The 65270-nt window shown below is 38.6% G+C and overlaps 4 protein-coding genes and 2 pseudogenes across 5 annotated transcripts in view; 4 read left to right on the top strand and 2 right to left on the bottom strand.

Moving 5' to 3' along the window:
• The window catches only part of LOC149045234 (fibroblast growth factor receptor-like 1), a 4974-nt gene extending 2624 nt beyond the window's left edge, over nt 1-2350 (top strand). The window contains exon 5 of the mRNA XM_089205872.1: nt 2193-2350. Within this exon, the coding sequence (XP_089061998.1) occupies nt 2193-2350 (158 nt within the window). The remainder of the gene's footprint in view (nt 1-2192) is intronic.
• A 2193-nt stretch (nt 2351-4543) lies between these two features.
• Nucleotides 4544-19107, top strand: LOC149045233 (vascular endothelial growth factor receptor 1-like). The gene is made up of 15 exons (XM_089205871.1): nt 4544-4625; nt 5232-5405; nt 6108-6383; nt 7187-7510; nt 8117-8380; nt 8514-8801; nt 10090-10338; nt 10659-10904; nt 14556-14666; nt 15027-15036; nt 15607-15797; nt 16561-16677; nt 17054-17238; nt 18105-18224; nt 18658-19107. Exons 1-15 carry the CDS (start codon nt 4544-4546, stop codon nt 18742-18744), a joined length of 2724 nt encoding a protein of 907 aa, XP_089061997.1. The 3' UTR covers nt 18745-19107.
• A 7868-nt stretch (nt 19108-26975) lies between these two features.
• LOC149045232 (ATP-dependent RNA helicase DDX24-like) lies at nt 26976-40007 on the bottom strand. Its single transcript, XM_089208174.1, has 16 exons — nt 39234-40007; nt 37191-37374; nt 35059-35219; nt 34294-34542; nt 33242-33352; nt 32770-32894; nt 32468-32601; nt 32080-32201; nt 31677-31846; nt 31071-31182; nt 30346-30463; nt 29125-29221; nt 28760-28837; nt 28434-28498; nt 28018-28116; nt 26976-27708 (listed from the first exon to the last, which is right to left on the bottom strand). The coding sequence occupies exons 1-16, from the start codon at nt 39429-39431 to the stop codon at nt 27626-27628; spliced, it is 2106 nt and encodes a 701-aa protein (XP_089064300.1). The 5' UTR covers nt 39432-40007; the 3' UTR covers nt 26976-27625.
• A 5738-nt stretch (nt 40008-45745) lies between these two features.
• LOC149045231 (RNA-splicing ligase RTCB-like) lies at nt 45746-58525 on the top strand (annotated as a pseudogene). The gene is made up of 15 exons (XR_016186472.1): nt 45746-45760; nt 46257-46307; nt 46963-47024; nt 47380-47429; nt 47832-47938; nt 49084-49188; nt 49699-49753; nt 49905-49966; nt 50823-51029; nt 51182-51277; nt 51740-51786; nt 52025-52088; nt 52458-52548; nt 52693-52735; nt 57610-58525. The product of XR_016186472.1 is annotated as an RNA-splicing ligase RTCB-like (transcript).
• LOC113664593 (NACHT, LRR and PYD domains-containing protein 4) lies at nt 53466-58309 on the bottom strand. The gene is given in 5 exon segments (XM_089205870.1): nt 53466-54639; nt 54641-54711; nt 54713-55935; nt 56045-56049; nt 57579-58309. Coding segments are annotated over 5 exon segments (2763 nt in total). The 3' UTR covers nt 53466-53906.
• A 3607-nt stretch (nt 58526-62132) lies between the features above and the next one.
• LOC149045230 (uncharacterized) lies at nt 62133-63292 on the top strand (annotated as a pseudogene).
• Nucleotides 63293-65270: the final 1978 nt, after the last annotated feature.

The following is a 65270-nucleotide window of genomic DNA, read 5'->3' as shown; positions in this document are numbered from 1 at the left end:
AGGTTTTCTAAGGCCGAGAATAAAGGTGAGAACAGACTAGCACGGACTCCCCATATGGCTTTTGTTGTCGCGTCGCACTATAGCCTTAAAATTAAATTTTTGCTCTCACGACCGTGATTTTCCCTTTCTGTACAAGATGATCAGAGGTTTTTTAAAGATCGCTTCCAGCAAGGGCTGAATCCAATGTTCCATCGATATTCGTTTTAAATTTTTAAATGCCGAGTGGTAGTTGTAACCTTTTGGCTTTTGTGTATACGTAAGAGCCGATGGCCTAGAAGCAAAGTTGACCTTGACAGAGACATTTCTATGATGTTTTCTAGGTACCTTCTTGCTTTGAAGCTTTGTTTGAATTTTAAAAGGCACTCCTCTGATACTTCTTTCGGAGAGCTTGTTCTAAGCAATCTGATTGCTTGGCCTTCAATGAAACTATGTTTTACGCCTGGTGGGTGGCATGTGGCGAAGTACGTAAATTGAAAGGTCTCGGTCGGCTTGTAATGGGTTTTGATGTCCAAGTTGGATTTTTTGCGAATCTCTCTCCTTTAAACACTGTGGTATCGAGGAAGGTGATTTTGTTCTCTGATATTTCGGCCGTGAATTTGATTGTAGGGTGGAAATAATTAGCTCGTTTAATAAACTATCTACTTCTTCCCTGTTTTAATCTCAAAGGGAAAAAACGTCATCAATGTAATGTTTCCATTCTCTTGGCCTGGTTTCGCATTGTTGGATTGATTTCGTTTCAATTTTCGCCATGGAAATATTGGCAAATGACATTGCCCATTTTCGTTTGGGCCAGGGAAGTTCTCCTCATTGAATTAAAACAAATTTTCTTTGAAAGATTAAGCCAAGCATTTCCCTGAGGTAATGCGTTGGGATCGGTGCGTTATGGTCGTTGAGCTTTTCGTATGCTTCACATGGAATATTCGTTCCTTCTTCTTGGGGCATATTTGTGTACAAGCTAGAAACGTTCATTGACACTAGAATAGTATCTTTGCCTACCTTTGTTTTTTTCTATGAAATTGAGAAAAGCAGTGGCATCCTTTATATAGGATTGTTGCAATTTCGCCATAGTCTGAGGCAGTGTCTACACAAAAGATTATTTTTTTTCGGTGGGGCCGTCGCATCCTGAGATTAAAGGTCTACCGACCAGTATAGGCATGTGTATTATCGTGAGCTTATAGAATATTGGTATTCTAAGCGGATTAGGAGTTTGTGAAAGCCATTTGTTCGTCATGTCATCGATGTGTTTGCCCTGACGCATTCAGTCAATGATCTCACTAACCCTTTTCTGCGTGTTTTTCACCATCTGCGCTCTGAAAGGTTGTAGTTGTAGTTGTATTCATGATAACTGTTGTACCTTTGTTTGCTTTTTTGAGGTTTAAAACAGAATTGTTTCTTAACTATTTTAAAACCATAGCCTCATTAAATGACAATTTATTTTTTGGCTTAGTTACAGTAATCTCTGCAAGTTGTGTTTTGACATTTTCTTAGTCGCTCTCATGGGCAATAGGAGGCTGAACCGGTGGTATCCAGTTGGATTTAATATGAAACGGATGTGCTTCTTTGTTTTGTCCGTGAAAGATGTTTTGGAGGTGCACTCGTCTTGCAAATTGCAAATTATTCAAAATCTTGCAAGAGTTGTTGTCTAATTTTACATTCGTTTGTCACGGGTGTTGGGATGAATTTGAGAGATATGTTAGGAATGTTTCATTTGTCTCCTTTTCTTTGGCTCAAAGCCTATATTTTAAAGTGTGTCTACGCCCTTTGTGTCTTATGCTTTTTGTTCTGCTTCCGCTGTTAAAGCCAGATTTTTTAGAGTCAGAGAATATTTCATGTTACCGTTTCATTACTCGCACATAATTACACCACATTCAAAAGTTCTCGTATCAACGCGTGCTTGGGGTGTGAATAAATTAGTTCATCATGGCTGCGCATGTGCTTATTCTTCCTCAATCTAGAAAAGTATACTGCTTAACATGGTGTCAGGACCGTTTTTTACAGCGAGCCAGCTTCTCGTAGACACAACTGCACCATTGAACAGCTTCTTCGGCAACATCTCAAACCTTCACCAACATTTCACAATTGCACTATGCCGAAGCACGGAAAGTCTATCCTCGATGTACAAGCCGTGCGACCAGACCGTGACAATAACCGTTACTGGGAGACCAGATTTCATGATTAATGTTTACTCGAAGGTTACAGAAACCCCGCTAAAAGCATAATCACCGAGATTGAGGACCATTACATCGTCGCTAAGAGACCCTTCGAGTTAGCAATTCCTTCAACTGAATGGGACACCTTGCACATCGAAATCACTTCTAAGATATCGAACGATGATGCTGGAAAACACTGAGTTTGGCTTCAAAAAATCAAAGAACATTACGTTGGTGCATGTAGTTTGATGCAAGACCGCTACCAAACCTCCATTTCAACGTAAGAAACCGTTATACGTACTGCCGTCGGGTGATGATCGTTTGGCGTAAACGCGCAAGAATTTATGAGGGGTAAGTTTCTCTTCGGTCTCAATGAATCCTTCAGTCGCCTCCGAAAAGATGTATTTTACAGAGATGGCCAACGGAAACCGGAGGATCCCCCTTTGACCCCGGCGTTCGTGGTGAGTCAAGTTATATTGAGGCGGCACAACATACAAACATGCTTTTGGCTAATTCCACCACAGAAGAACAAGTTCACTCTCCCACTTCCACGACAGCGCACGAATTGGTCAAAAAACTTCCGGGCAGATCAAGACCTGGAACGTTCCTTAACAGATATTGCTTTTTATGTGGCAGCATGCAGCAACGCTACCGCGACATATGCCCAGCTTCAGGCCACACTTGCAGATGTTGTCACAAAACTGATCACTTTGCAGGCTTCTGTCAACAGGTTGCCAAAGAGAACGGAGCCTCTAGACCTGCCTCCCATACACCTACCCCACCGCGTCCCAGACGGGAATACATGAGATTGGTGGAACAAGAAGAGCACTCCTACACCCTTCCCGTGGAAGGCATACAGTATTAGAACTGCTTCACCCTCTTAAGTGGGTAATCCCCTAACACTGGTGTCCCTACAACGGCCCCACCCTCTGACAAAGGCCATTTCGCCTGGCTTCTTTTGGAGGAACCGGTCTCAAACTGCAGAGTGAAAATTCTTTTCCAAATAAATTCCGCAGCCTCTTGCAACACTCTTCTATCCTGCTACTTTTCCAGCATATCCTGGGCCAAGATTCTACCATCCAAAACTGTGATTCCACCCTACGACAGTCCACCAACCAGATCCATTGGCCAACTTACCCCCCAAGCCAGTAAAGGTAAATTCACGAGTAACCTCACCTTCCTAGTCATTTTCACTGACCAACCAGCCTTACTCAGTACAGAGGCAAGCATAGCACTTGATGTGCTGACTATGCATGCGGACTTCATAAGGAAATGCTCCATAAGTAACCCTCCCCAACCACTGCTGACTGAACCTGACAGCCATCAGGAATCAGCAGCTGGGCCCCCTTTACCACCCACAGATACGTCAATGCGAGTCTGGCCTACACTAAGGATTTGAACTCTGAAACTCATTTCCAAGAACTGAACCTCACTCTTTCAAGGTCTGGGCTTCCTCAGCTTACCCGTCGATCTCGACTTGGATCCAGATGTCAAACCCATTCATGCCCCCATTCAATGTGAACCCATTTCAAAGCTGGATGCAATCAAAGCGGCCCTGGATGCGTATGAAACCACTAACCAGCTAGTAAGGGTATCTCAACCGAGAGCCAAAACCAACCCCAACCAAACCGGGAAAAATACGGAGCTGCTTAGACCCTTCTTAGACCCTCGATAAAGCCATTCGATGTCCAAAGTAAAGCATCTCCACCTTGGAAGAAAACATCCACTAGCTGCATGGAAGGAATAGATGTAAAGAGGCAAACCATCCCCTTGTCCTTAAGATCATCTCTGATTACCACAATGTTCACACCATGGGGTTGCTACAGATGGACTAGGCTACCATTAGTCATATCCTCTGCATCAAAAGAACGGCAGCGCCAAATTCGTATGGTGCTTGATGGCCTCCTAAGCTTCGGTATTACTCTCGGCATCTTAATCCCTGGCTGCAGCGTCAATAACATGGAAGCCAGAATCGACCACGATTGCAGCCTTATCGCCGTGCTTGAGGGATTTGAACAACGTCATGTCAAGGTAAATGTCAACAAGATGAAATTCCTTATTTGCAAAGCCACTTTCATGAGCCATGTTACCACTACAGATGGCCTCCAGCCCAACCCTGTCACAGTTAAAGCTATGATCACCATGCCCACTCCAACCGAAAAGCAAGCAGTGCGCCGATTCCTACGGGATATTAATTACCTGGCCAAATTCTGTTCCGAACTTAGCAGCGTCACCCAACTTCATTACAACCTCACCAAAGAGGACATGCCATTACTGGTCAACAAGGCACCAGGAAGCCTTTGATTCAGCAAAAGCCCTAGCCACCTGTGCAGCATGCCTGGCATACTTTGACGTAACTGCGCCACTGATCCTTCAAGTGGACGCCTCAGACTATGGCCAGGGAGCTGCCCTCTTACAAACCATCAAACCACACAGTAGCAGCGCCCTTGACGAGTCTTCTCTACGACCCATTGCGTACTGCAAAAGGCCTAATCACTACCGAAGAGTGCTATACCTGGCTATTGTTGAAGCCCTCAACACATTCGAGGAATTGCTTTTAGGAAAATCCAACAGAGTCTATACAGACCACCAACTCTTTCAGTCAATCTTCAAGAAGGACCTCGCCTTAGCACCTAAGTGTCTGCAAAAGATGTTGCTTTTCCTACAGCGTTACAATTTTACTATTGTGTATAGAAAAGGTTCTCTCTTGAATTTAGCAGACGATCTATCCAGAACCCATGTCAAGACGAAGCCGTCCATGTCGGACACCTTCCCAATGTTTCACGTTCATCTTGCTCGCTTGGACCCCAACCCACTGGCCCTCACCAATACCACTCTCAAGTTATGTTTTTGCTCTCAGAAGCGTGTCTCGATAAGTTCATAGCAGACCCTTCGGCATCGCGCCAAATACCAAATTAATGAGTTTACCGTAACCAAATGTTAACTTGAGCATTCGAAGTAATTATAGAGAAAGGTAGAAATAGAGACTGCACCGCTGTCTTACATACTTTATTTGGGTAAATGATCCAAACATGTCGTCTATGGTTGTTTATCAAATGTTTTTATTTAAAACTTTGTAAGTGGATGGTGGCTGGAGTGAGTGGAACTCCTGGAGTATCTGTACCAAGCCAGTTGGTGGTATACAAACCAGACAGAGAGAATGCGCCAATCCAGAACCAGCATATGGCGGGAAACACTGCGATGGGACCGGAGCACTGCTGAGAGAATGTAGCAACATGTCCAGTTGCCAAGAAGGTAACATACCAATTGCAGCTTTTCTGATTTCAGTGGATGAAAACTTCTATGTTGAAACAAAAAAGAACAAATACAGGAATGAAATTTAGAGTAAGAAAAAATGAATAGAACCTCTGAGTTTTAACTTTAATCACATAATCATCCAGGCAAAGTATATGAAATGCTCAAATTATCAAAAGTCAGGAGTTCATTATAAGTCGGAAATCCTTCATGAATGCACAAACTCTGTACCTCTACGGAATTCACCATGCTTTTCCTTAAAGAAACAAAACAAATCTCCATTATCATTTGTACTACAATAGGTAATAAATTCTTGGCACAAGTTTTCGCTGATATTTGTGGTCACTCTGTAAGAAGTCTGCACTATATGCATAATGGCGATTACGAATTTCTTTTCGTTGCCCGTGAGCAATACCTTTCTAGTCAAGCCGGTAAAGCTAACTATTATCTACTGACAAGAAATATGTTTGACAATGCGAGGGCCTCAGTTTTGGCATTGACCAGCTAACAAAGAAAATCATTTTAGCTAAACAGGAAATTCTTCCAACATAAACTGAAAAGAAATCTTTCAGCAATGCAAGGACTACTGTTACTAGGTAATTATATGGCGACATCATCGACACAAGAATTTACCTAAGCTTAATTAGTCCACGTTGTTTACTGTTATCCTTATTTATCTATTGTTTTTTTTAATATTTGAAGAATTTCCCTTGCGATTTGAAACAGAGAGGAACCCATCTGTCGGTACAATGAAGATATTCTCAAACAGCAGTTGGCAAAAGCTTTGTACCAGTCAATGGGATGAAGCAGATGAAAATTCAACCTGCATGGCCATGGGCTATTATGACAACGGCGTCTTTGCTAATTACACATGGTACGCAGAACGTGGCAATGCTTCAGAGATGTCCACCGACTACAACTGTACCATTCCGACCAGATGTCAAAACAACTTGGAAAATAAACAACAAATTTGCAAAGGTAATAATGAATTGCACTCATTTAATATCCGCATGATCTCCAAAGATGGTAACTTGATAGATTTACTCACACTCCGGTGATTAAAACTTTCCCGAGATCAATGATTGCTCATCTTCGGGTATCTTTAGGTTCTAAAAAGGTATGTATCGCTAAAAATCTGGCGGGTTTGTTTACGCCCTGAGGCGATTACAGTTGAATTGCTGCCGAAAGAAGAACCTAACTGCGCAGTTATGCATTTCGGTTTCATGAACTTCACAACCTCCAAACCCTTCACTAAGTTTCCTTAAAACTTTAACATCCCTCTAGTTTCCTTTTTTCTCTCTCTTTCGTGAAACTAAGGAATTTTACAATTTTCACCCTACTTATACTTAACTAAATGCCTTTTTCTTGATAATTGCATGAGAAATGCTTTAAAAATGACGTTCTAATTTAAAATGTAAATCACCCCATTGTGTTCGCCTAAAGTAAACGCTTTTAGGGTAAGAATACACGTCTTGAATGTTCCAACATTTATTTAAAAAAATCTTGTTTCACAATTTAAAGCACAGTCACGAAGCAATGTAAAAGAGGTTCGTCGTAAAACATCGCTGCAAGGAAACTATGTAAAGGTCGTGAACTACATCGGACAAAGAACGATACATCCAACGTACGAATACTGATTAATTTACACCTAGAATTTCCCTTAAAACTAAACACTTAGATTGGCATGAACTATTTATCCTTTCATGATTTAAAGGCATTCTTGATTCTTGATAACCAGTATTTTCCATCTTAATGGATTAAAATTTTTGTTATTCCTTAAGTTCCTGTTCGCTTGAATGGCGCAAATGTGGAGTATGGAGGAAGAGTGGAAGTGTTTTACAAGGGGAAATGGGCAAAGATATGTAGGAATGAATGGGACTTTAATGATGTCAAAGTTATTTGTCGTCAACTTGGCTTTGAAGAGGCTTTAGCGGAATTTATTGGGTCAGATATAAAGGCTGAGGGAATACCTTTTGCAATGTCCGATGTCTCTTGCACTGGAGAGGAGTTTGAACTTGCATCATGCGATCGCATCGATGGAAAGTTAAACATTCCACCTCAATGTCAAGCGGATGACAAGGGTTCTCAAGCGTTGTGTCAACCAAGTAAGCAACTAAATTTTTAGGTCTGATTAGTTATTCTGATTTTCGTGATTGTCTTTCTTCTTCCCACTGACCTTCTAAAGTGGAGGGTTAGGGTTAAGGTTGACATGACTTGGTTTAAGGGTAACATGAGTCGACTTAAAATGACTTAGATGATTTTGATTTTATCAACCGAGTTGATAATATAAATTTGCCCCCGTAAAGAGTTCCAAAGCTAAATTTCGAGCGTTAGCCCTTCGTCATGGCGGGTGTTATACTCCCCCACCGACGCAACGCCACAGTTTCTTTAAGAACTTACCCTCCTTATAGCTGATTCAACTTGGTCTTGAGGTGAAATGATGTTAGCTAGGGTGTACATGACTTTCATGAAGGTGATATGACTGCTCATAAGATCACCTGACTTCAGTTAAGGGTTACCTAATGGCTAACAGGATTTTGTTTGGAGTATTGTAACTAAGTTTAAAATACGACATTGTTAAAAGCATTTCTCAATTTAAGCTTTAGCACAGGCAAATATATTCAACTTTTCTATCTCTTCTTGTAGTATTAAGTACAAAAAATTTGATTTATTTTTATAAAATCTTCTAAACTGAACTATTTTTTTTGCAGAAAACCGGAAAGTGTTGAAAAGAGATGAACTCTATTTTGATATTGGTGGCAGAGAAAAGATTCACTGTTCTATATACAGTAAAACCACTCATGCTAGGTGGGTCATTAATGGGCAAAAGCTTGAAATAACAAACTCTACTTCTGAAAGGATCAGGGCTGAAGACAATGGTGATCTGTTCTTTGATGACGTGCAGCTATCTGATGGAGGAATATATGAATGCCAGAGTTTGGAAGATGTTCAATATTACATTGTCTACATTACTGGTATGAAAACACATCTTTTTATATTGTAGAAATAGGCTTAACATGCAGGACATTGCCATGTAAGACAAGTACACTTCTGACTTTTCAACAGTATAGCTATGATATTGGTGCTTTTCATTACTGCTTTCAACAGCAAGATTTACTCAAAAGACGTTGGACCAACAAAGTATAACCCTTATTGCGTACACGTCTGGCATTATAAGCTGTAGTGCTGATGGAACACCGAGTCCACAGATTTCTTGGAGTAAGAAAGGAGGAAAGTCCTTAGACCCGAAACGATTCACTCAAGTATCCAGCGGCAGCCTGCGTATTGGTATTGTAAAGCCTGAAGACAATGGAACATTCACCTGTACCATGAAACAAACTAAAGGACAAAGGAGGGCCACAAGCAGAGATAAAAATATATTAGTGACAGTTATAAGTGAGTGACCAATGAGATAATGTATAGAAAGTCATAAAGTCAGTTCTTCAAATGTAATGAATTTAATTTACTCAGTTTCAAAACCTTTTCGCTGTTCATATCCGCAGCCATGCGAGGCGACATTTTATCGTGGATATGTTTGTTCATTACGGTTGTTCTAAAGTAGGGTGTCCTGTTAAAAGAAATTATACTTAAGTTATTTATCAACAATGTAGTATCCTCGCCATAACTCAGAGTAAGTGCCCTTTGATGAAGCTTATAGTTTCTTTTCAAACTGGTAATGTGCTTAAAACGACTTCGGTTGGTCATGGTGACGAATTCAATTTCTGATTGCATTATAATCGTTTATCTCGCAATTAAGTTACTTTGGATGTGGATTGTGACTTTTGACTGCATATTGTGTCTTCTTCGTGTTATAAGGTCGGTAGATATGCATGACCTTATGAACACTCTGTTTGACTGTGATTGGCTAGAATCCCACACAGGCCTCGATTGCCACACTTTGATTAAATGTTCTTTCGGAGTCCACTGTCGCAAAGTTATTATGTTCTGTGTTTCTTGTGGTCCGCATCCATGTTTCCGGGATGTCTACCCCAATGTCCAATTTATGTTGTAACATGCAAAGTCTTACGTGGATGGCCTCTTTTACCCTGCGTGTATAATAATGGGATCACAATCAATGTACTCTACTTCAGTCTAGAGCAGGTGGTTTCCAGGTGTCTTCTGAAACTGCAGAGGCCTTTGCCTAAGCATGTCGTCTCTCGATCTGTCATATTACTCGTTTAACCACTACTTGCATAGGACTGCATGTCCCGCTGATGTAAACTTCGCATTACTCACAGGGAATCTTTTAACCTCGGGCTCTTGTTTTAAAGATGCAGTCCCATGGATGGCGAGTGACTTGTTACTATTTATAACATCAGTGAAGTGAATGGAATGCTTTCGGTTATTCAAATGCTGTAGCAAACTATCAGCGTTTTCGCGAACCAAGATTATAGGGTGATAAGGTTATCGATTGCTCCTAAAACTCTATAGCGATAACAGGGTAGACCATATTCTCCATGGCTGCGCCTTCTGTCTTTCGTAAACTGGTCCGAGATAATAGGAGTATGTAGACCTCAATACGAAGTTATGTCCGCGATCTGACAAATGATTATATTTCATATAAAGCGCTAGTGTCATTATTAAATGTTCATTATGTTAAGTTATGGCGTTTAATGTGTTCTGTGTAAATGATATTGGAATACCTCCGATTTTCCGAGGACATGTTATTTTATTTACCTCCTAGTTCGACCAAAAGTGGATATTTCTGGAGCAAGCAATCTCATCATAGAAGGAAACAGTGTGAACTTGACGTGTAAAGTTGGGGAGGGTCGGCCTGAACCACAGATCACCTGGCTCAAGAATAATACATTGCACAGACAGAGTTTGTCTCTCTTCTTTTCTGAGATAACAAAGGGGGATGAAGGGCGGTACACTTGTAAGGCAGAGAATGCAGCAGGCTTTGACACCAAAGACATTGACATTTCTGTAAAAGGTGTGTTCGTCAAGTGTACAGTATTTCTTTACACAACTTGATTAGTTATTTATTGCGAAGAACTGGAAAGTCTTTACACTTGTTCTTTTGTTCCTGCTCTAAAAATATGATGGTTTCATGGCTAAGCTAGTAATATAGCCTGACTAACATGGTTTTTGGAAGCATTTGTTTGAAATGATCACAAAATGGTGCATCGATTTCTTCTTTTTTAAATTGTTATTTATTAGTTTTTTTATAGTTATTATTTCTTATTTTTGCGGGTGGAGGGAGGGGGGGAGGCTTATAATTTTGTAATTTGTATTTATATGCTTACTTTGCAGTTCCACCCCGTGTTAGTGATGAGTTAAGAAATTTCATCATTGCATTTAATTCCACATTTACAAAAGAGTGTTATTTGAGAGGTGACCCACAAGTATATGTCAACTGGACCAAGGATGGAGTGCTACTTAATAAAACCAACACCCTAGTTATTAGACAAGCGAAGTTTAAAGATAAAGGCTTTTATGAATGTACTGCTAAGAATGATTATGGAAAAGCAAACTCTTCCTTCTGGATTGATGTCACAGGTAAACTCTATGTTGTAGTTTATGTCATTTATCAAACTTGTAACTTACCAAAGCGTATGTTTTTTAAGCTTAAGCAAAATTTAAATAGACCTATTTTTTTCTCTCTTTTCATCCATTTCCTTTAAAAATATCGACGACCAAGGAACTAAGGAGTCATGATCTTATGATACATTTTCATAGGTGTTAAAGGTAGTTCATCAACTTGGCTTTGAATGTATCATTACCTAAATATTAAGGATTGAAGTTGGAGAGAGATTTTAAATGAACATTCATATCACTTGTTTTAAATTATCAACATTAGTACTCTTTTTTTCCTAGAAAAGGGTACCTGATCACGTAGAGTTGATTCTGACTTACACACACCCAGATTGTAAATGAAGCTAAATCCGTGACCAATTGAAAATCCTGTGATCCACTCCAATGTTTTTATCCCTAAACTAATGTTAAAACGCACAATCTGGATACGTCAAATGACGGATTTCCTATCTTTTTACATTACAGAATGCATATGTTATTTAACAAATAGAGAAGCCTTGACTGTGCTCTGTTCGGTTATAAAGCACGCAGGAAGCAGCTAGAGCACGAAAGAAGTGTAAGGAGAAACACGAGACGTAGTCGAGTGTTTCTTCCCACTTCTTGAGTGCTCTAGCCGCTTCCTAAGTGCTTTATAACAGAACAGAGCACAGTCAAGGCTTCTCTATTTGTTTTATAATAAAGAATCGGTTAAATTACCCAAGCATTACTTTCAATTTTCAAAACAAACTTTATTTCCAAAGCGAACAACAATGTCGTCAGCATGCTCTATACTCTCATAAAGCACGCTACAATAAGCCAATAAGAATCCTTGTTAGAATGGTTCAAATAATCTGATTGGCTGTACAAGACTACAGCTGTCAAAAGTGTCAAACCATCAAAGTTCAAAAACCATCAAAGTTCACATTCTACGATAGTTTACAAACTAAAATAGTTCGGCAAGTCGAATTTAACACTTTTGCCTGAAGTTTTTAAGTCTCTAATACAGAATCTTGAAGTGAAATGTTCAGTGAACTTCAGCCGAATTATGGCTCATAAAAACACGCGAGTTTTTTTCACATGACAAGGTCGAAAACAAACTGTTCAAGGCGAGTATTTTTTGAATGAACGACAGCCGAATTCACCGGAACATGAAGATCGCTCGTGATGGCAGCGCCGCAAAACTCGGCTGCGGTGACTGATGTGACTTTCCACTCAACGTATCGGAAAGGATATCAGAGCAAGCTCTTATTTTTTCACTCGGAGAGTGGCTGATGTAGTTTCTGAGGCTTGCTTTACTGTGATGACCGGAGATCGCCATTATGAGCGAGCCGCGATGAACTTAGTATGATCATATTCGCTCAGACACCGTCATGATTAGTATGAATTTTAACAATTATGCCAGTTTGGTTATATTTTTCATCATTTCTGTTTTGTTCTGTTTTGTTTTTGAACACTGAACTTTACATGCTTTTCGAATGTTAGCTGTTTTATTTTTATTACCGTACATAAGCTTGCAAATTTAACTCAGCGTGAAAATCTTTAAAACTCGGAATGTTATTTTGTTTTTCCTTTTGAGGATTTTCATATCTGCTCACGTTTTAATAACGTAAATTACGGCGCCTAGTATGTTTACAAACCTTTGTTTGATTCTTCTGTTGCTACTTGCCGGCTCGCTTCAGTTCCGAAATTTCACTTTCAATTATCGGAAAAAAGCTAAAAAGAAGTCCCGGAAAAGCTCGAACACAGTACAATTGGCAGATGGTGTGACAGCTGTAGCTACGCTCTATGCTCTATACTCTCATAGAGCACGCTCTTTCAACCAATGACAGCGCGTTATATCCGAACTTTATTATGAATATGTATATGTATATTGTTAAAAGATGAAACTGATATTCATTGAACATATATGTTTTAACATCACACTCAACAACCAAAAAGAAACGGATGAATGTTACTGAGACACATGGGACAACTTAAGGCTAAATAATATATTTTTATGCTGAACGAGAAGAAAACCTTTCGAAAAAATTGACCTTAGTCAAAAATAGGCTTGAACATCACTTTTTTTGTTTTGATGTTTTGTTGTTGTTGTTTCGTCGTTTTATCAAAGGTTGGTTAAATGGGGTTAAAATGGACTATGCAAACCTTATTAATTTTGGGCTTTTTTTAATTCAAGTATCTCCCCAGATTATAGAACCTCCGATCAACCAGTCTGTTACGGAAGGAAACTCTGTGAACTTCAGTTGTCGAGCCTCAGGTGTGCCAACACCAACATTAGTCTGGGTTTTTAATGATGCTGAGCTGCCATTTGGTATAAATCGCGATGGAGTATCATTCCTGGAATTTTTAAGCGTCACAAAAGGGATGGAAGGGTCTTACAAGTGTATAGCGGAAAATACAGCAAATACAACTAGTTCCTCTGCAACACTGCGTGTTTACGGTAAGTTTAATGATCATCATCACGGTCAACGGCAGCGTCAGCGTCATTGCAATCGTCATGGCCATCGTCATCGTTATCGTCATTATCATTAAACTTACCGTAAACACGCAGTGTTGCAGAGGAACTAGTTGTATTTGCTTTATTTTCTGTTGTTGTTTGGAATAGCTTTGCCCATTACTTAACTCGTGATTGACACCTTCTCTTTGAAACGAAATACCTGAAGTTCATAGAGCGATGCAAGGTTATTTCATGTAAATGGTTACATGAAATAACCTTACATCGCTCTATGAACTTCAGGTATTTCGTTTCAAAGAGAAGGTGTCAATCACGAGTTAAGTAATGGGCAAAGCTATTCCAAACAACAACAGAAAATAAAGCAAATACAACTAGTTCCTCTGCAACACTGCGTGTTTACGGTAAGTTTAATGATAATGACGATAACGATGACGATGGCCATGACGATTGCGATGACGCTGACGCTGCCGTTGACCGTGATGATGATGCCGACGATAACCATGGCGATGACGACGATGTGACGCTGACACTGAACTGCTGCTGACGGTGAGGGTGACAAATGTGGACCACGATTTTAATCTATTGCCTTTTCTTTAAGTAGAAAAAGCCTCTGCTCAAGTTGTTCCAGGCAAGTATCCAGCACTCACAGCAGGTGACAATCTCACATTAGCCTGCATCGTCAACGAAGAAACAATAAATGTAACTTGGAAAAAAGATGGAAACTCACCACCCGAAAGAGCAAAGATTCATACACGATTCGATGAAAAAATGAGTGAACTTGCTATAACTGAAGTTGTGAAGGAGGACAGTGGTGTGTATTCTTGTGAGGCACGTAACAAGCCCGGTATGGTTGCCCGTTCCTTTGTAAAAATAAACGTCATAGGTAAGTTGGTGTTACCGTTGTGTCTTAAGAAAATACAACTTTACTGATTAAGAAATATATTTTCAAATAGATGAAAACTGTTTATCAGTTAAAGACGAAACAAATATAGGTCACCTGACCCATTTACATGAAATAACCTTACATCGCTCTATGAACTTCAGGTATTTCCTTTCAAAGAGCAGGTGTCAATCACGAGTTAAATAATGGGCAAAGCTATTTCAAACAACTTGAATTTTATTAGTACTTTTACTACCGTCGAGATTTGTCTAATGGTCATTTATCTACCTTACACAATTAGCTAAGCAAGTGCAAAGTTTCAACACTTTATGGTATTACATTGGCGGATCAGTGGCGGCAGCGGTTGTCATTTCGCTAATTTCCTGGTATTTCCGCAAGCGTCGAAGGACAGGTGACGTCCATTTTTCTGCGTTATTTCAGATTGCTTTGTCTGAAAGTAAAAGAAGGAAATGTTTAAACTTATTAAACATGTCTATTGGGGGGATGGGGAACACTGAGCTACGAGTCTAAGAGAAGAGATATTTTTAGAAGAATTACTCGCGTGCGGCCAAAAATTGCTAATTGCAGAGTTTTTCACATTTGTATATGTATTAATAATAATTGAAATTCAGCAAATATCACGTCACTCCTAATTTGTGCAGATTCAAATTTCCTGCCACTACACAGAATTTTTATTAGAATATTTGATTTAATAAATTAATGCAAAGTTTTTCCTTCTTTATCTCCTTTAATTCATTATTTGGAATTGCAGCTATGGCTCTGTAAGTCAACTACTTTACCTTTCATTCATCAAATTCATCGGGAAAAAAATCCCCCATTGCATGATGACGATAACAAAAATCATATCGCAGTAATTACTTTTATCGTGCTCATCGTGTTTGTGATGCATTATTAACATTCATTATGTGTTTTTAGAATCAGCTTCATTAGTTCCTTTGTTTAATTTCTTTATCTCTTTAGTACCTTCCATAAATTTTCAGTTAGATTAATCCATAGATTTAATACTTTGAAATAAAAATCGAAATGCAAAAAAAAATTTAATTAAATAAGTAAAATTTCTGATTTTAAAACCAACCGTTTCTTTTCTGGTTTTAACAAACATCCGATTGACATAGTGTACTTAAATAACAACAATTACTAATATGTTTTGTAATAATTTATGTTTTTGGTATAGTGAAAACATTGTTCTCTCACTATCGGCAAGAGAGATTATCTCGCCAATCAAGTTATCCTGGCAAACGAATTTTTTTACTCTCTGATTTCTCTTTTCTTTTTATCACTTTTCTTTGTTTTGAACCTGAAAGTAAGCAAGGTTGATTTTCTACATTTAGTCCTGACCAAGAGCAGGCAATTCAGATGGAGCCATTGAATGCAGAGGTAGATGAGTGGGAGGTTGCGGTGAACCGTGTCCTGCTACAAGACGTTATTGGACGAGGGGCGTTTGGAGCCGTGTGGAGAGCTCTCCTGAGTTCACCAAATGGACAACCTGGAAATCGGACGGTGGCCGCTAAATGTTTCACGCGTAAGCACCTTCAATTTGTTCTATTGATACATATGTTGATCTCTGGGGTGGTTATAAAAATGTTTCATTTGGGGAGGGGGGGGAAGGCGTGGTCCAAAATTACTTATCGACCCACGCACACCCCCATCTTCTTCACTCAAGGTTACGCGCGGGAAAAAATAGAAGAAGGCGGGGGGAGCAAACAAACAGAGAAGATAATCAACCAGTTTGATCGTAAAAGTGGTCCTGCAATAATTCTTGTTTCCAACAAGTAGTGTAAAAGGTCACAAGCATAGGTTAGAAGGGGGTTAATATGGATTAATATCCGCAACACCCCACTCCTCCGGGGGGGGAGGAGATCCGCTGCTGAATCCAGTAGAATTTTTTTCTCCCTTTGGACCTATTCCCCACTTACTAGTGACTGATTATCCCGAGTGGGAGTGGGCAGTCTAACAGACTGATTACATGGTGCTTTTCGGTGGCAAAAGACATTTACCGAATGGAAGATGTAAAGCATCTGAAGTGACGGCAAAACTAAAGAAGGTAAGAAAAATTGGTAGGATTTAACCTCAACTGGTTCCAATTCGGCCTTTATACTCATAGTCAACTCAGCCATGGCTGAGGTCAGTGAGTTGGGCAATCTCCTAGCTGCAAAAATTATCATCCAAACGGTAATAAGAAGATGCAAGGTTTGTAACTCTACCGGATTCTTTCTGGCTTGAACCTGCATGCAACAAATGTATTAATCAGAATGTGTCTCTATCAAAGTATACTTTTGTTGTAGCCACTGCTGGAGAGGAAGGAAGGAAATGTTTGATGAGAGAAATTGAGCTGGGGAAACTTATCGGTGAAAACGTTTCGCCAAACATTGTAAAGTTCATGGGCTGCGTTACGACAGAAAGTAAGTACTAAGCGTACAGCATCTTTTCTGAGTATATGTTATTAACGATACTATAAATGCTGAATGAACCCTCTTGAGAGCTCTTAACATGAGATCCGTAACTAGGATGTTAATGGAGCCAAGTTCGTCTTTTTTTTGTGGCAAACAGACTGTTTCTCTTCGAGAGTATGTATCCATCGACAGTTCAGTAAGATTTCGGTTGGATAGCTTGAAATCTCGTTAACGGGGCTAACCGGCTTTCTCCCTTTAACCTGTAGCAAATTTTCTAAAGTAAATTCTGATGAAGGTAGATCCTAAATAAACGAGTTCTTCGTGTAAGCTAAACTGCTTTATGAAGAAAGCCATCAGTAATTTTATCTTTGATACGTCACTTAAGTTCACCCCATACTCATCATGGAGTACTTGCCATGTGGTGACCTACTTGGTTACCTCAGAAAATGCCGAGGAGTGAGGGATCGGTTTTATCTTGGTGAGGGAAGAGCTCAGGATTTGAACAACTACGATCTCGTGTTGTTTGCCAAACAAATCGCCGCCGGCATGGTGTTCCTTGGAACGCGAGGTGTAAGTAGAATACTTGTCACATGTCAATTCTAACTCAGAAAAATCTTTCAGAGATTTAAACTTTTTATTTTTCAATAGCTCGGATTTTGGCCAACATTTATGAGTGCTTTTGGGTTAGATAAACCTCTTTGTTGACATTAGTAGGTCAGCGCAGATGTCAAAAAAAAAAAGAGCCAAAAGAAACGAAAATAAGGTTCATATTAATTCGGTTCCTGCGCCTCAAAAAATCCCAGCTATGATTATCTGGGACGGTGTAAAATTAAGCGTAAAAAAACAAACCCATGCAATTGTCAAAGGTCGTGTATGCACTGATAGCGCAGGTATATAGGTATATATGTGTGTCTGTGTGTGTGTAAAATTTTGACTTTCGTAAAACAGTGCTAAATGCATAGGAGTAAAGCGATGTATATATATATATATATAATATATATATATAAAACCTTATTGCGACACCTAAAAAAATAAAACAAAGGTAAAAATGGAACTCCTTAGCAATCTGTAAAACAAACAAAGGTAAAGATGAAACCATTTTGTCTTTTTCTTTTTCGGAACACAAAGGGTCCTCTGTTGGTTTACTACTTCTAAATTTCATTTTATTATCTTAATTATTATGATTATTAGCATGGTTATGCCTATAATCTTTATCATTATTATCATTATCGTTATTTTCGCTGTTTTAAAAAAATCCAATTTCTTTGATAAAGAAAGTAGAAATCTTGGTTTTGTCAGCATTACAACATTATATAGGGATACCTTAGTTTGAGCCTTTTTTTCGTTCAAACATACTCAGATGTTTGATTCGCCGCTGTACTATAAAAACCTATCGTTTCTTAACCTTTATATTCTGGCTTCTTATCTTCTGGTAGATTATCCATCGTGACCTGGCGGCTCGAAACATTCTCCTTGATAACAACTATGTTTGCAAAGTGACGGACTTTGGTATGGCATATCAAAGCTTTAAGTATGGCAATGGAAATGCCAAAAAGGTAGAAAACACTTTTTTTGTTGCTTCAGTGCAGTTATATTTGGAAACGAGTGGTAAGCGTTAGCATATTCTCTATATAAAGTTAATGTACATGGACTATCAACAGGGTTTCATAGCTCACTTTGACTTACAAGAAAAAAGCAAAACAAAACAGAGTTAGTTATTTAACAGGATAGGTACTCCGGGCATCGGGATTTGTCAATTTCACTAACTTTTTTTCGTAGAAAGTCTCGCGAAAGAAAGTACATTTTCTGTTTTCCGTGACCGCTTTACGAAGGCTAACCTTGGATTGACCGATAAGGGAACGACAAATGTAGCTTTCTTTTCACATTTTAACATATTTACGTTATGTAGCTTCATATTTTTTAAAGATGGCTTTGAAAAAAAAGGGACATAAGTTTTGTACGGAAATCATTTATCGGTTGATTTTCCAGGGACGTTTGCCAATCAAATGGACTGCACCAGAGATTCTGCTAGGAGAGCTTGCTGGACTGTCCACCTTGAGTGACGTGTATGTATAGTTATGTATATCAACCCGCCAACCTAACGAACCTATCACCTTTGGATTTTTCTTTATCATTTCACGTCCGAAGTTCTCTCAGCGATTAATTGTAGAAAATTTGTGATATGCTCCCGTCAGGTGGTCCTATGGAATCGTCCTGTATGAGATAGTTACCCTTGGTAAGCTAAGTTATGTTCAATCAATACCTTTAACGCTTAGAACAGCAATGTGCATGCGCTATAGAAGTGATGCTATTTTAATTACTGTTATTTTAATAAAGATTTGTTTTCACATACTACTTGGCCATACATACATATACATATATATATATATATAAATTTCGGAGTAGAGTCTACCTTGGCATAAAGTGCTCAAAGCTGTGGTAGCGGAGCTGAGTATATATAAGTGAAAGAATCAAAGAGGACGCATCGATTCTCTGTTACTCAGAGTTTCGCGCCTAAGCGCTCGTCAGACAGAACTTAGACAGACAGAACTGACGAGCGCCTAGGCGCGAAACTCTGAGTAACAGAGAACCGATGCGTCCTCTTTGATTCTTTCACTTATATATATATATATATATATATATATATATATATATATATATATATTAATATATAGATTAATATGTAACAAGCTATTTTGATTGTTAATCTCAGTAAATGCAAAGCAAACGGTAAGTCTATGGCTTAAGCATTATTCAGTTATCAGAGACTAACATCAACTCGGACCGAAAAAAGGAAACATTAAACTGCAGTACTGCATTCAGCAAAATTTGATTTGGGCATCATCAAGCTATGTAAATGTACATGCAGATGGCTTCCCTCATACAAAGAGGCCGAGAAGGAAGAATGTTTCTCAGCCAGGGTCATTGTAGAGTTGATACATTCAGAAATGTGATATACACTCGTCCCTATGCATTGACAGGAGGAATTCCGTACGACAGATGGTCAGAAGCCATGGTGATTGCAGAGGTCACAAAGGGATATCAGATGCCAAAGCCCGATCATGTTGATAACAAACTGTGAGTCGCACTTCTCTGGTATAATACCATCGTGTTCCTAAAAATAACCTTAGATCAAAGACAACACATTTAGCGTTCTCGTTGCTGAAATCTTTGCAATAAAATAATTAGGTTACAATCAGCAGCTTTCTGTTACGTGAATGTCAACCAGGAGCATACCGCATTCTGCTGAGATACGGCGTGGACAATTATGACATCAAAATGTACTTAAATAACATTAGAGCGAGTGAAGTAGTGCAGATATGTTCGACTTCCCAAAAAAAATCTGAACTATTGCCTATAATATTTTTAATAACAGTTTCCTGTAGGAGGATCTTATTGGTATTCTTCGCATAGTCCATCAGTAAGTAGTTAAGAGTAGATAATCATTTTAAATTTCAGGTATGATATAATGAAAAGGTGCTGGAATCGAAACCCTGACTTCCGTCCTCCTTTTGAAAGCCTGCGACAAAGAATGGACAAATACATTCGTGAAGAGGTTTGTCTCTAGAATTGACAACTTCCCAATATTTTATGCATTTTAAAGACTATATAACTTTTCAATCTTCTTACCTTGCCCCAATATGTTGGAAGCAATATTTGCTAGCACTGGTTTTATTTTCATTCGCTCTGTGAAGGCTTCAGCTGAGACCTTTCATACTTCTGGCAAGAGACATTTTGCATTGACATTTTCAACTTGTTGGCTCCTTCTGATATTTATGTCGGTTGTGATCGTCCTCAGGGCATAAATCGGCTCAGTTCTATCCACCTACTTGCAACTTCACTATTTTCAGAGAGGAAATAAGAAACTCGCTTAGTGTATCCGCGACTTTAAACCACAGAGATTCTCAGTACGCCGGGGAAGTTATCGCACTTTTCAGCTTGACTTTATTGTGTTTTAACGCTGTGCGACTAATGTGTTACTCTCATTTGTTACTTTCTTTTCAGACATATTTGGAACTTCTTGACATGGGCGCTTATGACAAGGCAAAATACTCCAGGGTTGAAGATCTCGGAGATGAAGATGCAGGACCAAGTGAGGAAGTTGCAAAGGAGGCCTCAGCTAAGGGATTGGGAAGAAGTGCCAGTAACCGTCGTTAGGGTAAATAATCGTCACCTCTCGGTGCTAAACTAAGTGTAGGTTTGTGTTAGTTAAATTTCTCTCAATATCAATATTAGAAGAATATGTGAAAGCTTTGTCCTTGATTAACCAAATGATGATAATAATAAAAGCACAAAACCCAATTAATTAATTCTTAAAGGGTGCCAATAATAAATAATTTAATCGGTTTCAGAATAACAAAATTTGGATAGATATGAATTAAACTTCCGTAATCGATTAAATCAGAAGAGAAAGAAAGAAAGAAACAAAAAACAACCTACTTGAAAAACGGCTCGTTTATGCCGATAGCTGTACTTGGCAAGCTTTTCATTGTTGCATTGTGAAACTATTTAGTAAATTTGTTCGAGGCAGACCTATTAAGAGATCTCCTAACGGCGATTTGAAATTTGGTAAAATTTTGTAGTTTGGTAATGAATTAGTCGTGAGGTATTAACTAGCACTTATCACTTAACGAAGTATCTTCTTTAAATTACATATTGCATCACTTCTAGTGATTTGTTTAACATTCAAGTTACCTTTATTTGAAAACAAGCGAGAGCATTGTTATTGACATTTACCGTTTTGCTGCTAGTATCAAATGCTTTTGTCATAAACGGAGAGAACAGTCTTAATAGAGTGTGAGCTAATTCAAATTAATATTTTCTTAAGTGTTTTCGATTCGTGTGAGAAAAAAAAAAACGCCTTGTAAAGGGTTCATACTTTGGTAGACGGAAACAATTTTACTTTGGTAAATGGAATGCTTTTTTAAAAACTGGACGAAATAAGAGCACGTACGAGCGTTTAATTTATACGCTATCCAAACACAATAAGTTGTATTTAAGATAATGTAAAACACTCTATTTAACATCTGCAATAAAAATATTAGAGGCTTATCTTATGACTATTTATTGATTATCTAGTCAGTTTAGATTGAAACCATTCCGTATCCTCATTAAGCTTTTGGATGACGTCATCAGACTTAGGCGATGGCTGCATCTATGAAATAGCATCTTCATGTATATCACTAAATGAGATATCCACATTCTCAACTTTTCACAATTACGGACGAAGCTATAGCTGGTCGCGTCTTTGACGCATGCTTTATGGGTCTGTTTAGAACTGCGTGTTTGTCTAGGGGAACCTTCGAGTTTGTCATCACGATAACAAAGGAGTCAGTTAGGATTTGTCGATGTTTTGCAGTTATAAAATACACCAGCACTCGAGGAAACAACATTTTTTTAACTGAATCGATAATTTCAAGATGCAACAGAAGGATAAGTTGTAAATGCCTCTGTTATCAATGTTCTGATCCATTGTATTGCTGAAGTGTTTCAATCCAGATTGACTGACCATGGCATATATCTCCCCGATTTATCTTTCCACTGATATAATACTATGCCAGCTAAAAAGAAGCGGTGTTCTTGTTAGTCTATTTTCTAGCCCCTCATTATGATAAAAAAAAGTGTTAAAACTCTTCAGCACTGGCTGTAGAAGAGTTTCTTCAAGGGGATTAAGGGAACAGTCCAGTTGTGGGGAGGGAAGGGAAGAATTGGCGAGGTCTGGAACCTGGGGACGACGTTCTCACAACTGGCGATAAAACGCATGCTAGTCAGCGGTATCTTCAAGCGGTTACCGGTTACCTCGCCACCAGGGAGACTCGCCACCAGCGAACTCGCCACCAAGGAACGATCTCGCCACCAACTTACTCGCCACCAAGCGAAGTCTTCTCGCCACCAACCACCAATAAAGAGATAAACTAGAATAAAGTAGTCGAGGAGAGTGGGATGTTCGAACGAGCACAATTCAAATCGGCCGAATGTTTGTGCGCTTGTCTGTATTTAAATTATGACCTTCAGCGACGTGTTAGATGTGTTCCGTTCCTAACTCATTGACATCAAACCGTATCGCGTTTGTCTTTTGCACGTAAGCGAGGATAAATTGCAAAACTCGATGCGAGGGATAAAAACTTACTTCGGTTTCGAGCGTGCTATCGACAACATACTTTATAAAGTTTGAGTACAGACAAGCGAACAAACTTATCAGTTTCGTACGTGCTTTCGACAACATACTTTATAAAGTTTGAGTACAGACAAGCGAACAAACTTATCAGCCGAACATCCTACTCTCCTCGACTAATCTCTTTATTGGTGGTTGGTGGCGAGAAGACTTCGCTTGGTGGCGAGTACGTTGGTGGCGAGATCGTTCCTTGGTGGCGAGTTCGCTGGTGGCGAGGTAACTGGATACCCTTCAAGCAGCTGAGAACCTTCGTTGTTATTCCTGATGTTTTGAGCAAATTTTCGAAGACGGAGAATCTTTTCTTATTTGGAGGAAGGGACGAGATGTAAACATGGAATGCGAACTCTTGCATCTACGGGATTATAATTGAATCAATATATCTTTGAAGGTGGAAAACCACTTTTCCATTTTTGGTTACCGGTCACCTCGCCACCAAGCAGACTCGCCACCAGCGAACTCGCCACCAAGGAACGATCTCGCCACCAACGTACTCGCTACCAAGCAAAGTCTTCTCGCCACCAACCACCAATAAAGAGATAAACTAGAATAAAGTAGTCGAGGAGAGTAGGATGTTCGAACGAGCATAATTCAAATCGGCCGATTTCGTCGGTTTCGAACGTGCTTTCGACAACATACGTTTATAAAGTTTGAGTACAGACAAGCGAACAAACTTATCGGTTTCGAACGTGCTTTCGACAACATACGTTTATAAAGTTTGAGTACAGACTTTTCAGCCGAACATCCTACTGTCCTCGACTAATCTCTTTATTGGTGGTTGGTGGCGAGAAGACTTCGCTTAGTGGCGAGTACGTTGGTGGCGAGATCGTTCCTTGGTGGCGAGTTCGCTGGTGGCGAGTCTGCTTGGTGGCGAGGTGACTGGATACCGTTATTGCTTACCAACGTTCGCGGGTCTTGATTACTTTATCGAGGATTACAGTCTAACTTGTCTTCTATTCAAAAACGATCTTGATCACACGGGGTCTTATCTTGAACTGAAACGCTAACTATAATTTTCTGTCTAAAAAGAACTAATCATGGATCGTCAACCTAACCAGAAAATATTTCGCAGCTTTTCTCGGAAGCGGTAACACTTAGCTTCAACGGAAGCAGTTACAAATCTTAGTTTTCCCTTTTAGGAACGAATTTCACCACGTCAAACTGGGTTTTCAATAACACAAGGGAAGCTAAAGCATTGTGTTTTATTTGTCAATTTGATTATTTTCTAATTATTTTTATTGCCCAGGTGATTTTCATCATCTATTTCTCTCGTTATGCGATAAATCAGCTGAAACCATCCTTCAAAATGGCTTAAATGACGAAAAAAAGGGTGGCACAAAATTTGCGCTTCCATCATTCGATAATTTGGGTGGCAAATGCCTTCCCTAGGAGTAAGGTTTCTTAGCTAAGTTTTTATTTTCCATTTTCATTTCTTTAACTGAGCTTGAATCTCAGATTTTTCCCCTCATGGTCGAAATAACCGATTGACATAATTTTAGTTCTGAAAAGAAGTGCAGCACATTTTTCACCAATAAAAAACAACAAAAACAAAACAAGACAAAAACAAACAACAACAAAAAAGAAAATGAAAGAGGCTGTTAAGCAAGCTGGCTGAAATGCGCCGTTTTGTGCTAAACATATAGATTTTTGTAATTTTGACAAATTCACTTTTTTCCTGGCAGACCCAATATTCAAAGAACACAACGTTGCGTGAAATAAAGACTCAGCTTTTTTAGAGCTGAGCTTATCCCGTCAACCAAGTATTCAGATATTTTATGCTGACTTCTTCAAACAGTAGAGACTAAGAAGCTGCAGATCCAAAAATGTTGACGTCCTCGCAGGCTGATAACGGAAGGAAAGCCACCTTCACAAATGGCCCTTGAAAGTGTCCTAAAAATAGCTAACGCTACCATTGTTGCTGCTGCAATACTTGTGAAAAACGCACAGCACAAACAGCTTTGACATTTTCCATCAATTAAGTCCATATCCCCTTGTGACAGAAGTGATGCACTCTTCAATGATGGAGAAAGCCTGGGTTTAAAGGGTGTTTTTCCGATAATTATTATTGCATGCTGTCACTATCTATGTCGCTTTTCGGTGTACGCGCGCGTTGCAGACCTATTTCCTCTATTTTTGCTTTAACCATGGCACTTCATTCTCTTCAGGCTCCACGGCGCAGCCTCCATTCTCGTATCCATCAAGAATTAAACTCACCTTGGCCATCTTATACACTGCAATCATTTCAATGGCCTTAGTTGGAAACATTTTGGTGATCTATATTCTGTACAAGAGGCCAGAAACAAGAAGATTAGCAAGCTTCATGTAAGTCAACCTCGCTGTGGCCGACCTGCTCGTAACAGCTGTTGTCATGCCTCAGTCGATGGAACTCATCATTTCAGACAATCTGTGGATCGATGGAACAATTGGTGAACTCCTTGCCAAGCTCATCATGTTTGTTTTCTTCGTGGCGGTCACAGCGTCCCTCTTCTCTCTAACAGGCGTGGCTTTAGACTTCTTCGGAATTGTCTTCCCATGAAAAGGTTCCCTCGCTTTGGGAACAGAAAGATCTTGGTTCCCACAATTTGGATCACCTCAATGTGTCTGATGACTCCATGGCTGATCACAATCAAAGTTAAGAACTCCAGGATAGAATTAAAGTTTACTCAGTTTGGCGAGACTCAAGCAGCTTTGAGAGGTATCTTTCTTTACATCGTAGTCACCATCTACTTGTTGCTCCGAGTTACCATGTGCAGTCTCTATGGACACGTCTGTCACACACTGCACAGGGACAAACTGCTATTGCCATCAACAATCGCGCAACAACTCGGGCCCATGCTACCAAGCGTCAAGTTACGGTCGATCGCTGTCGTTGTTGCCTTTGCACTTTGCTGGCTCCCAGCGCATGCGTATCATATGATTTTGGCCATTGACTTCAGTGTGCGTGAATCGTTGCCATATAATTTTGTGCTGTTATGCTATTGATGTGGACATGTAAACATAGTTGTTAACCCGTGGCTCCTGATATACCTTAAGAAGAAATTCCGTGCCGCATTTAAGAGAATGATAACTTAACCTTTATCGAGAATCTTATTTGCTAGCAAGAATAATGAAGAAGTGTAACTAAACTGCCTATAAGAGACCCGATTGTTCAAGTAAGAGAACATGAAACAATTGGTTCATACATCAGCGTGCGTTCATCGAGATACGAAGCGCGCGGAAAGTTTGGAGAGCACGAAAGATGCGTAAGAGTTACTCGAGGCGTAGCCGAGAACAACTCTAGCTTCTTGGGTGCTCTCCAAACTTCCCAAGTGTTTCATATCTCGATGAACGCACAGCTGATGTATGAACCAATTTCTTTAACATTTTCAACCCGATGGAAAATTTTTTTCGCGAGGGATTTGTTTGCTGACGTCATAAGCGTGCACAATAGGAATATGAAGCACGCTCGCGCAATTGAATTTGATTAGACAAATTTACAAGCTATGTTATAATACCAGTTTACAAGTTCTGTGTGAGGATTATTGTTAACTTTTGATAGGTTCTACTATATTCAAGTTGTGACATTTGCAAGCTCATTACAAGTCTAGCTACCTGCAGACCAAATTAATTGAAATCATATCGATGGATTACGACTCTGCAGAACGTGATCCACTAAATCAAGGGTTGACTTAACCTTTTTTGTCTTCATGCAGCATTTGGCTCGCATGATGGTATAATACAAAAATATAATTATTATGATAGAAAGTGTAGATTTTTACCGCCCTGATGTGCAAGTGTTAAAATGAAGAATTGTGTAGAGATCTAGTTGCCTCTCATTTTCGCACTTTTCTCTTCTTTTCGGATGCCGTTTGTTAAACATGTCCTAAAAAACCTTCGCGCTACCCGGTAACTGTTTGGGAAATGAGACCTGGCCCGCACTCGACAGAATGGAGGAAGTAGAGCCTCCAAAAGAAACAAAACAAAACAGAACGAAAAGATGCACTTTACCATGACAATGCAAATTGCGTTCGAAGAGAAATAGCTCACACTTACATAGTAACATATTCTCATTGCATTGATAGCAAAAAAACATTCACGCATAAACTAAACGGCAAAGATTCAAGGGAAGTTTAGTGTGAACGAGACTTGGAGTGAGTTCTCAGTAAATGACTTATTTATTAGAAAAGGGTTATTCTTCACGTCTCCTCAGGTAACGCCACTGAATCTCCTGCTTACAACACATCTACATTTTTTTTAAAAATGTTTTTATATATATGAACAAGCGAAAGGCTTGTGGACAACATTTGTCAAGCATGTGAAAAATAATTTCCCTTTAAAACAGCGTTTTCAGCTCCTTTCCGACCCATTCTTGAAACCTTCATATGACCAACGGCAATATGTGACTGAAACAACCCTAACTAACTAAATTCGGGCCACTGAGTAAAGAACAAAAAAATCTGTAAATCAATTCAAGTCATAAATCAAGAAAATGCGCAAAGTGGACATGCGTTGTCAGACTGTGACTAGTTGCTTTATCCAGTCGTATTTTACCGCGAGTCTGAAGGGTGGTGTCCCGAAGATTAAAGAACGCCATTGCTTTAAGTTACATTGTATCCATATAGCATCGGGGTCAAAGACTTTGAGACGAGATTTTAGTTTATTCTGCCACTGACTGGTCAACCTTGCTCAAATCAACTCTTTCTCTTCCAGTCTAGTTGTTACAAGTAAGAATCTTTCTCCATTTCGTGTTTTTAATCTCCCTTCTTCTTTCACGATCAGTTGTCGACCTCGTTTGAAGAATGCAAGTTACGTTTTGCTTTTCTTGTTTCTTTTCTTTCTTCTTACATCTTCAACAGCCACTTTTTCATTATCTTCTAAATTCGTGTCGGCTGTGAATACCGAAATAAGACGAACATTTAAACAATTGGCACATGACTAGGAATGGAAAAAAGCAGTTATCTCATTTAAAAAAAAAAATGTGGACCAGAAAACCAGAGGATGGCAGCAGGAAAAGAGAAGATAAAAGACAAACAAACAAACAAACAAACAAACAAACAAAACAAAATAAAAGGAGCCTCAGTTGACACTAGCTCTGTTAAATCACCAATAATACTCTCACTAAAGATTAAAAAACGATGTGTTTAGCAACACATCATTTTGTCCCTCAAAATACTCTTGTTTCTCTATTCACTTAATACCTTTGATCCCTGGCATTATAAGGGATCCAGTTTTAGTCGGGTACTTTCCACTAAAACCAGCAGGAATCAGAGGTGTCTTCAGCAAACCAGTAAGTTCTGCTGTAAAATAAAACGGCACTGATATAGATCTATTAAAATATTTACCAATAAATGAAAGGAGCACTCGACTCAGGCTAAGCTAACGCTAACCCACACAAGGCTGGAAATCAAGACTGTTCACTATCTTTTCATACTTCCCTTTCACATAGAACTCAAACGTAAGAACCATGGGAACAATAATCCTCACCCCACCCTACTACTACAAGCTAAATGTAACGTATTTTGATTGCACTAAGATATTATCAGCCTGCAAGATCTATTATTTTTGGTGGGACTGTCAGTACAACCATTGTCTGCCTTAACTAAAGGTTGATTACCTTTCAATTGCTTCAGCTTTACGTGTCGCTCTTTCCTTTCTCCCTGATCTCCGAGATCTTCCAGTCTGTAAAAAACTTTTTTAAGGAAAATAAACTGAACAGGACAGTGTATAAAATGTGACATCAAACCTTCGAGACAGTAAAGTTCCAGAACACCAGTTCCGCCCGTTCCGTTGAAATGTTTTCTGACAATAAATGCATTCAAGCCCAAACCACCTAAGACTGATGTTGAGGCTGGTAGTCTAAATAGTCCCAGACCATGTGATAGCACACAGGAGCGAAGAATGCGCATGTAAATGTATGAATTATCTCATCGAAAAAGATACAAATCTTCGTCAACTTCAATGTCCATGGCTTTGGCAGAGGCAAGTATCCAGTCATTACTTGACTTTTTGCGCCTAAACCTGTGAATATGGTTCGATGGCTTTCATAAGAGGGGGAGTTTAGACAAAGGGAAAGGGAGGGGAGGGGGGGGGGAGGGTTGGAAAGAATTGAGAATGAAGGAGACAAGATCCGTTACTGCGTGAACAATTCTTTGTGCAAAAAATGCTGAGCTGTCAAGTTCGACTGTCAAATTGGGCCTTTTTCTCAAGCGAAAGGACAAACAAACAAAAACACAAAGGGCTACCCAAAAGATAATTGCCATATTTCTCTTTTCCTTTCTTTCCTTTTTTTTTTCATCTTCACCTACTTGTGTTCTTCTTTGTCAATTTGCTTGGCGAAAGAAATTCTTTTCCTAATGGAGGACATAAAAGACACATCAACTGGAAAGGAGTCTAGCTCGTTTCCTGCAACACAAAATTTTAAAAAGAATAAAATCAAGAAAACAAATATGAACAAAAAAATGAAACAAACAAACGAACGACACGAGAGACTGTAAGTTAACCCTTAAACGCCTATTCATGACTGGCATCTAGTTTCTTCTGACAGCATCACTCCTGAATCAAACATAAAGGTCACGAGAGTACAGGGAACGACCACCTAAAGAAACTCTTGATTGTTAAAAAAATTATCTTTGTTAGTTCCATAGAAAATTCATGGAAAATGGTGTGGAGAAAATGCAAACTGATTTTTAAGGGTGTAGAGGGTTAAATTGTAGTCGGGCCCAGTGACCTCCTAAAGACGATTACGATGTACCTTTTCCTCCTAAAATATTGGTTGCGGCTAAAAGAAATATTTATCAACTAGAGGGGTATCATCTTCGTGCGATGACCAATTTCCTTAACCCTGTGATCGATAAGAGTGACCAACCTCCAACTTCTCCCAACGACTGTCACACCCAAGTAAATATTTTTAAAAAGGTTATAAATGTATCAAACACAAGATATTGGGTACTTAAAATTAACCTCTAACCTTGTTATCAAATGGGTATCCAATCATTCTCCTGTTAACAAAGCTATCCGTACACGCATTAGGTAGGATAACCCAACTACGAATGAACGGAGCAACCATTACACGTCATCAACCCAAAATGCTTTGCGTACCTAACAAGATGGCGAACGCGGGTAGTTCGAACTTGCCGTGAAGGCCAGTTTTGAAAGCGGAAAAAAAAATCAACAAGGTCACAGGTATGGTTTTAAGGACCAGATATCTTGAGTTAATACATTTTGAGCCTTTTTACCAGTATTTGTTTTAAAAATTCAGGTTCTCTTTAAAGCCACGAGAATACGGGAAATGATCACCAACTAAAGAAGCTCTTGATTGTTACACGAAATCTCCATGTCAACACCTTAAGAAATATATAGAGAACAGTATGCATGGAGAATATGCATACTAACGTTAAGGCGTAAAGATTTATCTAACTAAAAAGGAAATTTAGACGAATGGCACCTCAAACTGAGGGGGATTTCCAAATAACCTTTTAGAGTTTAACTGTTAAAGAGATACGTTAGAGATAATGAAGACACGTCACCTCCATTAAGCGTCTTCATAATTTTCTTGTATGATCCCATTTCTTCTGGGCCAACAAGAACGACACTCAGACCTTCCCTGCTCGCTCTAGCTGTCCGTCCACTGCGGTGAATGTAAAGCTGTTAACGAACACAGAGAAAGAATTTAGGAACGGAGGATCACATGAGATGGTTGCGCTAAAGTTAATACTTACATTTTGGTTACATCATTACACAACAGTTCATTATTAAACGAGATACAACTGAGGACGATAAACGATAAAAAACTGATCCTTCCATATAAACTGCATTTGGAGAACAGAGTCAATTTTTTTTCTAAATCAAAAATCATTAACTGAAATGAATTATGTTTTGATTTCGGTAGGTAAACCTCACACATATACACAAATTGGAAACAAAACAAAGATTTAGAAAATGAAGTTTTAAAAAGAAGTAAAGAGATACAATAACATAAATTTAGAGAAAGAATTCGGGTGTCAACAGCGTTCGAACTTTGCTATCCACATTCTGGTTGAGCTTCTCTTACAGTTGAGACTTGTAGCCCACACCTTGGTCAACGCATAGTCGGTTGAAGCAGCGTGCCTCCCAAAGCCTTTTGTCAAGGTAGAGTTTCGCAGAGAATGAAAGCACTGCCGCCAAAAAGCAATCGCTTCCGTTCCCGCCTACGGCACAGGCTAACCACCAACACAAGCTAACCAACCGTACACACATACTTGCACGTACTTACATCAGGGTCCTTCAGGACTTGATAGTGAATTACATGCTCAACAGCTGGTATGTCCAAACCTCTTGCGGCCACATCTGTAGCCAGAAGTAAGCCACTCGCACTTTGCTTAAATCTAACAGGCAAGAAAAAAAATAAGCCAAAATTTCATGCTGGTGTAAAATAAGTCCTATCCAGCTTTAAATATTCTCTGAGGGGGGAGAGGGGCGGGTTTTAATCAGTCAAGGCGATCCAGTTATAGTCTATATATAAAGGAAATTCCATTGTCAATCAGGATTGGTTTAATAGGTCAGTCAGGTCGTAAACTAAACTCACTGTTTTGATGAAAAAAAAATAGTAATAAGATCATGATGATTCTGATCCAAGGCCACAAAACACGCGTGTCGCCTAGTGTTTTGCGCAAAGCAAGTTGCAGAATAAAGAACGTGAAAGACGCAACAGGAAAAAGCACATTATCTACAAAATTAGGTTCCTAATTGTTGCTTTGATCTGTTTTGCTGTTTTTTTTTTCCTTTGTTTCGTGGTTTTTTTTTGTTCTTGGTTTTTATTCTTCTTTTTGTTTGTTTCATTGTTTTTTGTATTTTCCATTTCAATCAATTTTCACCCGACCTGTCTAAATTCTTTAATCTTTGCCTTTGTTGCATGCTGGCGTGAAGAACCCACGGGTCAAAGTCCAGTAGCCTAAACAAAGAGCCCAGTCTCCTCACACAGTCCACGGTGTTGGAGAAAACCAAAGTACGGCCTGGGTACCGGGAGAGGAAATAGTAGAGATATAGGTCCTAGAAAGAAAATTCAAAATAAATCTTAATGAGGTGATTTTTAAAACAACTGTATGTTTCGTAGTTCTCCTTCGATTTCACTTGGTACACCTCTGTGGCTCCGTGGATCATGTTCCTAGACAGTGCGGTGTACATGTAGATGCATTTGGCTCAAAACAATAATAAAAAGTAATAAAAAGTGTATCCTGGATCTTGAAGTGTTTCGCTTCCTTGTCAGCTCAACTATTACAAACCTTCTCTTCAATTGCACATGAGATCTTTGCTTCCGTCAGGGTTTCTACGGTTCCTCTCTTGTTAGTGACATCGATAATTTTACAACTGTTCTTCTGCAGCCCAACTTTGTCCATCAGCGACACTAAAAATGTAAAATGCAAAGAGTATTGCTGTTGACGGAAGAACACAAGCCGATCAACTTAATCATGTTTAACTAAGATGTTAGATAACAAAGACAAAAGCAAAAACAACACAATAAAAACTTCGACACACTTGATAAAGCCGCAAATTTTTGGGTTTTAAATGAAGGATAATTTAAATCATTTCATTCCTTCAGTAATAGCTGATAAAATACGTTGATGCTATCTCTAGCTTCTCTTACTCTGAGTCAAATATGCCGTGATTTACCTAAGCCTTCTTCGCTTGTGATTTTCTTTTCTTTTCCTTTCCTCTTAAACGACTTTGGAAGAGTTAAAGTTGCAGAGAAAATAAACTTCTGTAGATGTCTTCGCTTTGCAGTTCCTTCATCTTCATCATTATCACTGCGAAAAAGAAACACTAAAGTTAAAATTTTATAAAAAGAGAGTCATTTACCTCAGCTAACAGGTTGGCTGTCAAGAAAACCATTTCAGAAAGAGAAGCCTGAAAAAATTAAAGTTTCAATGGAAATTGAAGTCCATTGCTAATATAAATGTAGATGTGGTATGTACCTCTTTCTATGAATGAGCTCCAATATTAAAGACAATTCTTGAAAGTGGCCTTGCTCCACCATTCTGTCTGCCTCGTCAATTACAAGATATCTCAAGTGCTCCAAACGGCAGACATGCTCTTCCCCCTGAAATTAAACGCCGCGAGCAGATATCTCTAGAATCATCCATTTGATATAAAGAGGCTACACTCCAATTTGACTGTTGGTTATTGAAAAAAGAGAAAGAAAAAAAAAACACGCCAGGTAATGATGTTTACATAGCAGTGGAAAATGCTTACAGTTGTGCTTATTATTTTTACGGCGTTTACGAACGGAAAAACTTACGCGACATTGGAAATCCAACTTTATGCTAAAAACTACACAGGTCAACCGATCTCAAGAGAAACATACCTACATGTACAAGTGTGTGTCGACTGTTTCAGATCTCTAAAAGAAAGTGAATCAGTACAACTTATGATACATGAGGTACTTACCTCGGAAATCAAATCCCACAGTCTTCCCGGGGTGGCTACTATTATCTCAGGACACTTGTTTAAAAGTCTCTGTTGTTTTTGAGGTGCCATTCCTCCAACCACAGCAACAATCTTGGAAAAATAAATTTCAGTTTCAATTGTTTATTGATTGAAATAATTTTGAGGGACTTTGCTTGCTGGGTATTTTTCTGATAAAAGATACACGTTGAAACAGGACTGGAAGGGGCGGCTAGGGAGGGAAGGGTAGGGGGTAAATGGTACATCATAAGGGGCAGGATTGTAATTCTCTGAACAAAAGGGTTTGTATATACTTTGCTGATGAAGGGGCGAAGATAACATAAATATTTCAGCCCAGAATATGATACCACAAAACAATACAGCAAGGCGTGAAATTGCGCCTAATACAGGCGCCAATACGATTAAATTTTTCTTTTTGATGACCAAATCCTGAAAATTAGTCGCCAAATTGGCGAATGAGTTAAAAAGATTTGTAAAGATAAATCCGCGGCAAACTTCCTTGTTAAGTTTGTTTCCAAAACAGGTGAGCTTGAACGTTGTATATCATCCATCCCAGTGTCCACTTTGTGGCACGTAAAATATCTTTTTCCTAACATAATTTTGAAGGGTCTATCTAGAACGCTGACAGCGGAGAAAAATAGGTTTTGTTTGTCTTTAAGAATGGCGACCAACTTTTTTCGAACTGGCTACCACTTTGAAAGATTTAAGAGCCAAGTGGCCACCAGGAAAAAAAAACTACACGCCCTGTTCAGTTTATGTTTATGTCAGCGCTGACTCATTGTCAATTTAAGTTGCTTAAGCTTATTGAGGCTACAAATTTATGTTTCCAAAAGAAAATATAAAAAACACTTTCCAAACAAGAGATAGGTTTGCCTTCTGCTCTACTGAAAAAAATAGTATTAAATAAAGGCTATCGAGACAAAATTGACTTATGCCAATAAAAATAAAGTGATAATTGAGTTTCTAACAATGGAAAACAGAATCTAACTGTGGAGGTAACTTCCAAATTGTCAATTTAAGTACATAAAGTTTACCTCTAAAGATGTATGTTTTGCAGCCTGCTTGAGATGATTTTTTATTTGTATAGCCAATTCTCTGGTTGGTGTCATTATCAACGCCAGGAGTGGTTTCTTGAGCTTGGATGTTCCAGTACCAGTTTCTGTGGCTTCTGTAGCATTATTTTTGGTAGCATATTCTGTAGTTTCTCCTGCTTCTTGACTGGTCTTCTGGCCAAGGGTGTGGGTGAGAATTGGAATCCCAAAGGCTAGTGTTTTACCTGAACCCTTGTAAAAATATATATTTTATTTAACATCCTCCTTAAAAACCAGCCATTCGTGAAATCAAAACTTCTCTATAGGAGGGAAGAACTATCAAATTATTTCTTAAGAGATTAAAATTTAACTTTCAATCTGTCAGTCTGTCAGTCTGAGTTCTTTCAAGAGGTACACCATACACATACTTTCAGCTCAACGGCCCTCCTCAAGAGTGCTTTAACAAAAGTCATATTTGTAATTATTCAACACTCTCTTAGTACTTAGACATTAATTCAGGTCAAAGACCAGCTCTAAAGTAACAGAAACTGTTTGCTATAATGTGTGGGAAAGTCTTCTTGTATGTAAATGAGCAAGGTGTACATCATATTAAATACATGTACATGTTGAAAAAGTATTTTTTCCGCTCTCTCTCTCCCTCTCAAAAAAATAAAAATAAGTATTTAAAAAAGTTGTGCAACCAAGTAAACAAACAATGGATATAGTAAAAGAGACTTCCACCAATCCAACTGCTCTGATTCAACTCACTGTTTCTGCTGCACCAATGATGTCCCTGTGGTGGAATATTGCAGGTGGAAGGGAAAGAGTCTGTATAGGGGTTGGTGTAATAAAACTTTGTTCACTGAGTCCTCTCTGAACTTCTTTGGGAACACCAAGGACTTCCCAAGCACTCACATCTGCCCTGGGCTCTACAGTTTAGTTCATTCAAAATGAACAATTTAGCTATAAAAAATGACTGCATCTCAACCTCATACTGTACATGTAGTGTTGGTGGGGAATATCACATTATTACAGTTGTATGTGTTGTGGTTCAATTTTATCCTTGGCTCAGATTTTATTTTGTTTTGTTTTTGTTTTTGTTTTTTGGGTATTGCAATGTACGGTAATGAGTTTGAAACAAAGGAAATTAAAATTTGAACCAAGGATAAAATTGCACCACAATATATGCAATGAGTTATTTGTACCTGGCTGAATATGAAAAATGTCAATGAAGGTTACATAATCTAAATCAATGAATACTTTTTTAATAAATAATAATAATCATAATAATAACCAACTTATTGGTAAAATTACATAATTTATAGAAAATTGTGACCCTCCACGGGAAAACGGACACTAACGCTTTTCCGTTTAAGCTGCAAAACCGTTTACTATCCGTTTATATCCGTTTAAACGGTTCATGAAAGCGTTTAAACGGTTTGCTTATCCGTTTAAAAAAATTTGCATCCGTTTAACGCTTTAGCTAAAACGTTTAAGCGGTTTGCTCATCAGTTTAAAAAAATTTGCATCCGTTTAACGCTTTTGCCAAAACGTTTAAGCGGTTTGCTCATCCGTTTAAAAAAATTTGCATCCGTTTAAAAAAATTTGCATCCGTTCAACGCTCTAGCAAAAACATTTAAACGGTTTGCTGACCCGTTTTAAAAAAAAAGCTATCCGTTTAAAGTTCCACGGAAAGCTTTGGACTGTTTGCCTATCATTCTGTTATAGGCAGTTCGAAGTATCAATCTTACGTTCGCTCGATACTCGCCGGTTCTTGAAATACAGAAACACCGTATCTTATTTTGGTTTTATCTTTTGCATGATCATAGTAAGCGAGTTTCCGTCGCATCCTTTGACAAACAAGTTAAATCGGCTACTCTCTTTCTGTTTATATCATCTTGATTCATCTTTCTTGGTTTTATTGACAATCATTTTAACGGCCCCGCCTGGTGGGTGACACCGATTCGACCTTTTATTTGCAATGGAACTTCATTGCGTTATTTGACCTTGAAAGGTCTCGGCTTCAGACAAGGTGGCGGCATTGCATATGCAAATTTGTTTCGCGAAACTTCCGAACAGGAAAAATGAAGTTCATTTTCAATACTAATAAGAATAAACAAAGGAGAAGATTATGAGTTTCTCGCGGTAGCCGTTCAGGATATTCGGCAGCGAAACTATTCTCAGTAAATTGCGCTTATTTCATGAATGTCACACGAAAGCGGCAGTAATTAACCCAGAAATAAAATGCGCAAGTATATGCTAGTTATTACTTTTCAAATTATCATGCTCAATATTTTCGCTTTAAAGGATAATTATCCGTCGTCACTCTGAAAGTTTTTGCGCAGAAGATCTCGCCGGCTCAACCACAGCCGTTAAACATTAATTTTAAGCTCATCGTTTGTCGATTTTGGTCAACCGTTTCTCGGTTTAAGCTATCCGTTTTTGGACTTTGGTCAACTGTTTAACGTTTCGGGCTGACCGTTTTTATTTTTGGTCAACCGTTTAACAGTGTGAGCCATCCGTTTTTGAACTTTGGTCAACCGTTTAACGTTTCGTGCTATCCGTTTTTATTTTTGGTCAACCGTTTGAGGGCCTAAGCTATCCGTTTTTGGACTTTGGTCAACCGTTTAAATTTTTTGCCATCCGTTTAAGCGGTTATGGCATCCGTTTAAACGCTCGAGTTAACCGTTTACTATCCGTTTACAACCGTTTTTCGAGACCGTTTAACGGAAAAGCGTTAGTGTCCGTTTTCCCGTGAATTCTTTGCCAACACAACATTATCTACACAAAATGTGCCTGATTCTCTTGTTTATAGAACATTTCACGTACAATCATAGGAGTAAAAAATTGTACTTTGTTTGGTGCATTTCCCATCCATAATTCCAGAAAGTAATTCTTACCTGGAGGATCTTCCTCCAGTCTATTGTCAGTGACCATTTCTACTCTGTTTTGCTCTTCTGACTGGGCTTTACTTTGGGCCTTGTTTTTCTTTTTCCTCTTTTTTTTTCCTTTTGTCTGTTGGTCATTCTTTGTGCTTTTTTCAAGTTGTGTGAGTGGTGTGGTATCTGTTTGTTCCTGATTATCCTGAAGATATAAAATCAAAGTAGAATACTGTGTAGCTTTTTTGTATATATTTTTTTTTCTGTGAGCCAAAATTTTAGAGAAAACCAAAAAAAAGCCTGTATTGTTAAATACAAATAATTGTACATGTATGTGTAAAGACTGAAAAAATGCATGAGCCCTTGGGCCAGTGCAGTCTGCTGTCTTTGAAAAATTAAGGACAAATTGCTCTCAAAATGATTTTGATGACTTGATGTATTTTCATGTAGTTCTTGTGGAGAGTGTTACTGTTGTTGTTGCTGTTGTTTCTTTTTGCTTGTTTGTTTGTTTTTTTTTCATTCAAGGTACGACTAGCAGTTATCTTTAATTTGTTTTGTTTCTGATGTCAAACACACCCAATCTAACTCAGGAGTCAAGTCATTCCATTTGAGTTGAATTGAGTTGATTGAACAAGATTTTCAGTATCACAAGATGACTTAATTGCTAGTGCCTTCATCAGGGGTGATCTAAACACTGCAACAAAAGGTCCTGTTATACCATCCCTAATTAGCTACCTTTTTTTCTGACAAGGTGTAAATAGGTGTCAGGAAGTAAGCCGCCATCATCATTAAAGGAGCGCAGGTGGAGTTAATATGCCAGGCTTCCAAACAAAGGTGCTGGTGGTAACGCCGATTAGTAGTGATAATTTTAGAATTATCCCCCCAATTGTATGGTTATTTAGGTATGTGTGCTCCAATAAAGCTGAATTTTCTTTTTTGCGAAAGAAAGCTGCTTTTTGATGTTCTTTCAAATGTGTACCAAGCTGATGTTTGGTCTTCCAGTGTATTCGTTGTGACACAGTCATTGCAAGGAATAGAATAAATGGCATCAGTTTGTTGTTCTTTTGTGACAGGATCCTTAGGTTTGGCAAAAATATACCCCGAAGTCTGAGAAGGTTTTTGAGCAACTTTAATGTTGTGGCTATTCAAAATTCTCTTAATGGGTTCCATAACACCCTGAATGTAAGGAATAACAGCAAAACCAGTTGCTGGTTCCCTTTCATCAGGAGTGCTACTAGTTGTAACTGGTTTTTGGTAGTTGTGGAGAGGAGTCTTTGTATGGCCATTTGCCTTTTGGACATTTGAAACATATTTCCTCTCCTCAGCCTTCGAATTGAGTGAAGATGGTAGACAGTCAGCCCTCCTGAGTAAAGTTTTGGCTACAGACTTTTTATGGCAAATAGGGTGGTGAGAATCGAAAGCGAATTATTTCTCTGTGTGGGTAGGTTTATTACCTGATGCCTATTTACACCTCATCAGAAAAAAAGGCAGCTAATTAGTGATGGTATAAAAGGACCTCTTGTTGCAGCATTTGGATCACCTCTGATGAAGGCACTAGACAGGAGTGTTGAAATGTTGGGTCTATGAATTATAACTTCTTTGGTTACATTCCTTAAATCCTTAAACCAGAGTAGCATCAAACCCTGTCTGATTGTCCACCTGGTGGCCATGTTAACTTTAATATAACTTCTGGTGGGTCGATAAATAAATGATTCAGCCCAATTTGAATGTAATGGAGAACCCTCAATTTTGTGTCAGTATAGACTGCACAAACATACATTTATGACATACATGTATTTTCTAAGATTGGATGATGCACAGGAGACTTCATCCATAAAATTTGCTGAAAATTCTCCCATTTATTACATTTAATAATTAAAGGTGAGTAATGATAAAAAAATAAATAAACAAAAAAATTGACATACAAATATATTTTTTCCAATTTCTCAGTTACATGTACAAACTCAAACTTAAGTCAAATACAAAGTAATTTCACCACGTGCTTGAATCTTATTTTCTGAATTTAGCAACGCGGTAGGTTTTAAAGCACTTTAAGTAATTCACCTTCTGCGGCGGCCGCTCTTTTATTTTCTTCTTCCGAGCTGGTCCACTTGTACCAATTCCTGTTAGTTCTTTTAGATCATAATCTTCCATGACTTCAAGGGACACAAATCCATCCATTTCGCCCGCAAAGAACGAAGGATCGTCCAATACTACTGGTTCCCATTTCCGCTTCTTCCCTTTCGAATTCTTCTCTGCCATTATGGAGCAATGAGCAAAGAGCTTTAACTGAGAAACTGAATATAAACGCTCTTTTGAATAACAGCAACAGTTCTGGTTTATCCCTAGAGAGTTAATAAAAACACTCTCACGTCGTCCGCCATTATGGATTACTTGCCAGAGAAAGACTGGATATGAAGTTGTACTGCGTGTGATTCAAACAGGAGTCATGCGCTGATTTACCGCGACAGATCTTTTCTCTCTTCGCTGAATCAGCTGAAACCGTTGTGAAACGTGAATGAAAGGACTAACATGGCGAAAGAACACCGTACATTCAAAGAGGAGTGCTCTTTCATTGAGCGCTTGAACAAAAACTCGTTCCTTATTAAGAAAGGCTTTGTCCCAAACATGAAGGTAAGTGAACGCGAGCCAAACATCGGATCAGAGGCCCAACTCCAGCTGAGTAGCGTGCGCATCAAAATACATGTCCTACGATGTAATACGTGAGAATGTTCATATTAGGCCATGTTCATCTAAAATAAATCCCCTTACACCCGCCATATCCGTCGAAGTAATTTCCTTCTTTGAAATAGGTTTTGTCACGACGAAAATTGGTTCAACTAGATTTTGTTCACCCCCCCCCCCCTTACACACCTTTTCAGCCCACGTTATGATCAAATCCTAGCCCCCTGCCCCCCTCCACGTCTCTTATGTCAGGACTGTTTCCTCTTTTTTTTTTTTTGTTTCAATCAGTCAATTCACGAACTACAGTCAAACCTGTCTTAGGTGGCACCGTATTTAAGCACTCGCACTGTATTGAACGCCTTATTCCTGTGGGTGACGACTTAATACAGGGTTGACCAAATTGTATCCATTATCCATCTCCATTTCCCCAAGTTGCAGACTGTGGCGTTTTTCTGTAAATTGTTGCAAGAATGTTCTAGTCAATTAGTACCATGGACAAATTTTTACACACTCTTTCAGATACAAGACTTGAGCTGTGCATTGCAGCTATTTGACTCCGAAGTTCACACTATTCTTTTCTTTTTCTTTTTCTTTAAAGGTTGAAGGTATCTTCTAGTAAATGAGTTGCTGGAAAAGCTAATGTTTGATGAGCTGAAGAACTGGGCTGGAACTCAAGGTACAGTACTCTGAACATTTGGAATATAATACTGTTGTATTTGCTGCATTTGTCTTATTCCTTTTATACAGTTAAATTAAATTGCTCTCCAGGTATTGGTGGTTTCCTTCCTGGTGTAAAGCAGATTGCAAATGTTGCAGCTTTGCCTGGAATTGTTGGTGTAAGAATGATCATAACTTTTTCTTGTTGAAATTATAACTTAGTGTAATGTGTGTTTCCAGAAAATATCTATACCCCCACCACGGAGGGAATTTCATATAGGACCGCCCCACCCCTTCGGATTTTCCATTTTGGGGTAGCAGTGGTAGCCCCCTCACCCCTCTGGAACTTCCAAAGAATTTTCTACCACCCCTTATACCCCCTGGAAATATATTTTTTTCTCGTAGCAAGCAACAAACAAGAGGGACGTGTGATTTTGTCGCGTGTATATTCGAGAGATGGCGTACACGCGCAAGGTAAACGTCGCTAACTAGCTTAAACTTAATGTTTGCTTTATTTTTAAATACAACACTTATCCTTAAACATTTAACACAGTATTCTCAGTACACGAAAGGAGAAAAAAACTGTACAAGTCGCAACAAAACACTTTTGAACTGTTAAGTTTGTACAATGTACTGAGAAAATTGCGTGCACTTGAAATGGAAACGAAAGTGAAATGTGATCATCGCAGTAAATTTTCCAATTTAAGCAATTGGAAAGAAGAAGCCTGAAAAAAATCAGGGCTTCAACGGGATTCGAACCCGTGACCTCCGCGATACCGGTGCGATGCTCTACCAACTGAGCTATGAAGCCACACATTGGGAGCGAGGTCAATTTATTGAGTTCATATCTTCCCGGAAATGGAAACGTTCGAAATCACATTGAGCAACGTAAATTTGTACAAAATTGTGTCATAAATAAGAGAGCAAAAGAGAAAACCGAGTCAGCAGTAAGTTATTTTGAACTCATCTTTCCAAATTCCAGCCTCTAATGTAAAATTTCTTCACACAAGCATTGATTCTTGTTAACAGCGGGTCGATAATTTCGTCCGATTGTGCTTAAACAAACCTTGGCTAGTTACCAGTCCCACGCGCATATATACAAAGCCCTGGATCCTAATGTTTCTCAATGTTACTATCAACTGTTTTCTACTACGGTACGACTGTACTTATCATTCATTGTAACATCGCAAGCAAGTAAGCCATAAAGAAATCGTCAAGTCTCCTACACATTATGATGCAACGGAATTAAGCTCAGTGCAGATCAAAATTAATAGATGGCTGGAGTCAATAAGGGGTAGTGAATGGTAAATTTATGCGAAACTTTGCGAGACGGCGAGACCAGCGTTTTTTTTTTTTTTGCGAGACCGAGACAGTTATTTGTAAATTTTACGAACGCGAAACGTGTTATGACCGAGGAAAATCCCTAGGTAACCACTCCTGTTGGTTGTAATCTTTGGAGACTGGTAACGAGTTATGGCGGCTCCGTTCGAAAAACAAAGTAATTCTCTTCTTTATTTGATGTTATTTATGTTCCAAAGCGCTACAAGGATAAAAGAAAACTTTCTTTTGCTGCAGAACTGTTAGAAGCATCGTAATTTAACAACCTAAACTTCAGAACGTCCCACTAAAGTAGGTAAAAGGCGCCAATTGACATACGAAGAAAGTCGATCGACTTCCTACCCTCTGGACGAAAATTTCGCCTCTTATCCCCCATCCCCTCTGCAATTTCCTGGGACTTTGACCCCCCCACCCCTCTGGAATTTCCAATTCCCTCCGTGGTGGGGGTATGGATATTTTCTGGAAACACACAATTGAAACTTGTTCAACCCTGGGCCCAGTGGTTGGAAGGATGATAAGTGCTAACCCAGAGTTAAAATTAATTCTAATCAGGGTGTGTTCAATCCTTTGTTTAAAAGCCTTTTTAGAATAATTTGCTATAATTTCTTTAGAGCATCTAATCGTCAAATTGCAGACTAAAAGAATTGTACATACTGAATTTTATTTGAAAGCTTTCAGCTATGAAATCAGATTTCACACTGACTGTTAGTTGTCTAAACTCAGCTTTTAACAAACTGACCCTGTACTCTTGGGAAGTAGAGAAAGTATAAAGTGGAGATGACAGAAGAGTTTCTTGTTATACAGTTTGTGTTTCCATAGTATTTTCACATAAAGATTTCACTTAAAGTGGTGCCAAATAGAGCATCCAGTTATCCAGTTAGATCCAGTTATCCCATTATTTCAGAATTTTGGTTTGTTGAACTTTCTCTGTGGTAAACTTTTATTTCCTTCTCAATACTTTTAGAAAATTCTGAAATTGTATGAGTCGAATACCAGTATCCTAATATCCTTCTCAGGGAAAATGCACATATTTTTTCCAGGCGAAATAAGTCCTGAAAAAAGTACTTTCAGAAACAATATCATTCATCTTTAGATGGATTTGTCATCTCTGAAAGAACTTATCATCTCGTCAATAGGACTATATGAATGACAATATACCCCCAGGCAGAACTTTTTTTATCATCTTTTTTTTTTAATGGAAAAATCTGTAATTTTGACAACATGCCAAAGCAATACCACCAAACAACAGTAATAAAAAAAGGCTATGTATCTCTGTTTCTATTCTGAAATGTTTACTCATATTTTTTACTTCGCCCTCAGAGATCAGTTGGACTACCAGATGTTCATTCTGGCTATGCAGGGGTGGATCCAGGATTTTGAGTGAGTAGTTTCCACCCGAGGACCCACTCCTGCTAGGGGGGTTCGGGGGCATGCCCCCCCGAGAAAATTTGAAATTTGGAGCTCTCTAAAGGCCATTTCATGCATTTTTAGAAAATTTAATTGCCCCCAAAAGACTAAAAAAGCATGTAATCAAAAAGGCAAAAAACATTTATTTTTCTTGAAAGTACTACAGGAAACACTCTGATCTACAATGAATGAAATGAATGAAAGCCAGGCTCAATAAATCCAAATGTTTAGCAACACTAAAAACAACACTTCCTGAGCTGGCTTTTATTCATTTCATTTATAGGAGCACAACACAGAAAAGAATTTGAGAGAGAGAGAAGGGCTTTATGGATGGTTAGCCTGTGTTGGGAGCTGGAATTAAAAAAATAAAACAATTATTAGAAAAATATAAATTATAAGAATCATAAAATGATATACAAATTGAAGTAAAATGATAATTTGAAATAATACTAGCCTTTCTTCATCCTTGGGAATTGCTGTGAAGCTGGTTGAGTTCAGTGAAAATGTTTGTTAACCATTTAAGCTTAACATGAAAACCCAATGTCAATGTCAATGGAAAATCATCACAAGTAAAACAAAATAGAAAATAACCTTGAAATGAGTTGAAAAAAGTTATACAGGCACCAGTTTGAGCTTCTGTACTGTTCTCCATCAGTTTAAGGATTATGAGACTTAAAGGCCATAACCCAGACAGAACATAACTCACAAGTACTCTAGAAACAGCTGGTGCAAAAAATTATTACAAAATGTTTGCCATTCTCATTCTCCTAGGATGTAACTCAGCAAATAAATCTATTATACGTTCAAGGTCAAAATCCATGTCTCTGTGGGCATGCATCAGTGCCAATCCATTCAGTCTGTCCTGGGTCATTGTATTTCTCAAATAGTTCTTAAGATTCCGAAGGGATGATATGGATCTCTCACAAGATGCAGATGAAATTGGAATTGTGATCAGGACTTTCAGCATGGAATAGATGTTGACATATACATCTTTGTCAATATCCTTCAGTGTAGCCTCCAAACTGTCAGGAATAATATCTCCTCTGTTATCCCTCCCCTTCCATTTCTGGCTGGACTGCTACTTGTCTTGCAATGGTCACTGCTTCCTGGTAGAGATTATGATGTCTGTTATCAATGTCAGTGCTCATGTCTTCAAGGACTGATTTCAAAAGAGCAAGTTCATCTTTAGCTTTAAGAAGATCCATTGCTTTTTGTTGCAGCTTCACTGTGAGTGGTCTAGTTAATCCCAAAATATGTCTGACAATAACAAGAGAAACAATAAAGGAAAAGTTGATTGCATTAATTAAGGACTGAGCATCATGTCTGCTTGTTGGATTCCAGGTTGAGTCTCCAGGGCTGTTTCTGTTAAGTGAGATGTCTTCAAGTGTAGCTGTGACTGGGTAGAGAAGTTCAACTATGCGGTCCATTCCATCAATCCGTTCAATCCATCGTGTGCGGCACACATCAATTAAAACAGTATGGTTTGCCTGAGGCAATAGTTCTCTGATCTTGGCTATTAAATGTTGTTGACGCTTGGGAGAGTTGTTAAGCGAGAAGCGGCCGAAGTCCAATTTGTGAGAGAAGACTTCAATAATTTGTCTAACTTATTAGCGTTTCGCCCACACTGAACTCCAAAACAAACACAAGCTAAACAAAATGCTCCATCGAAATATTTGGAGTAAGCTAGCCATGGAAATCTTTTCAGCCAGCCCGAGACAAACTTACGAGATTTTCCATTTTCCATTGACACGGGGAAATCAAAAAGCTCACCTGGTTTCCACACGTTTTCGACGAACTCCAGCTTCTGATGCGGCGAGTAGTTGTGGATCTCGTCGAAAACTAGGCCAATGTCGAAGGGAGAACAATCCTCCCTCCGACAAACAGGATCTCCGCGAGTCATAACACTAGCAAGTTCAAAAGTACTTGTATTGTAGGAGCAACGAAAGAGACCCGCTGGGAGAGGAACTGCCCTTTTTATACTTTGTCAGTAGTTTCCAAGGTAGTTTCCAAACACAAATAGCCAATCAGAAGAGTGTTTTGAGTGAGTTCCGATGACGAAATCTTTGCTAGCCAATCGTGAGGGGTTTTGACTGTGTTCCGCCTGTTATTGTCACCAAATAACAAGGACTTACACCCACCGGTTGCGTAAAGATTGGCTCCACGAACATTTTCCGAGGGCTTCCGACGGTTTCCGAGGTGTAATCGAAGCTCGAAAGGCCAGCGCGTGATCCGGAGCGCTCACGAACGCCTCATGACCGCAATTATAACGAAATTAGTTATTCTAAACGTATTTTCTTTAATAAATAACTGTAAAACAGGAAGATGGTTTGTTTCTGGAAGACGTTTATTGATTTCCACAAAAGTATCAGTAGTTTCCAAAGGGAAATTAGAGTGTTTTCCAAAAGTACTTTTATCAACATTTAACTAGGTCGGAAAAAATTTGAGTGAGTTCCGGAAATCAGGTAAACTACCCTGGATCCACCCCTGCTATGGGTTTGCTATTGGTAAGTTACAACTCGCACATCTGTAATAAATAAAATGTAATGTCCAATTGATTGTAAAATAAAACTCGAGTTTTAGGCTAATTGCTCAGTGGTTGTTCTAGAAAAGTAACAGTATGCTTCAACCATTCAGAGGAAATACTAAAAGCAATCAAAATTAAGTCATTCTTGCTCTCTCATTCTTAAAGTTGGTTGCATGTTCATAGTTCATAGTCTCATCTTTGTTCTTATTTGCTGTAATTACCCTTGATTGGAAGAGATTTTGCAATTCTCTGACAAAGTAGCTAAAAATTGATTTAAAAATTATAATTATAATTCCTTGAGATGGAGTAATTTTTCCTATTATTAACAGAATTCTAAGTCATAGCATTTATGTGACTCTAATGAGACAAGATGCCAAAAGTGAAGAGGTGCTTGTCTCTCACAAAAGAAGTAATTTGGAAACTCCCCTTTGAGCAGGACTCTATTTCTTTTATTTCTTTTTTTTCTCTTTTTGTAGGGAATATGGCGGCCTTTGACATGTCTCTTCTGGAAGCAGTTGTTTCTCCTGGTAAAGTTAAAAAAAATTCTACTTCATAAATGAATTGATGAACAGATTTATTAATGATTGATCAAAATTACAAGCTAGTGTAGCAAGACCAAAGTAGCAGTGAAATACCTTATGCTATTCTTTGAGTTTGTTCTGAATTGGTCATTTTATATTTACTTGTCATGCAAGATGGTGATGACACGCACAAGCCATTTCTTTGCATGGAAAGGTACAGGGTAAAGTACATTATGGTTAAATTTCCTCTTCTTCCTTTTGACTGTCACTTACCCCCTTGGTACAAATGTCTTCCTCTCCCCACTCCTCCTCTGCCACAAGTATCTAAGATATAATTTTCACCTAGAGGATACTGAGCACTCACCTGCCATAATTTTGCCTGCTTTAGCTTGCCTCAGGCTGGGTGCATTTCTACATGTACATGTACTTACACAATGTATCTTTCACGTACTAAGCACAGAGGACTTCAGTTATCTGAAACATTTGCAAACCAGCTAAACATTTAAGAGAACTGTTTTATTTTTTGTTTTAGTTTGTTTTGGTTTGTTTTGGTTTTTTGTTTGTTGTTTGTTTGTTTGTTTGTTTTCATGTTTCTTGTTAGTTATGCTAACATTTCTAATTTCCATAATATTTGCCTCTTTTTTTTTTCTTCTCATTTCAGTCACTTTTTGATCATATTCCTGTTGGTGTTGGCTCTAAAGGTGTTATTCCCATGGGTGCAAAGTAAGCTGAGTTTTTCATCTCTTGTACAACTTGTCAGTCAAAGCTGTTTATTCTGACTTCAGTTACAAGCTTAACCCTTTCACTCTCAAGATTTCATGGGTAATTTTCCTTACTTTCTGTCATACTATCCCTATGATGATAGTTTGGAGAATTTGATATTGGATCAACTGATACCAGTGATTCCCATCTTGATATTTTTCTTTATCCTTATTACTTGTCTGCTTGATAGTAAATTGAGATTGTAAGGAGAAATTCTGTCTTGGTCACTCATGGGAGTTAAAATGTTAATACTGTATTGGGTCCATTACTTTTTTTCTGTAGTCATTTTAATATTTCTTATCACTTTCTCCAACAGAGATCTCGAGGAAGCTCTCTCAATGGGGATGGATTGGTCCTTAAGAGAAGGTTGGCCATTTTCCTAAATTTTCTTTTAGGTTGTATTTTTAAGGGGGTGTCTTATGAAAGCCATGCAGTTAATAGAAGGTGTGAGGATGTTTTTAATTCATTTTCGAGTTTATTTGGGTGATGGTTAGTTAGGAAATTCCAAATAAGGGTGCTTAATGGGTAGTTTTTATCGGAAAGAGGCAAGTGAGAAGTGGACAACAGAGAAAGAGTCACTGGGAAATTTAGATATACATTGTACATGTGCCATCTCAGAGAAGTATTTTAAAAGAACTTAAAATTAAGTTACCTGGTATTAAGGTGAACAAAATTGGAAGTTGAAAATCGTGACGGTCATATTTAAGTTGTCACTGATGTTCATCTGAAGGCTTCTTAGTTATATGTAATTTTGTCTTCTCATTACAGGTTATGCTTGGGCTGAGGATAAGGAGCATTGTGAAGAGTACGGACGAATGCTGCAGGCTGACCCTGGAAAAGTTAGTGCAAGAGCAAAGAAACGAGGCTTGCCGCAGGTAAATACAGAAGCACAGAAGTTTCATTTGTAGCTCTTACTGAATAAAATAAGCATGAGCGTGATACGAGCGTTGACTGCGCGACGAGGGTAGCGCAATTGATGACTGATTCTCTGCAGCCTGTTGTTAAGGCGCTCTTTTATCGAAAGTCCTCTGTAATCAAAGGGAACGCTATTACAACGAGGAAGTAGAACAAAGTCAAATATGGCAAGGAACCAGTGGGATCTCTTTACGAAATTGAGCAAACTCTACAGAGCTAGGGAGGGGGAGGGAGGGAGGGAGGCTACATATAGTACCATGTCGCGACTGATTTTAGAATAAGTTGCGTCTGCAGGGCGTGAAATTAACTTTTTTTCTGATAGCCACTTGGCTCCTAAATTCTTCAAAGTGGTAGCCAATTCAAAAAAAGTTGGTCGCCATTTTCAAAGACAAACAAAATCTTTCTTTACGCTGTCAGCGTTCTAGATAGACTCTCCAAAATTAAGTTAGGGAAAAGATCTTTAACGTGCTACAAAGTGGACACTAGGATGGATGATATACAACGTTCAGGCTCATCTAAATCCAAGATGGCGTCTAGTTATCGATCGAGATGCGTGTGCTACGTTTTGGAAACAAACTTAACGAGGAATTTTGCCGCGGATTTATCTTTGCAAATCTTTTTAATTCACTTGGTAAGGTTATGATGAAACGTTCTAGTCGCCAATTTGGCGACTAACTTTCAGGATTTGGTCGCCAAAGTGAAAAATTTAGTCGCATTGGCGCCTGTATTAGGCGCAATTCCACGCCCTGGTCTGATCTTGCGAGAAAGTGGCACGAGTTTCCATCCATGACTGTACAGTGTTAGTAGCCAGTGGCGTCCAGATCACTTTCGACTTTCGACCAAAATTGTTCTCAAACGTACAGATTACTTCAAGCTCTAAGTAGGCTTTGAGTTAAGTAAAATGGTAGGTTTTTAGGGAATTTGCGGTGCTGTATCGTTAGGGGGTATAGCAGGATAAGATGATTTGTGAACTGAATTGATGTGTAAATTAGCCACTGTTAAGAGTTCCTAAAGCTGACGTTTCGAACGTTAACCCTTTGTCAGCATTAGAAACCCTAAAGCTGACGAAGGATAACTGTTATGGCTTATCTTCTCCACTGATTAGCTTGGCACTCTTGGAGCGGGGAATCACTACGCAGAAATCCAGGTTGTGGATGAAATTTACAACAATTATGCTGCAAAGAAGATGGGAGTTGATCATCTTGGACAGGTAGAAAAAAGGGCACTTAAGTCTTAACCCTTAAACTCCCAGATCAAATTTGTAATTCTCCATACTGTCAACCATACAATTGTTATGATGTTAGTTCAGAGAATTAAGTATTGGATCAACTAATTATCCGCAAATTGATATTTTTCTTTATTCTTTTCTGATTGATATTGTATTGATATTGTAAGTAGCAATTAAGTCTTAGTCACTCATGGGATCTCTGACTTGCAAGGAGTGAGGCATGTGAGCAATTGAAGATCTTTTAGGAAAGCTGCTTGATATTTCTCTTGAGCTTGTAGGAAAGATCTTTTCTTAGTCTCTCTCGTTACATTTCAAACCTCATAAGAATTATCTCTCAGTTCTTGTGTTTATCAATTGTTACTCGTTTAGTTACCAACTACCACGACTACCAACTCGAACAGCTTCAACTGGGTCTCACTTAGAACTCTTTAGTTTAGGGTTAGTTTGGTTGCTAATGATCTTGTCAATAATTATATAATTTATGTTTAAAAGGTTTGTGTGATGATCCACAGTGGCAGTAGAGGACTTGGACATCAAGTGGCCACTGGTAAATGGTTTATATACCGTTCCTCTCTTTACGATAGATAAATGAATGTATTATCGACTTAACTTATGTCTCCACAGAAGGCAAGACTTGATTATTTTCCAGGTGATCGCTGTCACCCGAGTCATGCATTCTTGATTTCTTCATTTTACAGATGCACTGGTAGAAATGGAGAAAGCCATGAAAAGGGACAAGATTGAAGTCAACGACAGACAGGTTTGCTAACAGTGTAGTGCATTTAAGTGTGTGCATTAAGTTTGTATTTTGTCAAGTATTCCACGACAATTGCACTTGTCATGGTCGTCTACATGGACAAAGAAACTTGTAATGACATCTATTAAGTGAAACTTGCTAAAGTAGAATTTCCCTTAAGCTTTGTTTGCAGTTGCTCCAACAAGTATTTTTATCCAGGCATCTAATTTAGTAGAGTAGGGATAACGAGCCTTGATTAATTTACCACATCTACAGAAATGATATCTCTATACGTCATTACATGAGCAATTGCTCCCAGTGCAATTATAGTTGGATGGTTTTGGGGAAGTTTCGCTGTGATAGGTGTAATATAAATTGACGTTGTCTCTTTTCTCCGTTATTGGTATCTGTTGAGTCGATTTTCACATTGCCATCAATGGTCAGCTGAACGAACGGCCCTATAAAAGCACGTGGAGAAATAGTACGTTTTCATTAGCGATGGAATCAGAGAAGTTAAGACTGTTCTCAAAACAATGAAGTTGAAAATCGGATTCGCAAGCTCAACTTAGCCAGGGTATAAGAGTTCACGTTAAATCATTCATGTTTTTAGCCTGATAAATTTTGTCTTCTCCAATTTCCCTTATTTGTCGGTTTAGAACAAGGCAACTCACTGAGACAAAAGTTTTCATGATCAACCGTCTAAACTGGTTGCTTCTCCTAAGGATTACGACAAAAAATCACAATTGTAATGCTCTACTCTAACGGGTCTGAAATCGTAAGTTCTGATTAGTTTATTCTTCCCCTTATTTGGATGGTTCCGACGATTTGTTTCTCGTTTTAAACACAAGTGTTGACAACCATATATTTGGTTCCTTTACAGCTTGCTTGTGCCAGAGTTAACTCATAAGAAGGTCAAGATTACCTCAAAGGCATGGCTGCAGCAGCGAATTACGCTTGGGTCAACCGTTCAACGATGACATTTTTGACAAGACAAGCTTTCGGAAAAATTTTCAAGAGTACCCCGGACGACTTAGACATGCAAGTGATCTATGACGTGTTACACAACATGGCAAAGATCGAAGAACATGTATTCTTTATTGTTCTTACAACAATATCTTCAGTTCTTTGGATTTTATATATATATATATATATATATATATATATATATATATATATATACACACACAATTATTTTAACTTTTGAAATTACTTAATTACTTACCTTAGCTAGTAGATTAGATATTGGACGGTGTACAGAAGACTCTCTTAGTACACAGGAAAGGATCAACCCGTGCATTTCCTCCTCATCATCCGCTTATCCCAGTGGATTATCAGGTCGGCTATTCACTGTTTACTACTCCTTTCGATCGCAAGGTTTAAGGTTTATTTTATTTTACTTTTTTAAGTTAGAAATCGTTGTTTGAGTGCTTACAGTCGTTCGCTCCAAGGTTATTTTCCTGGTCCAACACTTTTCGTGTTGGGCTATTTCTTTCCCAGTTTTAATCACATTCTTCGTCACGTTCATTCTCCCCTTCCCTCCGTTTCCCTTCAATCGCTCGATGATTGGAACCCGCAGAGCACCATACTTCCTTTTGAGGGCAAGCACCTTTCTTGTTTTACTTTTACGTTCTTTTGTCTTCGGGTTCATTTATTCGCTTCTTCCTTGGCTCCTTTTTCTCGACTGAGGGCACAGGTGGCTCAACAGGCAGCGTTTTGTTTCACGACTCTAAATTAATAAAACTTTCTTTGCTCTTGTTGAGATACATGTACTCATCGTCTTGTCCATTATTTTATCAGTTGACTGGTTAACCTGTACTGATTGGAGGAACCATGGGCACGTGTAGGTAAGGTAAAGTGTAGGTGTAGGTAGGTAGTGTAGGTGTAGGTAAGTTAAAAAGTAGTCTCGGGGAAGTAACGTTCAAGGGTATTGTTGTTATTGTAGGTATTTGCTATTATTGTTGGTGTTTTCGATCCCTATACATATAGCCTTATGAAAAACACTTTTTCACGAGGAACGAAACTATTGGTTATCTTGAGCAGACATGGGGACCCAAATTGTTCCGTGTTTTGTTTGGTTTTCAGTTATGTTTTGACAGGAACGGAAAAGGGAATGAACCAGACGTTTGGTACCACGTGTCACGTAGCGGTAAGTTCATATATTATACGCAATATTGTTTCTTGATTTGAAAGCATGATGACATAAAAAATGCAAAATGACCACAGCATTTCCTGGTTTCAAACCTTGGGTTGGATAAGGTTTGAAACGTGTAAGCAAATAGGTTTGTTTGTTATGATTTTTTCTTTCCCATTTTCCCAGAAAGTATTTTGAAATGGATATTTATATATATATATTATCTATCTATCCATTTTTCTTCAGGGAAGAGCATTATCAAAATCAAAGTCACGGTGTGTGTTAGTAGTACTAAGAATAAAGTCATCAGCTGGTCCAACTTGACCTAGTCATAAACATAGTTCCATTCATGCAGTTTTAATTGTCCTTTCCATTCTCTTTCAGCCGAAATATTGACTATCAAGAAGTTCTCAATGGTCTTAAATCCAAAGGAATCTCAATAAGAGTGGCTTCCCCAAAACTGGTTATGGAAGAGGTAACGAATCAGTAAATGGCCGCCTTTTTTTTTAAAATTCGTTTTCATGCTGTAGCTTCCATGGCACTGCATCAAAAGCTGTTGAAATCTTAAAAAAAGAAAATGTGTGTTAATTGTGTGCATTTTTGTTCTGCTTTTTAACAGGCTCCTGAGTCTTATAAAAACGTCACTGATGTCGTTAACACTCGTAAGTATAAGCGTCTCTTGTTGTTCGATGTTACTTGCTTTTCGAGCCATTGTTGCAGGTTTGTGTTGTGTTGTCAACGGTTTACAAAGAAAACAATCCCTCAAGATACATTTTATCTCCAAGAACTTCTGAGACAATGAGATTCTAACCTAAAGACGACAGCTCGTTGACGATTCGGGATTCCCTAACTTAGACACGAACTCGTTCTTTTGCTTATAAGGTGTCCTATCCGGCTGAGATAACTAAGAGTCGTTAGAGTCAGTTTCTTTTCCCTTCAAAGCAAATCATGTTTTTCCTTTCTACAATCGGTTCACCTATCTTCAACGTCAAACACTGAAGTGCCTCCGTAATCAAGTTTTCACCTCTCTGAACTTGAGAAGCATAATAGAGAATTCCCCTGTGAAATGTTTGCATTAGTTCCGGAGAAAGTTAAATTTGGAAAAAATCATGAAGTATTCTGATCACGAAACTGATGATGTCGTTTACTCGATCCAGGTTAACATCAGGATTGTGTAAACACCCATCTCTGTCAAAGTGTGGTTACTTGTCATATTGGTGTCCGTAATGTTTAACATAGACTGACAACACCGGAATCGATGATGTGATACTATACGCAGATTAAGTGCGGTGACTGTACATGTTGGTGTCTGCAATGCTTAACATAGCCTGGCATTTATAAGTATGAAAAAAGAACTATTTAAAATATGTTTTTGGATTTTAATGTCCCTTATCAGATTGCAAGAAAGTAAGCAAGATTTGATTGGTTCATCTTTGCTAAACAAGCTGATTCAAGTTAGAATCGATAATAAGTCGATACTAGCACTAAAGATTGATGTTTTGCGGTAGCGATTTGTACTTATCACAAACGATTGGTGGCAGCACTGACGATTGGCATCGTTACAATTTCTGTATTTTACAAATAACACAAGCCATACTAGTTTAACACTATCGGCTGACATTAAAACCTATAATTGATATTAAGCGCTATCGATCTGTCTCAGAACACCAGCGATTTACAACTGGCGCTTTTAATTGGAGTCTTACAACGGCGATTGGTGGAACAACACAAGCGATTGAGGCTTAGGGCTAATGATTAAACATTTTTTAGAGCGGAGACTAAATTGATTTTAAAACACGATTTGTTGATAGCTCTAACGATTGAGTTTCATCACTAACGAGTGATAATTTTGGCACAAATGGCTCCCCATACTTTCCATGTTGGTATTTGTAATGCTTCACAGAGACTGACAACACCGGCATCGGTGATCTGATTACCACGCAGATTAAGTGCGGTGACTTTACATGTTGGTGTCTGTAATGCTTGACATAGACTAGCAACACCGGCATCGGTGATCTGATTACCAACCAGATCAAGTTCGGTGACTTTACATGTTGGTGCCTGTAATGCTTGACAAAGACTGACAACACCGGCATCAGTGATCTGATTATGACCCAGATGAAGTTCGGTGACTTTACATGTTGGTGCCTGTAATTCTTGACATAGACTGGCAATACCGGCATCGGTAACCTCCCCACCACTCAGTTCAAGCGTGGTGATTCTATTCCATTCAGATTCCTCCTCTGCATTGAGCGCACCAAAAACATTTAATGTAAAAGACACAACAGGGCAGTCCACATACGCCATCCCGACGCGAGAAAGATCAAAACGTCCATTACGTATGCAGAATATGTCGTGAAATCTCCTTACTATTCCCTTAGCAAACTCAATGTCTTCGTATTGTAGGAGACATTTAGAAATTAAAAGCCCCCTTGTGCATTCATCTGCTGATAGGTCGTCGCTGAGAAATTTGTTGATAATCAACTTTTCCACAAATTCGTTGTCTTTTTGCTTGGACAAAATACCCGACATAAATAGAACTACTTCTGTAGACACATGTCTGGGGGGGGATGGTTCTTGTCTTTACAAACCAACGAGCCGCTAAGTACTCTTGGACAGTCAAGTGTGTAAAAAAAAAAATGTTTAGTCGTCGTAGAAAAAGATTTTCTGAAAGGAGGACCGCAATGAAGAAGACCGCTTCCACACAGCCTTTCAAACTCGTGTAAGTCAAGAGTTTTCAAATCCTCTTTAAGGAAAAGAAACCTCCTCTCCAGAAGAAGTTGAGCAGCCAGCTCTGATAATTCATCCAGAGTCTCTTCGAGAGAGGCTCTTTTCTTTTTATCGTGCTTTTGCACGAACATGTTGACCACTTCATCATAAAGGTCACTTGTTTTCACCGGGAGAGGATTATTCTTCTTTGGTTGCTGTAGAGTATATTCAAAGTAGGAGCACATAAGAAAACAGAGCACAGGAATGTGGGCAAAGCTGATAAGATTGACGTTCTTTGTAATGTGGTCAATTACAATATTTTTCATTCGGTCGTTGTTTTTAAAATTCTTTGCAATGCATTCTTTTACTTGTGGCTCGGAAAATCCTGTAATTTCAACGTATCTATCAAAATAGATGTCTTTGGCTTTTATTTTGTCAGATTCATCGGGTCTTGACGTGATCATGACGACTGAATCTCTCAGTATTTTTCCTTTGATAAGCTTGGCACACAGTGCTGCTACTGGCATTTTCTTTTTGGCGTTATTTGGGTACTTTTCATCTGAATCACTAGCAATGTACTCTTGTTGTGAACACTCGTCATACCCGTCGATTATAATCAAAACTTCTTCGGAATGATGAACAATGTACTCAAATATAGAGTCGTCGATGTTTGAGTGGTCGTCTAGCACTGAGGATCGGTTTAGGATATCCTCCAAGGTAACAGGGTCGTCCCCAAGTAGATTAAGCTGACGGAACGTAAGTAAGTATGCGAACTTAAAATCAGGTACTTCTGCATTTGCTCCGGATCGAAACAATTTGTTGTCAGCCCAATCTCTGATCACCTTTTGACAAAACAGTGTTTTACCAATGCCTGCCTTTCCAGTGACAAGAACAGATTCAGGATGTTTTCCGTCAGTTGGGATGAAAATTTCTTGAGAGCTTTTAATTTGCTTTCCACCAATTTGACCATACTGGCGAAGGCGTTCTTTTCTTATCACATCAAGATCCTCCACTGGTTTTCTTCCATGTTGCATGAGGATGTTGGTGAATATGTGATCTGTTCTCACATTGGACATGGCCGGTGAGGCATTAGCGAGGTACTCGGTTTGGCTTCTTATTGATTCTTTTAACGCATCGGAGTATTCTGCTACAGCTGAAAGGAAAACCGTTACCTCCATTTATTTTCATAAACCATTCATGTACTAACTTTTTCAATGCTCGACGAAGAGTCATTGAAACGCGATTGTTTCATTGACTATCACACTCGCTGAGTTTTGCTTTAATTAGGCTTTCCAAAGGTGCGAGTTAATCTCGAATCCGTTCGCAATTAATTGACACCAAATTCCGACAGACCAATTGAAAAAGCGTAGCAAGGGGTTGGTGTGAAGGTTAAATTATTTCATTCTTAATAATATGCCTGCAAACATTTCAGAACGCTCATTAGATGAGAACACGTTAATTAATCCCAAACAGCGCAGAAAGTTGAGATTTAGAGCAGAAAGTTGAAATTGATTGTAGACAGATGAAACAGTTTGATTGCTAAGAGAGTCACAAAAGCGTAACAAAATAAAATAGCGGAGAGGTTAGGGGAAGGTAACAATCTTTTTAATCCAGAGTTTGATGAAGAATGCAAAAAATAAAATACAAAACAAAGCACAAACAACTGGCCAAAAGTCTAGAAGGTTTGTGCATTGAAAAATATGAATCGGAGGCCCTTAACAAACTTCTTGTGAAATTTCACGCAATAGTTTGTAAGAAAGACGAGGACGATTCCGGAATTCCGGAATCCAGCACTCACAGCGTGGAATCCAGAATCTAATACTGTTCTGGATTACCTTACATGAGGCGTGGGATATCTTTCTTGTACTGATTATTGCTGTCGACCGATACCTAAGAGACTAAGAGTGCAAAAATGCGATTGTTCGTGACGGTGAGTATAAAATCTCGACCCAAATTTTTGGGGAAAAGCCCGACTACTCCAGCACAAGGTAAAGGCAAGCGGCCGAACCAGCGAGCCATGACACGGAAAAAAAAAAGGAAAGAAAGAAACAACTAAATAAAATAAATATCGTGCAATTCGGGATAAAGCAGCACTTGTAACTTTTATTTAAATACTAAAAATTGCTCTCGCCCGACAGGCTCGCGCAATTTGTTCGCTTATGAAAAATTTGCTGGCGCTGTTTCATCCTAAATTTTACTCTAAATCATGTGATTACCTGCACTAACCGACCCATTTCGGTTGCGCTACCAGGAATTTGTGGTACGGGAGGAACCAACTTTGACTTAGAAAACTTTTTGTGTGTGTGTTTACGCCAGAGGCCTTAGTACACTTAGTGGAGAGAATGCGTCCTGTCGTCTCCACTTCATCAAGAATTTTAGCTTTTTCCCATTTCTTTCTTTCGACGAACCCGACCAGGCAAATACTGTAGGACTTACTGCAGTTTTTTTGGTGCAAATAACCTTGGCAGGGAATCTATTTGAACTGTGAGTTCTCTTTACTCCTCGCATGAGGAATAAAAAAATAGATAAATAACTCGCTTATCACCCAAAAAATTCATGGAAAAGCCAACACCTGGTCTTTTTTCCAATTTCGGGTCAGAGAGAAAGGGGTCAGTTCTAGTGGAAGATATTTCTCAGAGTTTGAGCTCTTGTTAAAGGTAGGCATATTGTAATACTAAAATGAACTGTTTGTTAAATTGCTTATCACCCTCTGATCAGAGGCCCTTCAATCTTCCTCTTCAAGTTTCCTTTCTCAAGAAAGATCAAAAGGCCGTGCACAGATTTTACCGTCAATACACAATAGCTTTGTCTTCTGCTTTCTTTATAGGGTGAAAGATTGCTTCCTTTAAGTCATCCAGGCTTTTACCAAACTGCTCTGTCATTTCATGCAGGCTTTTACCAATTTCATCCAATTTTTCTTTGATGCTGACTTCATCCATGATGCACTGTTTAAGAAGCTCTTTGTAGTGTTCTTCGAAATCAGGGTCCATGCATTCCTTCTTCAGATCATCAATAGCACTTCGATAACCAGTTCCTCCTAGTCTCACCAATGAATCTTGGATGTCCTGCCAGTATTGATTGAATGTTGGGTCATCAACTGAGGAGTTGCTGACATGACCATAAACTGTGTTTCTGTAGCACTTGATACGAACGATATCTGCCTCGAAGGTTGTGTCTGTGGCAGGAGGAAGTGTATCCCAGCCTGTCGCTGGAGGAGCAAGACCACAAATGTTCCTCAGCAAGACCATAAGAAGAGTTATATCGAAATTCTTCGATGAAACTGAGGATCTGACAGCAGGATACAGTTTGCCCCATTGTAGGGGATTTAACACTTTCTTTTTCAGTGATTGTAGCACTGTATGGACTGGAGGACTGGACAAAACTGTGTCTAGGTTACCGGTTGGACGCTTCTTTTCAAATGCTTCTCTCAGGACATCTGATCCGACATCCACCCGAAGCCTGCACAGCCGGGCGTAATTGGTTGTCTCTTTTGACGAATGAAACGAAGGTGCTGCAGCGGTGGCCATGAAGAAATACCGGATCGTTACTAAGAAGAGGTCTATGACTTTTTAACCAAGAAATTTGCCTGCTGCTTTTTTGTCAGTCTCCCAGGTCCAGCACTGAAAGAATGAATAAGATATTCGATTTCAAAACCAATTGACTGACACAAATATTTTCACTTGCAAAAGTGTTCGTTACATCTCAAGGTCACCAAGGGTATTGCATTAAACTGATTTTGAATACCTCTGGAGCACTGATTTCTCTTTTAAAATTGCTTGCAAATGCTTCTCGAATCTGCTTTTGCTTGACTTAAAAAAGAGCGTGACATATGGCCGTTTCACTTAGTGAGAAAATCAAACTGGCCTTTTCTTCCGATCCGAGTAGAACTTCTTCCTTTTAGCCGGCGCACTTTCCATACACGTAAATTAGGGGAATTTAGGGCAGCATTGCAGGGTTTTTGGCTGATAGCTTCCTAATTTCAATCACCAGCGTGTTTTACAATGTATTCAAATATTGAAATAAAGTAAAGAGAAGATAAAGGTTGATCGCATCTGGGAAAAAAGAATTTCTTCGGATTCGGAATTCCACCAAAACAATCCGTATGATCATACTCTTTTACACTTCTCTTTTGTTTAACCTGTGGCTGTCGGAAATGACTAACAAATCTGCTATTTTTCCATTAGTTTACAGCAACATTTGCAATTTAGCCTCTGCTTCTTTGGTTAGTTCCTCCATGCTTCGCGAGTCCCGTCGGAGGTGCCACTGTGTCGGAAATGAGACTAAAGAATCTGCTATGTTCCGAAACTTCGCGTTTTATTTATGAAATCAACTTGATATATTTCTCCCTCCCTCCCTCCCTCTCTCACGCTCCGGTCTCTCTCATTTTTAAATATATAATATGATCCTATTGTTCAATCGTCTGTCACTAATCGCAAAAAATTAACCGGAAATCAATTAACGCTGAATAATCTCTCACATGGCAAAATTCTTGAATTAAACTCGATCTACATCGTAAAAGAGGTTATCGTTCATCGTGGTGGTAAGTAATAACAAACTGTGTAATCGTTTGTCTCACGATGTTGTCAGTTCAGATGTAGATCGTGACGTTTCGACTGCTTGCTCCTGGTCTTCATCAGGCGATGGGGTCGACTGCTCACTCGTTACCATTTGTATAAAGGCTATCTAATGCGATTACATCGATCCCATCGCCTGATGAAGACAAGCAGCAAGCAGTCTAAACGTCGCGATCTGCATCCCAAGTGACTATATCGTGAGACAAACGATTAAACAATTTATCATAAACTTAATCTAGTCATATGTTTACTCTTATATCCGTGCGTTTTTGGGCTTCGATAATATTTCAAATGATAAATTGATTTTTTTCTAAGGAAATTACTCAATACGTATGTTATTATCAATTATCCTAAGACATAATTATCAACCGAACCCGATTTTTCGCAAAAAATGCTATCGATGACATTGATAAGCATAAAAGGACATCAAACTGGTTCGATATTCATCACCGATAAATGATGCTATCCTCACGACAACTACCTTTTTACTTTCAGGAGATAAATTGTGTACATGTAACTTATTCTACAATTCGATTGCCACCTATTAGGTGGGTAGAGCCTCATGACAACGAAGTGGCAGCAGATAAACAAGTGAAGCACAATACAGCGTGAACGGGGGAAAAAAACTGCACTAAGTGCTGCCGGTGAACATTGTACACAGGAAGCTAAGAATTAGACTACCGTTAAATTGACTTGACATGAGCTAAAAATTACCTCAGCGATTTTTTCACAAATGGTGAATACTGCAATCTTGTGTGATCCAAAACGTATTGTTATTTTAAGTTTCTAATCGTGTCGTTGTAGCGTGGATTCTCAGAATTTACCCCGTTTTGCTAGAATTTATCGAAAAAAAAAGTGGAAAATCTGGGTAAAGATGGCATATGGGAACTACGGTTAATGACTTGTAGCATAAATTCTCGGAGTTTACCCTGTTTTCCTGGAATTAATTCATTAAAAAATGGAAAATCGGGGTAAAGACTGGATATGACAACTTAGGATATACCACTTACGGTATGAATTCTCATAATTTACCCCGTTTTTCTGGAATTCACGAAAATAAAAATTGAAGATCGAGTTGAAGATTGGAAATGGAAACTTAGAATGTATTCCACTTATGGGATGAATTCTCAGAATTTACCCCGTTTTCTGGAATTAATTAGAAAAAACAGAAAATCAGGGATGTCTGAGTCATAACTTATTCCAATTTTTAAGATGAATGGATACAATTTAGCCCGTTGTCAGAATTTATTGAAAATTTCATTTTGCATGTTGGAATATATTCTTTTTATGAGATGAATTGTTTTTCTAGAGTTCTCTTTAAATAATGGAAAATCGGGTAAAGATTACTTATAACAAATTGGGATATGTTTCACTTGTAGGATAAATTGTCCGATTTTATCCTATTTTTACAGAATTCTTGGAAAAAATGCAAAAAAACTGGACAAAGACTGAATACGACAAGTTAGGATGTATTCCACTTTTAAGATGAATACTCAAGATTTTATCCCGTTTTTCCAGAACTGACTCAACAAACGGAAAATCGGGGTGAAGATTGATTATGAAAAACTAGGATGTATCGCACGTGTGGGATTTATTGTCAGACTTTACCTTATTTGTCTCTAATAAACGAAAAAAAGAATGGAAAATAAGGGTAAATATTTGTTATGGCAAAATTGGAAACTCCGAGTAAAGATGGCATATGGGTGCTAAGGGTATCATGAATTCTCAGAGTTTACCCCGTTTTTCTGGAACTAATTCATTAAAGCAAAGGAAAATAGGGGCAAAGATTTGACATGACAACTTAGGTTACATTCCACTTGCGTGATGAGTTGACAGAACTTATCCCGTTTTTCTAGAATTTGTTGAAAAAATGGAAAACCAGGGTAAATACTAGACATTGCAAGTCATGATATTAACTAATCGTGGAAAGAATTGTCACGATTTACCCCGTTTTTCTATAGTTTATTGAACAAATTGGGGGAGGGGTAAAGATTGGATGTGGAAAAGCCGTGATAGTATCCACTTGTAGGATGAATTGTCACAATTTATCCCGTGTTTCTAGAGAAAATGGAAAATTGGGATGAAGATTGGATTTAGCATGTTAGGATATATTCTACTTGTTGAATAAATTGACAAAACTTATTTCGTTTTTCAAGAATTCCCACATTCAATGAAAAATAGCAGTTAATATTGGATATGACAAGTTGGAATGCATTGCATATGCAGGGTACGAGCTGTTAAATTGTTTTGATTCTCGAATGTGCTCAAAATATAGAAATAGGGATGGATAGATATACTGCATTTGTGCGTTAGATCGCCGGAATTGCACCCTTTATTCGCTTAAAAGAATTTTGGGTCGAGGGTAGGTTTCGGAAGGTTAACCTCAGGTGAAGTTAATAATGTTAGCCGGTACATTGTAGAATACCGTGCGCAAAGCCTGGGGATTATTAGAAGAATATTACTGAGCATGAGGAGATTTTTTCGCTGGAAAATAGAATGTAGCCTTCCTTATAAAATATTTATCAGTCTGCAAGTTTTGACGTTATGTTTCACCACTGCGATGTTCTGATTGTTGGGAGGGGTCTGCATACTACTCACACCCTTGGAATTTAAGTCAATTTAGCGTTAAAATGTTTTCTGGCGATGAGAAATTTTCTCTGGAGTCGCTGTATATACAGATGCATGTGCATATATTGACGGCAAACTACTGATTTATCTTTTCTTGACAAGCAAAGTGAACATCTAAGTGGAGGCCTACGGGTACTATGCACCGTCAGATAAAACATTGTAACAGAATAATTGAAGGGTTGAGTGCAAAAGAAGCTATTCCAAAAGGATCTCATTCAAGATAGACATCTGCCCAACAAGTGGAATGCTTATGTGAGAAAAGAAAAGAAAAGAAAAGAAAACCAAACTTAAGTAATTCAGATTTAATCAAATTTTTAACAGACGACAATATTACTACGCATTACTTTCTTGTCATTATTAACATGCATCACTAAAGACAATTGATCGAGCAATAATTATTATTCATGCTAATGCCCAGTCAAAGCTTTGTCATCGTTTATTTCTCAACAAGATAATGTGGGTGAATATGAAGAGTGATTTTATCCAACCGGTGAAATCACGATGGTCGGTTGCCAAGGGTTTTTCCTTCCGCAACTCTGATGCGCGCTGGCGCAGAAATCGTCAGCGGCAGTTGGCATGAAAAGTAAAGGCTTATTCAAAAATGGCGGCTAATAATGACAGCGCGAGCACATCAAACAAACTCTGTTTAAGGGCTTTCGGCATGGAGGATGAAACAGAGAGAGGAGACCGGTTTTGGAATACCAACTCCATAGAGATGAAGTTCTCTAAGGAGAAAGAATGGTTGAGGAGGGTTCGTTTCAATTCGTTGATCCCGTGTTGGAAGAACTCACAGGTAACAAGCTGGAGCTTGTAAGTCCCCTAGTGGATGGCTTCCTTAAGGAGATCGGACTCTCTATTAATGCAAAGGTCGCTCGCTCTAGAATGACCGGTCTTATGGCGCCCATCAATCTCTTTATGCCATTTCAAATCTTTAAACATATCTGGGTTTTAGTAAAAGGCTACGGGGGAAGCGCGGACACAACCAAGAATGGCGAGGAGAATAACGCTAACTTTCCAAAGGCTCGACACTGCAAAAAAATTTGGTCTCCCGCGAGATTTAAAGGAGAGAATTTTCTCAAGAAGCGGCACTTTGAGAAAATCCCCGAGAATGGTCGCGTGCTTCAAAGTTATAGCGGCAAGTCAATTGTTGTTGTTACACAAACTACGCCGCTTCAAATGGTTTATTCAACAAAACAACAAAGGGCAGTAACCATATTTTGCGTGCAGTGCTATGATCGAGAAGGATTTGCAAAGGACTCAAATTTGCAAAAGCTATTGAATTTGAACATTATCTGGCTTGACAGTTAATTATCAGCAGGACTTGCTAATGTTTTGTTAAACCTTGTCACGAAACTTCATATATCAAAAGAATGACAACCCTGAATGTAATCTGAAACAAAGTTCTGAAGGAAACGTTTTTAATACAAGCAGATATTTTAAAATTTAATCTTCGTATCTTGTAGACTGTAATACATTGGAGTAAATAAATAGAAGTATGGTTTTACCTAAACATAACAGCTGAAAGCTTTTTTATTATTTGACTAACAATGATGTCTGATTCATTTATGAAATTATCCTATCAGTATACAGAATTACTCCTTTTAGATACAAATTTCATTTATCTGTGTATACTTCATCTTACTCTTAAAACTATCAAGCTGCAAATTCTTGTGCCTTTTATTTAAGACAAATCCATTACTAAAACAAATGTATTGTGTCAACATAAGCAAAATGCTGGGTCATTAGTTATTGACCCTTTGACCCCTAACAGTGACTACCATCTAATTTCTTCTTACAATATTAACCCCAAATTAAACATAAGGTCACAAGAATGAGGGAAATAATTATTAAATAATGAAGCTCTTGATTGTTAAGCAAATTCTCCTTGTCAACACCTCGTAAAATATATTGAGAACAGTATAGAGAATATTCATGCTGTTGTTAGCATGTTTAACAAATAGAGAAGCCTTGACTGTGCTCTGTTCTGTTATAAAGCATGCAGGAAGCGCCTAGAGCGCGAAAGAAGTGTAGGGAGAAACACGAGACTTCTTGAGTGCTCTAGCCGCTTCCTAAGTGTCTCTAATACAGAATCTTGAAGTGAGATGTTCAGTGAACTTCAGCCGAATTATGGCTCATAAAAACACGCGAGTTTTTTCACATGACAAGGTATAAAACAAACTGTTCAAGGCGAGTGTTTTTTGAATGAACGACAGCCGAATTCACCGAAACATGAAGATCGCTCGGGACACGGCAAAAATCGGTTGCAGTGACTTTCCACTCAACGCATCGGAAAAGATATCAGAGCAAGCTCTTATTTTTTCACTCGAAGGGCGGCCGATATAGTTTCTGAGACTTGCTTTACTGTGATGACCGGAGATCGCCATGATGAGCGAGCCGCGATGGACTTCAGCATGATCATATTCGCTCAGACACCGTCATGATTAGAATGAATTTTAACAGTTATGCCAGTTTGGTTATATCTTTCATCATTCCTGTTTTGTTCTGTTTTGTTTTTGAACACTGAACTTTAAATACTATCTGAGTGTTAGCTGTGTTTGATTTTTATTTTCGTACGTAAGCCTGCAATCTAACTGAGCGTGAATTAATCTTTAAAACTCGGAATGTCTATTTTGTTTTTCCTTTGAGGATTTTCGTATCTGCTCGCGTTTTAATAACGTAAATTACGGCGCCAGGTATGTTTACAAACCCTTATTTGGTTCTTCTGTCGCTACTTGCCGGCTCGCTTGTTCCGAAACTTCACTTTCAATTATCGGGAAAAAAGCTAAAAAGAAGTCCCGGAAAAAGTCGAACATAGCACAATTTGGCGGATGGCGTGACAGCTTTAGCTCAGCTCCATGCTCTATACTCTCATAGAGCACGCTCTTTCAACCAATGACAGCGCGCGTTATATCAGAACTTTATTATAAAAAGGGTTATGTGGTCAAACCTTTAAGTACGAAAATTCCATAAATTCATTAGAGCAGAGACCCTGCCTCTAAAATGCAAGTCAGCAAAAAAATAATGGGTTTATAAAGTTTTATATGTAATATATCAGTGCACACCAAGTGATATCAGTGACAACAGTACTTTTGCATTTGGACAGGTTTAACTTCTCTGACAAACAGCTAATTTAAAAAATTTTGCACCAATTTAAATATATTTTTCTAATTAAGTAGGTATATTACTCACATTACTGGTACACAAAATTTTTTGAAAGCCTAGTTATCATTCTCATAACAAGTATGCCTTATTGTGCACCGACTTGACCAAGAAAAATAACTTTCAA

This window comes from Pocillopora damicornis, chromosome 5, assembly GCF_964200805.1.
Source record: "Pocillopora damicornis chromosome 5, jaPocDami1.2, whole genome shotgun sequence".
Lineage (NCBI taxonomy): Eukaryota > Metazoa > Cnidaria > Anthozoa > Scleractinia > Pocilloporidae > Pocillopora > Pocillopora damicornis.
Note: the sequence above shows the minus strand (reverse complement) of the source record. Positions and strands in the feature narration are given on the sequence as shown.

What these genes read in the sequence shown, in the direction of transcription:
- LOC149045233 (XM_089205871.1), top strand. Translation starts at nt 4,544, where the DNA reads ATGGCCAGGGAGCTGCCCTCTTACAAACCATCAAACCACACAGTAGCA. An exon ending in TATATTAGTGACAGTTATAA is followed by an intron (nt 8,802 to 10,089) that starts GTGAGTGACCAA and finishes TTTACCTCCTAG; the next exon opens with TTCGACCAAAAGTGGATATT. An exon ending in GGGCTGCGTTACGACAGAAA is followed by an intron (nt 16,678 to 17,053) that starts GTAAGTACTAAG and finishes ACGTCACTTAAG; the next exon opens with TTCACCCCATACTCATCATG.
- LOC149045232 (XM_089208174.1), bottom strand. Translation starts at nt 39,431, where the DNA reads ATGGCAGAGAAGAATTCGAAAGGGAAGAAGCGGAAATGGGAACCAGTA. An exon ending in CACAAGCGAAGAAGGCTTAG is followed by an intron (nt 32,202 to 32,467) that starts GTAAATCACGGC and finishes TTACATTTTTAG; the next exon opens with TGTCGCTGATGGACAAAGTT. An exon ending in AAAGCTGAAGCAATTGAAAG is followed by an intron (nt 28,117 to 28,433) that starts GTAATCAACCTT and finishes TTTATTTTACAG; the next exon opens with CAGAACTTACTGGTTTGCTG.